This window comes from Pseudoliparis swirei, chromosome 24 (assembly GCF_029220125.1).
Source record: "Pseudoliparis swirei isolate HS2019 ecotype Mariana Trench chromosome 24, NWPU_hadal_v1, whole genome shotgun sequence".
Taxonomy (NCBI): Eukaryota; Metazoa; Chordata; class Actinopteri; order Perciformes; family Liparidae; genus Pseudoliparis; species Pseudoliparis swirei.
The window spans coordinates 10030745-10102356 of NC_079411.1; the positions used below are offsets into that span (position 1 = coordinate 10030745).

General features: G+C 42.7%; 3 protein-coding genes across 5 annotated transcripts; 1 reads left to right on the plus strand and 2 right to left on the minus strand.

The window, feature by feature from the left end:
- Window positions 1-8210: 8210 nt before the first annotated feature.
- lef1 (lymphoid enhancer-binding factor 1) lies at window positions 8211-51609 on the plus strand. Of its 3 annotated transcripts, none has more exons than XM_056409819.1 (11): window positions 8211-9336; window positions 11191-11257; window positions 12474-12598; window positions 30294-30414; window positions 33481-33562; window positions 36646-36765; window positions 37490-37652; window positions 38441-38548; window positions 40641-40680; window positions 41346-41387; window positions 50132-51609. In XM_056409819.1, exons 1-10 carry the CDS (start codon window positions 9130-9132, stop codon window positions 41378-41380), a joined length of 1068 nt encoding a protein of 355 aa, XP_056265794.1. In that variant the 5' UTR covers window positions 8211-9129; the 3' UTR covers window positions 41381-41387; window positions 50132-51609. The 3 variants fall into 3 exon arrangements, with proteins under 3 accessions (XP_056265794.1, XP_056265793.1, XP_056265792.1); XM_056409818.1 differs by having other exon boundaries at window positions 8212-9336; window positions 40638-40680; XM_056409817.1 differs by having other exon boundaries at window positions 8213-9336; window positions 40632-40680.
- Window positions 51610-53441: 1832 nt separating this feature from the next.
- On the minus strand, window positions 53442-57820 carry hadh (hydroxyacyl-CoA dehydrogenase). Its single transcript, XM_056409822.1, has 8 exons — window positions 57677-57820; window positions 56957-57085; window positions 56703-56860; window positions 56357-56483; window positions 54995-55084; window positions 54850-54922; window positions 54371-54487; window positions 53442-53768 (listed from the first exon to the last, which is right to left on the minus strand). Exons 1-8 carry the CDS (start codon window positions 57791-57793, stop codon window positions 53650-53652), a joined length of 930 nt encoding a protein of 309 aa, XP_056265797.1. The 5' UTR covers window positions 57794-57820; the 3' UTR covers window positions 53442-53649.
- An 8118-nt stretch (window positions 57821-65938) lies between these two features.
- On the minus strand, window positions 65939-71250 carry LOC130190412 (cytochrome P450 2U1). The gene is made up of 5 exons (XM_056409816.1): window positions 70745-71250; window positions 69522-70172; window positions 68615-68776; window positions 68287-68454; window positions 65939-67999 (listed from the first exon to the last, which is right to left on the minus strand). Exons 1-5 carry the CDS (start codon window positions 71163-71165, stop codon window positions 67818-67820), a joined length of 1584 nt encoding a protein of 527 aa, XP_056265791.1. The 5' UTR covers window positions 71166-71250; the 3' UTR covers window positions 65939-67817.
- Window positions 71251-71612: the final 362 nt, after the last annotated feature.

Sequence of the window (71612 nt, forward strand, 5' to 3'; positions counted from 1 at the left end):
TGTGCATCGCAATGAAAATAGAATAGATAAAAGATGAGACAATAATAGATCTAAAGAGGACCTTGACTATATGTTGTTTCAACAAAGAGCATTTTGTTTGACACAATTCAAATTGTCTGCTAAACTGAAATGCTCTCCCAACTTTATGAGACAGGGTGGGGGGGACATGCATCATGTGCATTAACACTTCACACCACGATGTGCAGAACATTAACATTATTTCATTCTTCAGATTGACTGGCGTTTTTTAAAGGAGGGAAATAAGGAATAAAAATCCACTGGTGATAAATTATGCTGTGTATTGATATATTCCTTCCTTATATAACATGCAAAATGTCGTATCTAAAGTGAGAGAATATTGAATTCAGGTCACAGCGCAGCAGGAAATCTTCCTTTTCATGTGAGATCCAGAGAGGTCACTCTTATGAACTCATTAGGAGAGAAATGCTAATGTTTCTCTCTCTCGCCGCTCCTTAATTCTATCTCTTTTCTTTTCACTTCAACGTTACTGGTTATTTTAATAACCGTGGCGGCGAAGCACCGAGCCTTGCTGGAGAATCTAATGTATTTTGATGTCAATAAAAAGTGTGTACGGTGGTTGTGACAGCGTCGTCATTAGAGTCATCAATGATAGAATTATTACACATATAGCCTCATCTTTATCCATGCTGGGTTATTACTGCGTATTCTACTGCTGCGAACAATAGTCATTCAATAAATGAAAAACTGGTTGAAAAAAAAAATGTATATGCTCAGTGAAATATGTACATCAGTGTTGTATCCTGGTGAACAAATGACCCCTCCTCCCTTTTCTGTAGCTGCGAGCGTTAAATAATAAATCCCTCACTCAGAATTCCACAAACTCTCCCGTTGCAAGGCCAGCATATGCTATTTAGCTTATTTTGTTTAGGCTTGGCAACGCGATCAAATTGATACCTTTTTTTTGTCGTTCCCCTGGAGGCCAATACAAAACTGTCATAAGTAACATTTGCAGTTACATCCTTTTTGTCAAATATGTGCATTGTTTTATTTTTCTTAATTAACTGACATTTGCGCCTTGAATATTATTATTAAACTGAATGTCAGTGTATAGAAGACCCATTACCTTATCTGTGCTTCAAGAAAAATGTTTACCGTCTGTTGTTTTTGTATTATTCTACTTTCCAGCGGTAATGTCTCCATCTTTATTGACCCCTTTGTTTGGTTGATATTGGCCTACGAATCATTGTCCCACACTGCCTTGTATGAAATAAATGACCATTTATACAGAAAAATCTACTTATTTAAAAAAAATATTGGTTTGTGCCAATATTTAAAAATGTGATTTAATTTGCCACAAACTGGGCAGAATAGACTGTGTAGTCCATAAAGAGTTATTACACAGAATAAGGAGCTGTTCAGGTTTCATATGGGACTATTTTGTTATTATATTTAATTTGTATGCAAAAATAACCCATTCAAAGACAAGAAATGCACATCATGTCGTGACATTGGTCACATTACTCATGTTCGGGGACCGTTCTAAACTTTTATAACTGAGATTTGAATAAACTGCTGCGTAGAAACCATTGGCATCACCAAATCAATCCATCAAACTGCGGAAAAACTTCAGCTTGAGCCTCGTAGAACCCAAACGGACGGGCTATTTTTTTTTATTGGTTCAAAATATTATTTATAATCAATTCTCATCGGAATAGGCAAAGTGATAACACGATGTCAAGTATGTTTTTGGAGATGCTAAAGAGGGCCGAAGGTCTCAAACAGGGTTAGTCTCCTTTAAAAAAAAGTCTTATTTATTGTATTTATATTATATTGCAATGCCAATAAGCTAAAGCCAAAAATCAAACATGAATCATTTACACTCAGAAAAGTTTGACCATTGTCTACTCAATAAAATTAAGGCAACAAAGTGACAATTAATATAATTGAATAGAATTTAATACTTCATCTTTGATTAAAAACTATTGATTTAATTAAGCAAATTTAAACAAAATATTAAATACAAATGTTGGATTTACTAATAATATGGCAAATGTTGAGTAAATCCAAATCAATTATACAGGGGAAATGATTAATATTTACTAGGTATTCAAAAGAAAGTAATTTAGATATACCAAATAGCTGTGAAAAAGTAATTTAGATTTACTAATTATGTGGATGAAATTGATTTTACTAAATATCCGGATAATACCAATTTATATTTACTAATTTTATTGGTGAAAAAGATTAATATTTACTAGGTTTTCAAAAAAAAGTAATTTAGATATACCAAATAGCTGTGAAAAAGTAATTTAGATTTACTAATTATGTGGATGAAATTGATTTCCATTTACTAAATATCTGGATAATACTGATTTGGATTCAATAAATAAAATAAGTTACAACTCAACTTGGAAGAATGTTACTTAATTCAACACATTTAAACTGAAATTGTTATTTATCTTTACATAAATACATTTTGCAAATCAACTTATAATTGGTACCACATGACTTAAAATCTATGTAATGTTATTGATTGTCACTTTGTTCTTGTTTAAATGTAGAATCTACTTAATATCATGCCTTCTTTTTGCAAGAATGTACTGAGGAACAGTTAACAAATTACCACATTTAGGACAACAGCAGTTAAACATTTATTTGTGCAACTTTGTTGACCATCTTTCAAAAATTTGTGTAAAATGCCAAAATACAAAGAAATCCTGGTGTACACAAAAGAATCACAGCAGCAAGCCCTTCAAATGAGAATGACAAATTGGATGTTTCTGAACAACCCTGAATGGTAAATAACTGCAGCACTGAAACTCAGACAAAGCCTCGAAAAAAACCATGTGACTGTAAACGCACTGTAAAAAAAAAAAACTCATTGGGTCCAGACTGAAGACAGGTGGGGACAGAATCTCATGCCGACATGATGTCCAGGAAACTGGAACTTAAGGCAGGAGTAGTCATCATTACTGCTTGAAGACTCAGGTCAACCGGTTGTCTGTGGGCTGACATGATTCTCTCTACAGCCAGAAAAAAGACAAAACAGAAAAGATTAACAATAATATAACTTTAAATAGCATTTACAACATGACTAGGTGGTTCGAACAATAAAAATGTATTCTGTTGTTAAATTAAGACACTGAACTTAAAACAACTTACTCCCGTTTATCCTTGACAACTTGTATCCGATCATGGGTCACACTAGTGGAACAGCAAAGAAGGTGTTGCGGTTCATGCTGGTAGTCGTAATCACACCTAAAAAGAAAGGAGGACATACATCCTCTTCAGTAAAAACAAAATCATCTCAAGCATCAACTTTTGCTCTTTTCAATGCTAATGTTGTAAATAATGAAAAGGCTAGATTCACACTCATGCCACATGTTGATTTCCGTGGTCCCTTTGCTGCAGATCCTCCCCTGTGGTGCTGCTCTAACACAAATAAATAAAAACATCTTAAAACAAATAATTGCTTGCTTCTGGCATTTAAATGGATTATAATCTCACCGTGTTGCTGGGTGTCATTAAGGTCAGTTCCATCCAAGTTGGATTATAATGTCTGAAAGGTGGCAGGAGAAAATAATTAGCATTTTACAATTAACTAATTGTTCTTAATTATCTGTACATAAATGTAAACATTGACTCAAAGGACACTCTTTGGTGACGTCCTCATCTGATAATGTGGACAGTAAATGAAGATTTGATCATGAAACCATCCCCTCACTGGACAGCTCACGGAGCTTCTGAGGAGCTGTGAGCCATGTCCGCCACAGCGCAGTTATAAGCGTCATGTTAACAACAGTCACGTGAACAGAGTCCCGACCACGTCAACAGCATCACGTTAAGAGCGTCACGTTAACAGCAGTCCCCACAGCATATGACACAGCGCAGTTTAAAGCGGTCACGTTAACAGAGTCCCGACGTCACGTGAACAGACCTGTACAATAACGTGTCTGGTCACGTGACTGTCCGGACTGACCGCTCCGGTATATGTGAGCTTGTCTATACATGTCTGCGTGGAACCAGTTTCAAAGCACTTCAATAAAATCGTGGTTATTAGATGAAGTGTGTAGCACCGACCCTCAGGTGTCTTAACCCACCTGCCACAGTAATGAACCAACATTACCTCAGCTAACATATGTAAAGTAAGCTAATGTTAGCTCGTTCAACACTGAAACCGACAACCACGTTATCATCGACGATGTTAAAGAAACGTGAAAACACTTAACCATCAGATAGCTAAGTTAACTTACTCTTGGCGAGCGTGAAATGCAGAACACCATGCCTCGAATTCAAAAGTAGCTACCCGCTTCCATGAGGCTAGCTAGCAACCCCTCACCAGAGAGAAACCTCAGTGTCACTAACGTTGCCCGTTCAATACAAAGTTACTCTCTGAAATTAAATTGTTGGCATTCTTACCTCAAGAAGAGCTGTCATGTCAGGAGGCTGTCGTTCCCTCTGTGGCGTTTCGAGAGTCACTGACGCGCAGGAGCAGCAGCTCAAACTGCGGAGAAGAACAGTTCAATCTGCTTTTTTTGTGTTGATTGCTGTGATCAGCCTGATCACAGACACCTGGCCTCTCCTTTGAACTCTCTCTCTCTCTCTCTCTGTTGGACGGGCTGTCTGTCTGTCTCTGTCTGTGCTGTTTTCTTCTCTAGTAACTAGATTCTTAGAATAATACAATAAAATAGTAGGACAGGATATATTACATTTAAGAAGTTAAATAATAAAGGAAATAAAAAATAATAAAAAAATGAAAGTAAATACAGTGTATATAAAGTGAAAGTGGTGCAATGTTCATTGATGTTGTTCAATTTGAGGAGGATCTGGCCAGAGGTGATTTATTGTAAAGTCTAATAGTTGCCAGGAAGGTTCTCCTGTATCTGGAAGTTTCTCCTCTATCAAGAATGTTCTCCTGTATCAGGAATGTTCTCCTGTTTGTCCTTGTGAAGCAGAGCTAAAGCAGTCTGTTGGAGAATGGACAAACATTTCTTCATGTCCTCCTCTCCACCTGTTCCGGATAGTCCTCTTTGCCAATGATGGAGCCGCCCACACCAGTTTAGTGAGTCGGTTGGTTTCTCCAGTTACAATGCTGCCTGGTCCAACAGACTGGTAGAACATCATAACTGAGATTTGTCATATATTACAAACATTTGAGGACTTGTGAACCTTCAAAGGATACTAAGTTATATATTGCCAGTCAAGGGTTGCCCATTTGGGAGTCTGACATGTTGAGAAAAAAGAAGCTAAATCAGCCCAAACTCTTAACAGGGTCTCAGATTTACTTGTGTTCAATCTTGGATATCCAGGACTAATATTAAGAGATTATGACAATTTTGCATTTGTCAAAAATATGCGATTATAAGAGAATAAGGCATTTGATTTGACCCTTTTTTTTTTTTTTAAAACACAGCTATCAGTCCCAAACTTTAAAAGACTGGTTTTAAGGATTTTCCTCTCAAAGATTTTTGGCGATTTTTCCCATGACCTCAAATGTATTATATTTAGGTAAATATAATATGAAAGATGTTAGTGTTTCAGAATTTATTTTAATTCATTCATTATCAGTTCTGATTACAAATATTGGACACTGGACACAACAGCAAATACTCACGGTCGCCCTATAATGCTCCTCTAAAGAACAAGTATCAAAACTTATCATTATTTCTTCTACTTTGTACGAAAACTGTAAAATGACTGTATTAATAATAGTCATTTTTCTTTAAAAAAATGGGCATTTTTATTTTGTATTATTAGCATAATACTTAAATTAACAGTTGGGTTGTTAATTTACAGATAATGTCTGTAATTTCAGAAGTTTTGAATATAATTTTATTTAATCAATCCTGAAAGCTATACCTGAACCGGAGCAGGTTTGTCAGTTCAAGTTAACCTAGTTTTGCTAGAATAAACCAGCTAACCAGCTTATGAGAAAGTGGTGTGGCGCAAAATTCATTGGCGGAAGTGTCACAGGCGGCGTTTAAAACTGAAGAGTTTGATATTATTCAAACAAAATGAGTAAAATGCAATTGATAAATAATTCAAATTGTATTAAATCAACATAATAATATGCCAAACTCCACATCACACATTTTTATGTAAAGGTTACTAGTATTTATTGAGTAAATGTAGTTTTGTGATTTATTCAATCTGTTTAATTTTTCACAGTTTGGATCTCTTCACCTCGGGCCCTGCAGGCCTGCACTGTCTCTTTTTAGTATCTTAATAGGCCTACCAAAAATCTTTTTTTCCAGATTCCCCCTTCCTCCCAATTTTATGATTGAAACCATATCCAAGGTGAATGCGGTTAAAGGCAGAGAATAAAAATATATTTCAAGGGAATGAACTTGTTTCTAGCGTGGTTTTAGGGTTGTGGTGGATGAAGGTAGCATCATGTCAGATTGTGACAAAAAAGGGGCGAATAATTAAATTAAAGAAGGACTGTAATGAAGCAGAACCAACACGTTGCACCAACTAGGAAGGGAAACAGCCAGAGTTTATACATTGTGTCACGTTATTCTTCTAATTTCTTGGCTGGAAACAAGAAATATAATGTTATAGTTTTTTAGTTTTTTAAATTAAAATGTTTGGTTGTTCGGTTCTGCCTGGGTGAAACATTTCTAATTAACGCTCGCTCTTTCAGTGCTGTATTTACGCGCGAGTCGGTGCCTGTATCCCGCGTGCGTGCGTGCACGTGTCTATGTGAGTGCGGGCGCGTGTGGGAGCGCGCGCTTTCCGCTATACTCTGGAATGCAGCCAGTCTCGGCTCTTTTGAATCCAGCCTCTCTTTGATCTTTTTTTTCCGCTGTACCCGGAAGAGAACCCCTTCTCTCTCTCCTTTTTTTTTCTCTCTCTCACTTTTTTTTCTCTCTCTCTTTTCTCTCTCTCTTAGCTGGGATGAACGCACACGTGGAAATGCTGGCCCGGCTCCATACTCGGACCAAATTTAGTCATACAAAGGCGAGGGAGAGCGAGGAGGGGGGGGGTGGAAGGGGGAGGGGGGTTGGTGTGTGTGTGTGTGTGGGGGGGGGGGACCGGGCTGGGGGAGTCGGGGATGAAAGAGCCAGCCGCCGCAAGATCAAAGGGAGCCGCGGCTCCGCCCCGCTAACCCCACCTCCGCGCTTTATAAAGATCTGCCTCCCCATCCCAACTTTGATTCTCACGCAATCTTTCACTGCTCAGACGGACACAGAAAGCACAGCACTTCTCCTGCTCCTTTTGTTTTGTTTATTTTCTTTTTCTCTTGAAATGTTCGAGTCTCAAAGACATATGTCCTTCTTTTTCTTTAAATAATATATTTTTCCATACATTTCCCATATTTTCGTTGCTCTTTTGTTGCATATTTGCTAATATTAGTTTATTAAACAATGTATTTATTTTGTATTCATTTTCATTCATGATGGTTATGGTGTGCCAATCATTACTCTCCAAACTGGGTATTTAGATGTGTGTGCTAATAATGAATGAAAATATAAAATGTGTCCTCTTTAGCATATCTCCATATGATCAGATGTGTGTCTGAGACTTTATTTAAATCGATGTAGCTAACATGTAAACGTGTTGGGACACCTTGACCATTATATCACATTTGGTCACATTAACAATAACAATAACATACATTTAATATTTGCACATATTGTTAGAACAAAACAAAAGCAATTTAAAGAGGTAATAACAAACAGACCCCCCCCCCTTTTCCCCAAATGTTGCTTAATACCCAAATAAATAAATAAATGATAACTATATATTATTCTTTTAACGGTTGATTAAAACGTTTAACCAGATACACACACATTACTTGTATTTTTTTTAACAAATGGAGCAAAACATATTCTCTTCTTCTAATGAGGGAACCGAGGTTGTTGTTCATTACTACAGGAAATAACACGGTTGCCAATTCTTGCGTTCATAATAAATGTCACCTCCTGTGTCGGCCAAACAAGTTCGAGCTCGTCTTGTTTTTTTTCTTCTCTATTTTTCTTTTATACTTTTTTTTGTATTCATCATGATTATTTTAACCCATCACACATAGCTTCTTCTTCTTTTTATTTGTCTTCTTCTTCTTCTTCTCCTCTCCCTCCTGTCTGCCCATTTGTTGTGTGCTGTGTATAAATCTCTCTCTCAGGAGGAGTGTCAATCGGTGCGGTGTCAATCAGAGCGTCGGCTTCCCTTTCATCTCTCCTTCCTCCCAATGACTGGAGAGGAGGAGGAGGAGGAGGAGGTGGGAGCGCGGCTACATTACCAACACACACATACACACACTGGTTACATTACACTGTGGAAGCAGTGTGGCAGCAGTGGGAAGTCGGTCCACGGCGGTTTTTTCCTCTCTACCTTCGTTTCTGATGGTTTGATGACTTCTGCTTTCCTCACTCCCGCGTCGAGGATATATTCTGAAGCATGAAAGCGACGTACTGCGTTGCTTGTTGTCTTGTCTGAGTGTTACAACTGTGTTTTCCTCCAGTTGCACATCCATCAGTTACCTCTTCACCTCCAGACGGTGTTTTGGTTTTGTTAGCCTACTTTTTTTTCTTCTCATCCCCACTTTCAAGGACGACGCAGCTTCTTCACGGGACCACGGAGGAAATAATATGTCTCACTTTTAGAAATGCACTTTTTTTAACGTTGAGGCATTTTTCTTCTTCTTTACTGGACCATATCCGTCGTCGGGTGTGTGTGTTTGTGCGTGTGTGTGTGTGTGTGTGTGTTGACTGAAACACTAGTGATGAGATTTTAACTCGTGCTTCGTCTTCCTTTTTTATTCCCCCCCCCCCCCCCCCCCTCATGACATTGAGGCGTTCACTGGACTCGCATTCCGAGCCTTCATCTCTCAAGTTTAGCATATCAAGTGGTTCGGGTCTGAGTTTTGAGTCCAGCCTGAGAGAAACCCAGGGACGCCGGCAGCAGCTCCTCCTGTTGCTCCAGTAAAGACTCCCCGGCAGCGGCTCCACCGCCGCTCGCTCTCCTGGAGGGAGACGCTCGCTCACTCCGTTCGGGGGATTTCAGTGGCACTTTCCCTCCTCTCTGTAGTTTTCGGACAGTGCTGGCGCGCGCGCGCTCGTGTGTGTGTGTGTGTCTGCGCGTGTGTGTTGTTGTCCTCGGGTTTCTTGGTGAAACAAACAGAGTTTAAAAAAAAAATCCCAAAAAATGCCACAGTTATCAGGCGGCGGCGGCGACGGAGACCCGGAGCTGTGCGCTACGGACGAAATGATCCCGTTCAAAGACGAAGGAGACCCGCACAAGGAGCAGATCTTCGCCGAGCTCAGCCACTCGGAGGAGGAGGGAGACCTGGCGGACATCAAGTCGTCTCTGGTCCACGAGTCCGAGAGCAGCCCCAACAGCAACAGCCACGATGTGAGTAACGCCGCGTGCCGACTGATGGGGTGGAGGATGAGGGAGAGAACACGGTGACCTCCATCAGAGAGGAGGAAAGCCCTGCATCCGGCCAGTAAACAAAGTTGTGTTGTGGTTTTAATCATTTAAAGACCTCGTTTATTTATCAGGGTTTACCTGAATGATTGAAAGCTTGGAAAGATTACGCTTTAAAAAACAATAGGCCTACAATGACTTTCCTCCTGTGAGACCTTGCTCAGTTTCAGAATGTGTTAATAATTTTTATCATAAAGATTAGAAGAACCCAAAAAAATGAGTTCAGGTGCATTTATAGTCTGCACGTTATATACTTTAATTGTATTCATCACAGTAGCACTGCAGTCTCCAGACTCAGGTGTACCAGCTTCTCCTCCAGAAACCTCCTCTACATGTAACATCTAAAGCACCCAATCAACTTATTTTTTTAAATAGTATCGGTCTAAATGCACACATCTGTGGCAGTTACAGTTCATTAAGTGTGTAGTAAAATATGAAAACTAAAAAACGAACTGTAAATATATAATTTAAGATGTAGGATTTGGGGCCTTGTGTGCTCCCAGTCACCAGTAGGCTAATAGATGTATTTGCAGTGATTCAGGTTAACCTTCAGCAGCTGTTAACACGAGACTGATTGGCTTAAAAGCTATTGACAAACGGAGATTATTCATTTATTTCAAAGGTCACAAAAGGACAACTTCTGATTCTTTTGTTACCGAGATGTGAATCCTTTTCTAAGACCATCGTCACATCTCATAATCGTCGTGTCTGTTTCATGGTACCCCAATATATTTATTTTTTGCATTGTTTGGTGTTGAAAAAAAATACATGTACAGCTGTTTTTCTCAACGCTTCTCAATCAGATTAAAAGGAGGCATTAATAATAAAATCAAAAGACATGTATTGTGTAAATGCAAATAGAATCTAAATTGAAGAATTTATTAAGGCTGAATTTGTAATGTTTCCAAACATTTTACTTTTGATTCTATGCTTGCAAGAAGCCATTTTATACATCCACATACAGATGCAGAGTAGTCATTAAACAACCTATTTGAAATTAATTTATAAAAAATTGCAGCAGCCATCTACCTGTGCACCAACCTCAGGATGCAGAATGCAGCATCCCCATCACAGTTAGTCACCTGTTTTTGTCATTAACCGCAGTGTTAATGAAATGTTGGGCACATCCTGAACGAGACTGTACACATCCACCACCAAATGTCCTAGAGACACACGAGACAGAGGCTGAATGTTAATTAGGAATCCAGTGAAGCTCCCTCGCTCAGCTTGAAGCCATCCTGAGGGGTCTGAACTCCAAAAAGAGGTCCTCTTCCCAATTCTGATTCGGAAAAGAGAAAGGAAACGGCTGTGCGAAAAGCAGGGGATTTTATTTCCGTCAAGCAAAAGCTGTCTCCACCATTTTCTCTTTTCATGGGATGATTTTATTTCACTTTGAACCGAGGCTTTTAATTTCTAACATAAATACACGTAAACTGAAAGATGAAATTGGGCTTATGGTCTTGAAAACAAGTTAATTTGTAAGCTCCTTAAGGACATGAAGCTTAATTAGGTGGTTCTTTTGAAGCTTTGATGCAGGCTGCTCCATCACCTCTCTATTGAGAGAGAGTGTGTGTGTGTTTTGTGTGTGTGTGTGCGTGTGTGCGTGTGCACATGCTTGTTCTGCTGTGGTGACAAGCAAAAGGGACGTTTTTTGTCCCAGCATTGTTTGTGGGTGTCTGACCGAATTGGCATGTTTGTGTGTGTGTAACTGCGTTTCAAGGCCATCTTAATTGATTCACCGTCATTTACATTTTTTATTCTTTCTTTTTATATTTACAGGCAGTTAGACAGTCCCAAATACCGCAAGATTCATATCACGAAAAACACAGAGACCATTTGGAGGATGGTAAGTGACGCCGCCTTGAGCAAGAGCTCGTTATATCAGCATGCTTTATAGGACAGCCAGCTGCAATAAAGACTCACAATTTCAGAATGATTTGCTGCAGCTTGAGAAGTTAAGGTTAGACGGAGGATAGTGTGAAAAAGTTCAACTTTGTTTTCCCCACACAGAAGTATCAGTCACACTCGTGCCCTGTTGATCCTCTTATCAGAGCCCCTGTTTGTTTTTGTTGCTGCACTCAGTAACGATACGCTCACATCCAAGTCTAGTCAGGACATGCTGTACCTTCGTGGACACAGCTACCTGTTACCTACCTCGTAGATGAGGGTGCCTGCAAAACCAAAGAGACTCGAAAAAGGGGGATGAATATGCACATTTCCGAGGGGTTTATTATTCGGAGTGATTATTAAGGATCAATCCTATACATTAAGAAAATTTAAAAAATCACATTTCTGTCTTGTTTTCCTTATTATGCATCACCCCAATAAACTATTTCTCATACGTCAGCTCTCTGGTTGCACTGTTGCAGGCAACATGTTGCTGCCGCTCGGGGCTCTTTGCTCTCTGGGTATTGTAGTCTGACCTCGCGACTGCATGTCATCATTAGGGCTTTGAGGAGGAGTGTGTCTCCTCTTTGTTCCCCTTTCACTCCTGAATACGATCCCCTCAAACCAAACACTGGCTTTCTTCACAACAAGATCCGTGTTGCCATCAGGCTGTATACCACAAACACTCCCAACCCCCCGGCCTTATTACTTGAGTGGCAAGTGGCGCTGCATTGAGGCCTCTTGTATAAAGCTCCCCCTCTTTGGTCAAAGGCACAGTGGAACTGTTGGGGCGTCTCCTGTTTTGACACAGTCTGTATGTTCTTCTAATTGGTGCTAATTGGCACAGAGGGGCTCCATTGTTCCTCCGTATAATACAACCTCCTCTCCAAGACCGGGAGAAAGGGCACAAACAAAAGGCCGAGGCGAAATGGGGCGCGGGTTAAAGCGATCCACAGTGATGTCATTACGGCTTCAAAAGGGGGCAGGAAGACTTTGTGTTGTCATTAATACTTGTCTGATTTATTGACTGAAGCAGATTTATTTAGAATGTTGTAATTTGTAAGATTTGTTTTGTGTTTAGAGCTCTAGTGTTGTGAGAAATACAAACAGTTTTGATGTTGAAGATTTAAATAATGGCTTCATAGAAGTAAATTGTCACATTTTGTTTTTATCAGCAAAACTCCATGACCTGTACAGTAAAGGTCATCCGTACCAGGGCTACCCGGGCTACATCATGATGAGCAACATGAACGACTCCTACATGAACAATGGCTCCCTCTCGCCGCCCATGCCCAGAACGGTCAGTATACCAACTCGTTTTCTTTTTCTGTGTGTGTGTAACAATTAGTTAGAGCCTGAAAACAAACGTGTCAAAAATCTTTTTGCTTGAGGCTGACAAAACAGAAATTAGCAAAGTGCACAAAGATACGGATCTTTCCCAATTTTGCGCGACAAGGATTTATAGTTAGAAAATAAATAGGTGATGCCTTTAATTTGGGGGGGGCGACAACTCTAGAATGTTATTTGTCAGTATAGTTGAGGCACGATATTTATATTCTTTGGTGGGTGACGGTTTCTGTTTTATTTTGCGTAGTTAGAAGTTGGTGAAGTCACGCTGAAAGTGCTGGTCTGAAACAACACATTGTCCTTGCTCATTAACACTGGATGATGATAGACCTGCAGAGATGTAACGTTATGTTGCACCTGCTCAGGTTAAACGGAAGGTCAGGCACTGTTTCGGATATCATGCAGACTGGGGACCATGAGAGAAAGCCACCTGTTGCTTTACCTGGCCACAGAGTCTCCTACGCTGCCATTGGAATTATGATCCCTTGTTTTACATATGAATTAAGTAAAAAAGATTAAATTAAATTCCATTGAAAGAATCAGGGAAAAAAAGGATTGCAATACTTAATCAAATCAGCGCTTAATTAAATGATATGGTATTGCAGCGTGTGCACCTATTTCTGGCTCTAATTTCCATTGTCCCTAAAAAAGAAGACATTGTTAATATTTGCTGTTTTCAATCTTCTTAAATAAAAGCATTTGATTATATTTAATTTGAGGATTTGGACTGTTCTTTAGAACAAATATCTGCTTTGTAATTTTTTTAAAATGTAGATACCAAACATTTATTAAAGAAGAATTAGATAAGGCTGATGAGAATATAGTACTTAGCTGCAGCCCTACATGAGGCTAAACAAAGGCCACTAGGCAATATATGGCAATTGTAGCCTCTTTAAAATAACAACAATTAAAATAGCATCTTTATAGCTTATAAAGGTCAAAATACATGCAGTACAATATATTACCAAATAAACATGTTATATGAGCTAATCTGTTGCTTTTAATTCACTGTCTCACAGGAACATTTAGTTTGTACTATAACAATTTAATGAGAAAAAAACTGAAATATAGGAAATACTATAGGGAATAATAGTAATGCAATAATTGATTAATAAGACAGTTTTTCAGGGAAGATCCCTTTTCTTGACTAATAAACTAACAAATGTAAACCTCGTCATACGATTTCAATTTTAAAAAACTAAAACAGATATTAACTCCCAAAGTTCGTAATGCCTGTGTTGTTGCGCTGTATCTTTGTACAGTATTTACCCTAAAGTACCAGCATTGTTGACAACCGTCTCCTTAACAACCATAGGTGACCCGTGGATACTGAATGCCTGTCATACTTTCCAAAAGAGATGGGATGTACAGTATTTCTCATCTTGTTAAAATCTTAAGTGTTGCATGTCTACATGACCCGAGTAAGCCCTCTAATTAGCCCAGCATGACTGAGGAGGTCTAAAGGCAACACCGCGTCTCCGAGGCTGCTCTGCAGTGGAGTTTATAGTACCGTCAAGGGGTGGTGTGTGTTGTTGCACATATTGTCCCTGTAATGGGATCAATTTCAGGCCAGCTGCAGGTCTCTCACTGGCGGCTTCCTGTGTCTGTCCCGTTTGCAAATGTTCTCCTCTCAAGACAGAGATGAAGCACAGGGCACATCAGCAGCTGTCCACTCTAATCCGGTTTTGTCCAAGTCTCTGTATCACACTTGGGATGTCAACCAGTTTCAAGTCTGCCTGTGGTTTTGGTTCCTTCAGACAGGAAACACTCACACAAGTTCTGGGTCGTTTGCAGCTCATACGCGTTAGTTTCGTCAGGGTAAAGTTGTGAAATGTGAGCTCCGCGTTATTCTAAGAATCGGCTCTCGGAGGCAGATGTGATTGTTGGGGGCAGATGTCACATGCTGTGTGTAAAGGAACTTGATTCACACGCAACTCTTTTACGGGATGGTGTTAAAATTGCATTGCTTTCCCTCTGCCAAAGTTGGAGAGGGTGAAAGTACGTGGCATTGTTCAGTAAACGTGATTACCTCATGATTTGCTCTCGTCAGTTGACAAATGGAGTTGTTTATGAAATGTGGGGTATGATACTTTTCAAATTCTCCGTTTATGGCTTGTTTTCTGGTCAATTTTATCGGTTATTCCATCATACACAGTGGAAATCTCGTGGAGGGTCTGCATGGAGACCAGCTGACGGTATGAGAGGAAATTACCCCTCACTGCAGATGAATCCGGGCAGCCAGTTAGACAGTATATTAACTACCAACACTTTTAAAGCCCCGCTTTCATTTCATTTACCGTGGCTGCTTTTTTTATTTTTCACCCAATCTCCCCCTCGCCCTTTCTTCAATAAAACGGGAGTCATTTTATATACGTTTATCTCACTTATCCAATAAAAAGAGCCCAGGCTTGGTGGAGGGATCACAGAACATGAGTCTTCTGGCTTTCTCACTGATGTCAGCTTGCTGCCTCTGCTGCCGGCCACCGCAGCCACAGTATCTGCAGGCCTGGGATCGGTTTTCACTGAGATCAAAGGCACATTTTCCCTTTCATTCTCTTCCATCCCCAGCCCCACCGCCACCCCCCCAATCCCAGTAGTTTAGATTGATTTCCATTGACCATGACATTCCTGCACATGCCGTCCAGTCATGATGGAGCTGTTGGGAGTAGCTGATTGTCAGCAGATTTTAGTAGCCTCCACCGCGAGACTCTGGTGTCAAGACGTCTAATGGTGTTCAGTTGCGTATTCACGTTGACCACTTCAAAGAGACAGTGGTGTGTTATGGATACCCTCATGTTTACGTAATCGTAGAGCTGCTTTAGGATGTGGAGTCTGCAGGTTATCCAGAGCATAAAGTGTAATGATTTGGAGAGTTCATCTCCGTGAACACACAATGCCCCTTTTACTTCTACAATAACGTAGCTTTGTGTTTATATGCACACAAAACAGAAATGATGTAATAGCAGACATGTGGCTTTTTAAATTGTGTTTGCGGTTAATGCAAAAAACAAGCCAACAATAATCTGGTTATTTAATTAGACAGAAGGACACACATTGTCTTTGGTCTTCATCAGGGGTACTGTTTCTCTCTCACAGCATTTTCATATGCATAAGATAACTCAGAGACATTGCTATGTTAAGCTTCATATGTCTTTGTTATATATGTTGATGCTTAACAATAGGAAAGATTGTGAAGATAGGAAAGGGTTGTTTTCTCTCTTCCCTCTGTGTCTTTGTGATTTATACTGACAAATGAACATGCCTTTACAATGTTGGTCAGAATGATCATAATACCCTATAACGGTATTTAGAATAATTGTTGCTAAGTATAACTCTTCAGAGCATTTAGGATGTCATCCCTTCAGGATGTAAGTGTGGAAGAAGAGAAGTTCAGTGCTATGATGGCCTTTGTCTTATCCTTTAAATAAGTGGTCCTGCAGGATCCCAAACTCAAGCGAGGATGTAAAAATGACAGCTTCTAAAAAAAGATCAACAAGCTTGTGATGGCCGTTACATATTTTTAAATGACCTGAAATCTATTTTCAGATTCTCTTGTCACATAAATGTTTCCCTTTTTTGTGACAAAAAGTTCTGAAAAGAAACCCAACAACCTCTTGGCTCATGACACCTAACCGAAACCTTGAAAATAAGCATGAATGCATGGTTGACGAGATAAAGACACAGCTGCCTGATCATGATTGTGAGATGTTGACAGTGCACAAATATGGTACAAGGTGTTTCACCTGACTGGGAGGATGTGCTGAGATCTACAGCTGTGTTGCAAAAGTCTTGTGGTCTTGAGCAGCTTGAGGAGAGCAAACGGATAGAATCGCTGAATTCTTCTTCTTTTTTTAAAGCCTAGTTTTGCTGCTATGGTGGGGGGAGTTAAGGGAGCTCCCTCTCATTTTTTTCTCCCTTTGGACCCTCAATTGCAGATCCTCATGGCGAGAAGGAGGGGGTAAGGAGGGGGTGAAGCGCTGTACTTTCCTTTGATGTAGTGAGAACGTGACGGATCTGCTCGCCAGTGTCTCGCAGCGTGGAATCACTAACCCAGGCTTACCTAACGGGATTTGGTAGGACCGCTCTGGTGTCCCTCAGTGCCATGTGTGTCCTGAGCTCATGCCCTCAGCACTACCGTGGAAGATCCCTGTTAAAGAGAACACTACATTTACCAGCAGCCTTCCATGTCCACACATCATGTTCTAGATGACAGCTTGTGGCACCTTGTGTAGTTTTTCTTAGTCTCACTATAGGGTGGATATGATGTGCGAAGTTTAGCAGAGCTGAATGCAGCATTTTGTCTTTATGCAGCTGGACTTCATACGGTCGTCCCGCTGTCGGATCATTTCCTTTACTGTAGTACTGTTTATATGTATATCTAAAAATAAATGCTGAAAATATGATGATATGATGAAGATATATTTAATTGCCTCATTTAATGCTGGACACCAAAACCGCACATATCAAAGAGTCCCGCTGACATTGATGTTATCTGCTGTGCAGCTCTATCATACAGGGAAATGTGTGTGTGCACATGAAGGACAGCAGCAGGGACCTCACACAGAAGAAACACTCGGCGTGTCGGAGTCTTTGTAGTGCCGCTGGCTCGTGGTGTTTTATATACAGCACCATTAACGCCATGGCCTCCTCTCGTCCTCCGCTGTATGGTGATGCTGGTTGACACGTTTACTCCATATGCACGGTGCGAATGACGCCACGTGGTTGCAATCACCTTATCAGTGTGTTTCATCTCGTGAAACGGAGCTCGGCAGAGTGATCGTCTACCAGGACTAAGAGATATGCATTGTGGTTTCAGATGAGAGCCAAAAATCCAGGTTTAAGTTTCTGGATGCATTTTTTTCCATGCTGAGTGATTTGAGCATGGAAAGATAGTTACATTTCTATAGGTTATACCATAACCTTATTGGTATTAGATATAAGTAGATATAATCAGATACAGCTGCCACAAGAATAAAAAAGTGGTCAAAGTGCTGTGTTTTCGATATGTGTGTGAGATGAGCAATCAGGAGTGTCATGGTTGTGAATGGCATGACGTGCAGATGCACACTTAACCCCAGTTGATGTTTATTTTGGGCATGCGTTACCGCTCAAAGCGAAGCACTCTTAGATGATGACATTTTCTCCACTCCCCGTCCTCTCACTGAGTTGGATAAAGCTTAACCAATCAAGCAGTGCAGCCTGGAGCCAGCCAGTCGTGCTTCCATGGACAGACCGCCGCTCAAGCCCACAACACCTGCTCAGAGGACTTCACTCTTCACCAGCGGCCTACCACTGATCTCCAGGGGTCAGTGGACGGGCTCGCCAAGGTTGTCGCTGTTGCCCAATTCCGTTTGAATGGCCTGGGTGTGCACTTTCTGTCAGGGTGGATCAGAAAAGGAGACTAGAGGGCGGTGTATGGAGCACAGCTGACGTAACCGTTGGTGATGTTATGACTCCGCTTAGTTAAATGGGAGAGTGGGTAAAGTGGTTGTCACTTGGTTGTTTGTTATCCCCAAAAATATGTTGAATGGCCCCACAACTCACGTTTGATTGACTGATCGGGTCAGCCTCTGAGCTACGATTGAAGCTTGTCAGCAGTCCCTCAAAGCTGATCACAGTGCCTCACTGTTTCCTGAGACAGTCATAAAATGAGTAAAAACATGAATAGCTTTATTGACTTCATCCTAACAGCTCGTAGGTCGATATAGAGGCGAGCAGTGTTCCAGCTAGTAAACGGCAGCAAGGGGAACAATAGGACCACAGGAGTGAAACATGGGTGCAAATCCAGCCGGCTGTGTCCAGACTTCAGAGAAGCTCAAACAGCCCTCGCTTTGTCCAGCTAAGAAATAGAGTGATGATCAATAGCTGCTTTGTTTTGTATGAAGTCGGTCAGTCTCCGGCGTGCTCTTTCCCTCCCTCCTTGTCTTTGCCGTTTCATATTTTTCAGAAGCTCATTATTTCGTTCTGCTGTGGGTGTGAGTGCTAAAGAGACTCACATGCAATGTGCATCTTACAGCGCTGAAATATTAATGGTCCCCAGTGTAGGAGGTTGGTATAGGGCCTACATATTTGCAATACAAAGGGTGCCTTCTCGCCACCAGGCTTTATTAACAGAGCTGTTCAATTAATGGATGTTTGTAGCTTTCTTCATGCCGCCTTTTGCGTTGCTTTTGTGCTATACATCATCAAATCACTTTCTCTTTGTGTAACGATTTCCAACACATACATCAAAATGGGTGTTCCATGGAGACTCAAACACATGCACACAAATGCATTGTGTAGCGAGAGCTACACTACACCGTTGCGCTTTCTGCAAAGAGGAGGGCTTTGCTATCCGTTGATTTTGTGTGGTCTCGGCCATAAAAAAAACACAGTTCTTTGACGGTGAAGAAAAGCCTGTCTTCAATTTTTGGGAAACCCATAAAAGTGTGTCACTCCTTTCATATTGGCTGCAGAATTGAAAACAAATGCTACATTCTCCCCTCCTCCCCTTTGAACTGGCCAATTATGGAGTTGTGAAAATAAAAATCAGTCTGTAGATCGCTTTACCCCCCCCCCCACACCCTCCTTCTCTCTCTCACACTCTTTCTTCCTCAGTCACTTTCTTTCCCCCCCCCCCCCCCCGTCTCCCCCTTGTTTTTGAAGAAACCGAGGGGGATCACTGATGTCAAAACCAAGAGCATTAAGAAAACTGTCGAAATGCAATACAGCTGCAATCCGACATGACGCTAGAAAATAGGGCTGAGGAGCAGAAAGCCTCTCTCCCGTATTCCCAGGGCGCGCAACTGCTCCCGGCCTTGGCTTTGATCTCTTCAAAGCCTCCTGCCTCCTCCTAGATGGAGAGTCTTGGCTGCTGCTCGTGAGCGCTGGAGAGAGAGAGGCAGGAAGGGAGGTGGGGGTGTTCTTTTTTGGGGGGGGGGGGGGAGCCCTCGTCTTTTCCTTTCCAGGGCTAAAATCAATCACGGTGCCGAGGCAATTATGTGTAATTCAACCCCAGCCAGATTAGTGACTCCTGTTACCTGAGCGACCGGAGCTCTGTAATCTGTGAGACACACCGGCCTCACCGGCAAAGAAGTAGCCAGGAACAGGCGAGGGCACTTGAGGGAAAGGAGGGGAATGAGTCGAGAGGGAGAGGTGCTGAAAAGCAGGCTGCCATGCTGCCGTCCAGCAGAGCAGAAAATCTGAGCACAATAGTGATTACACTTGCAGATGTAGCCAGGTTTATGACGAGGTGGATATCGAGAACAGAAAGAATGGCGAGCGCTGAGGGCCATGAAGCTCGATAGTTAGTGTGCTAACTAGCGAGGTCTCTTTTGTGTTGAAACATGTGGGTACTGTCCCCGCCACTGCGCTTCCAGTCCCCCCCCCCACCATCCGCCACCCTATCCCCCTCCAGTGCCATATCTCTATCCCTCATGCCCTCCATGAGGGCTCCGAAATGCAAGCTTGCTAAGGCTCCTGCCCCAGGCGCCCAATTTACTATGGCTGGAGAAAAACGCAGTGGCCCCAAGTCACAGAAGAAAACAGCAGAGCTGAATGTTGCTCTTTCCCTGCTGCTGCAGTTCGTCTGATCTGTGCGACTGTTTCAGTGTCTTAACACACAGCACTGTAACAATTTACACCCTTCTGTTTTTTTTTTTGGGGCTTACGGAGAAGATTTATCCCAATTATGTTGCTCCTAGTTTAGGCAAATCTAGAACGCGGTGGGAGTGTGATGCTCATGACTAATACCACCTAGCGTACGTTATGAGATTATTTATTTGTATGCCTCTTTTTTCTTTAAGCCTAAAATATTTTCAGGTGGGGTTAAAACAATTAATTGGGGGTTGGGTAGAGGGCAGAGGATAAAGTGTAGCTTCGCATTATCGATATTTAATTGTAAATATATAATTGCCTTGGCTGTTATTCTTCCCTGTGCTCAGTCTGTATGCGCTGATGTCACAGGGATGAGAACAAGGTTTTGTTTTCTTCCCCATAGCAGTCACTCGATGCGGGATGATGAAACCCACAAAGGTATCTAGCAATAATGTGTTTGTTCATCTGATGAGCTTGTCTTGCGCTCCATGTTTCTTTTGATCATCGAACTACTCGGTTGGTGATTGAAGGCACTTATTTCCCTCATGGGATGTACACATTGAATAAATTAGATGTATCATCCTGTATTAGAACGTAGATGATCAGGACCTTGATGTGTGCGATAGTTTTAACAAGGCAGGCTGACAGGCAAGTGGAGCTGACTCTAAAAATATAAAGGTCACGCTGAATGGATTATGTGGCATCAATGGAGCCACCGTCCAGCACAGCAGGAGCCCTTAAATCCACTAGCAGCCATAACCCCTCGGCTCAGGGGCCAGGTGACGCTTTTCATGTCCTCCAATGGAGAGACATCACAGAGGCATCCTCCACTTTGAGCTGCCCGTCATCAAACAATGCATCAAAACATCAAATCAATCCACCCCCACTGTATCTGTCTTTTGAAATGAAAGATGGGGGAAATGGAAGTGCCCCCTGCTCCCCCACCGCCCCCCTTCACCAACACCACAAATCTCCTACGACTGAAGCAATTATAGAATGAAAAGGTTGTGCGAGACATTTATTTGAAAAAAGTAACAGTGGTTATCTGACCTGGGCTCTCAAATCCAGATAGGGCCAGTTTTACATGGGTCCATTTTGCGAAAGGGTGAAAATAGATTATTACAGTCTCTTGGATTACAACTCAAGGATTACTAGAGGCAGCCCATAATCCATGTTTATATTGGTTATTCAAGCATAAATTCTGCTGCCTGTGATTGTAGAGATGTGTGAACATGTGACATGTTCTCATGAGGGGACTCAGTGAAGGATCGACAGTTTAATTTGTTGACTGTAGAAATATATAGTAATTATCTTAAAGACTAAAGTTCTGACAACATTAAAAAAAAATCTTACATTTTACTTTAACGTGTATGTTTGCCAGGTATAGCAGCCTACTCTTTATATATATATATATGTATATGTATATATAATATATATATGTATGTGTGTATATACGTGTGTATTGATTAATCTGTTACAATGAGTCAGAAAGTATTCATTAGAAAAATAATTTTCCCAGATTCAAAAGTTATATATTATAATTGCTTGTTTTTTCTGCCACATTTTTCAAAACCCAGAGATGTCAAGTTCAAATCCTTCAATCTAACATTTCTTTCTTAATAGTCAAATGAGATTGAATTAAAATGTATAAGCAGTCCACAATGAATAAGTCTAGCATTGAGCTGAATTACAACCAGGGTGTGTTCATTGTATGGTTTACCATTCTGTTTGTGTAGCATCAGGTGCACGAGTGTGCCCTGAAATGTTGCTGTAACCATATGCCCTGAGCCTAAGGAGCTTCCTTTGTGCTCCCAAAATGCACTATTACCATTTGTTTAGAGGTATCAAGGGATAAGCAGACGTTGTCCGTTGCCATGTTGTACACGGTGATTGTTTTGTTTGTATTAATGCCCCCAAAAACCCTGCAGCAGAGCTAATTGACGGGGCTGAGTTTTCATGTGACCGTTCAGATCCTCGGAGAGGTTCTTGAAGTGTTCGCTGCTTCTCTGGGGATGGAGAAAAGCCATTTGTATTCGGAGGGGATCAGATTTAAATAGCTTTGTGCTTTTGATTCAGATCTTAACGGGCGTGTGCGCCTGGCTGGAAAGGAACCCTAAAATGTGTGGTTTCATTAATGACTAATTCCAGGCTGAAAGGCAGTTGTTGGTAGTCTTTACCAGTTAATCCCTTAAAACATGGAATCACACCCAAACAGTGGGCTGCTGGTTCTGTTGTACGGCCGAAAATGTGAATGAGCCGAAAGGTTTGCGAAGTCTTTCACAACCATGAAAGCCTCTTGAGAAACTCTGCCTCATTATAACCAGGATCGAATGGTTGCATGACGTGTTACTGGCTGTAGGTAATAAGACAATTTTGGTCGACTAAAATTCTACCTACACTTCAATTAATCGATTGGTCAATAGGGAGGATCTGCATATTATGTATAGGGTGACTCAATTGGCCACAGTGCACAGGGCATACCTAGTAGCCTAACTGGATTATATATAAACATTATCTACAAAATATATATACAAAATATAAATTATTTGATATATCAATGATACTAATTGATTCAAATTCGACCAGCACACACCTACACAAATTAATTAGATTTCCAAATAGAACAAGCTGTCGCAAGGGGATGCAGTTATATTCTAAATAAAACGGTTAAACTATTTATTGGACCACACACACACACACACACACACACACACACATTGCTCCCACAACAAAAATAATGGATTCTGAATGAATGAATGGATTTGCTTGTTAATGTAACACCAGTGATTGTATAATCGATGAGAATTAAGTCAGACAAGAACAGACCGACCAGAGTGTGACGACGCCATTTGTAACAGAGGAAAACACAGCTTTGTCCGGGTCCTTGTCTAATTATTAAAAAATAAATATTTTGGAAGTGAAGGAAGACAGAAAGAGAAGAGCTTAAAGCGCAATCGTTCATTGAGGTGACAAGAGCATCGACCATGTGACGACGGGGTCAAAGGTTCAGATCAAGGCCTGGACACAGGTGCTGGACACAGGTGTCATGACACCTGAGGCAACAGCTCTCCTTGTGAAAGCATTACATAATCTACACGTTTAACCTTATCTCAAGAAGTCCGTGTCCTGTTCACAAAATGCTGGCATTTTCTGTGCGTTTAATTGTTTGCTCCAAAAAGTCATCTGTAGCATGTGCTCACGAACTCATCCAATGTTTGTATTCTTCCTACTCTCGCTTGTGTTGGTGAACCACTGTGCAACTGTGTGAGTGAAATACAGAAGGCAAACTAGGTCAATACTCTCTACAGATCAGGCAGAGCCAGCTCTCATTCAAATCACCTTCCCATCCACATTATCCAAGAGTGTGTGCGCCATTGAACATTTCCCCCCAACAAAAACATCGCAGCTAGCTTGCAGTGCTAATATTTACCCCGACCTTTCCGAAGATGTAATGTGCAATGTTGCGTGGGAGCTAGCTGGGGCTTAGAGAGGAGAGCACTGTCTCTAGCTCTCGTCTCCACAGGTAGAGACACACAAAGACCCCCACCAGACTCTATTTCCCAACTCAACGCTGAGCTCCCAAATCCAAACTGACAGCCATTCATGCCCAGAATACCTGGGCGAAAGCTGAGGGGGGGGAACACTATCTAGGTGTAGCAGGCAAATCCGCTCTTGTTCGACGGATCTATGAAGCTCCTGCGTAAGGCAACTCATCAGCACTTTTCCCCCATTCTGCGCTGCATTTTCTCTCCCTCTTTCTCCGCGTCAATGCTATTGTGCAGAGGCTACGGGTTTTAGCGCGCTCGCCACACAAAGTTAGCTTGTGCTTGAGATTTTTTTATTCGTGTACATCTCTCAGGGTCTTCGAGTGTTGTTGTTGTTGAATGTGGATGTTGGCACCAACGTGCTGCCTGGCATGAATGTCGCTACTCAGCAGACCAGAGCTGGCTTCTAATGATAAATCATGCAGTGTGTTAATGCAGCAGCAGGGTTGCTATAAATAGTCGCTGGAGAGGGACGACGATTGATGCCGGAGGAAAAATACAGCGCGCTCCAAACATTTCCATCTTCTGATCAGTTTTATGGGCAGAGTTTAAACATAGGGCCCCACTATTTACATTAACTGGGTTGAAACACACAGCTGATCAAGTAAATGGTGCAATGGCGTGACTAAAGGCTTTGTGACTCCGATTTTAATACAGACACATTGACATCATCATCCAGCTATACCAGCAATACTAGATTCACCAGATATACCAACTATACTAAAACTATATAACAGATATACTAAATATACCAGCTATACATGATATACCAGCCATACATGATATACCAGCCATACATGATATACCAGATATACATGGGAGCTGTCTCGTTAGTGCCACAGGTGCTGAGAAATGACATTTTTGGTGTCATCTAAGGTGCTGTTAAAAAAAATTCTGTAAACCTGTCTCAATAGATCCAAGCCAAGTGATGGAGTTGCAGAGAGCAGCCATGTTCTTTGTGGGGTAGAGATGCCTAGTGGGTGCTCAAGTGTGTGTGTGCGGTCTGCCTTTTGTGTATGTGTTTGCGTGTGCGCTTGCAGGCCTGCTGACAGTGGCACTTGAGCAGAATGTTTGCCCTTTCCTCAGTCCTTTGATGTGACCAGGTCCTGCTGTGATAATGAGCTCTGTGCCCCGCCGCAAGGTGAGCATCCTGCAGTTCGCCCAGGGCTCTGCCAGAGCAGCGGCCCAACCCCCACCAATCCTCTACCACACACACATGCACACATGCACACACTCAGAGGAGACCATCACATCGCCCATCAGAGCTGATCGACTGCCACACAGTACTTGGATAGTGTTAAAACCGATGACCATCGACCAATCCGGCACATTATGCTCGGCCAATATAGCTGACTGTGGTGATTGATATCACAAGTTTTCCAAAATGTAGACATGTTAAAATGTGTATGCCAAATCAAATTATTTTTGTCAAAGATTGACATCTTCAGTCCAAACAAATTGGGCTCGGACTGAGAGCCACATACAAACATGTGTCGGGTTGAGTTATTTAGAAACAGACGAGCATGTATATATTTTAGAAAAATTCTAAAACTATGCTAAGTATTTATTCCATCAGTCAAAACTCTATACAAAAAAAACCTTAATTTCTGAAGTCTTTGTTACAGCTCACATAAAAACAATTGTTATTTTGTGAAACAATAACACTACATTAGACAAGCTACAACAAGATTTCACAACAATTCCATATACGAAAATGACTAAACTCTTATCCAACCCTGTATTGCAGCTTCCAGCCTTCACGGTCCTCTGAAAGCCTGAACTCTGAGAACAAACCCAATGTCATAGTGATTTGCTGTTTCTACTTAACTTGCTGTGGCTTAAGAGTGAAGAAAAATAGCGACTGGATCATTTCTAATGTTCTGTTGCTCTTCCCTCAGTTTTTTTAATAGCTCCGCGACATATAGAAATTCAGAGTTGAACACTTAAAAAAAGCGGATAAAGTCTTTTCATCTGGGGCAGGCATATTTCACACAAATTATCTCCTTTGCACATCTAGTATGAGAGCGTGATTGGTTTGCTTGGAGCACACGCGCTTCATGCCAACTGAAGGATGATGGGTAATCCACCTCGTCCTATTCAGTTGTGCTCGGTGGGGGGAAAGAAGACAGTCAACTGTTAATAGCTGTTTTGTGTTCATATGTAGCATGTATGGGTTAAATTCATTAAGCGTGTGGTTATTGCAGTCTCTGATCTCTTCCCCGCGTACCATGACCGTATTTGACAGCATGTCTATCTTCACGTTTTCTGTGGATTCCATATTAATACTGTGGCATGTGTCGGTCATGTGTGGTTGATGTGAAGTGTTTGACATGTGGCTTGAGTGGGTGTATCGGTGGTATGTAGGACAGCGTAACAAATGTCCTTGCATGATAAATTTGTGCTGCAACTAAGCTACTAAAACCATAACATTGCATATGTGGTACATGCCTATTTGTGTCATCTACCAAACACCATCCGGCTTCTAGTTTGTGATTCATGTTTCATGATGGTTTGTGCCTGTAGTCACATTTTTAGCAACTTGCCTCGGACGTCGGTGGCACAGCGTCTGTTCATCCTTCGGACTCTGAGTAGCAGTAGAGAGATGTATGATTGAAATTAAGGAAGAGGAGAGAGGGAGAGATTAGGAGAGGGTTATCACAGATGTAAATGGCTCTCCAGGGTAGAATTTTCCGGTTATTCGTAGCCTCCTCCGCTCCTGTCCCTGTGGTTGGCTTCGCTTGTTCGTCTCATTACCCCGGGCGCGTGCGCTCCTTCGCTTGCTGGCGGCCCAGCTTTCTTCTCCATTAATTGGGTTTCGTGACATTAAGCCCCCTGGCCGAAGGGCCATCCTGCCAATAAAACATTCCATTTTTAGCACTCTACTTGAAGCTGGTGGGGTTCAACCCGCTCTGTGAATGATAATTGGTTATTTATTTAAGCTTCCTCAGGTTGGTCTCCACTGATTTTGGTAAAGGGGGAGAGGAGGAGGGCTCCACATTGATCACATTGTGACGGGATACAGTAGCCAAAGATTGTATTTAAACAGCCAGAGGTGGGTGTGCTCTCTCCGAGGGATTCACGGTTATTTTAAACCATTCCCTCAGGTGATGGCAGTCATCATTTTATTGGAAATGGAAAGCAAACTCTTGATGGAACTGGTTGTAATCGCAGGCCAATGTATTGCCTCATCTTTTGATTCTTTCTTCTGTTAACATCCTGGGCAGAAAATCCTGTGAGTAGGTGAGGTCGCGTTGTGAGGTGAAAAGATTTAGCAGCATGGGAATCCGTAGCCACCACTTGAGCTGTCATCTCCCCAGCTGTGTGTGAAACACCTCATATGGTTTCCACACACTTGATTGTAGCTGCAGGCGCGAAGAGTCCTCATTGCATATAAATTACAGAAGTCGGAAGTGATTATTATAACATTCCCGCTTTCCCTTTTTTCCCACTCCAAGTGCTGTGTGAGAGAGCGAGAGATATGGTAAAAAGGCAATATCGCAGGGATAGTTATGCATATACCACACAGACACATGTACAAATACACACACACACACACACTCACACTTGCAGGATGCTGGTGGAGTCTGACGGAATACAAGTTCAGAGACACAGGCGTGCCGTCAGAGAAATCCTCCCTCAGAAAAAACAATAAAGAAACAAAAAACGAAACGTTCCATATCCCTTCCCCACCCCCATTTACAGACGACACGCCAAGTCACTGGCTCCCCGTACTGTCTCCTCCATGGAGGGCTTCCTGCCAACTCTAGTTCCGCACAATGAATTTCTCTTAAAACCACATCTGAGGGGTTCTTTAGAAGGGCCGGCCAAGCCTGGATATGAAATTCCAAATGGAACGTTTTCTTTTCAATCCTCACCGCCTCTCTTTCACTCTCCCTGAAAAATATGAATAGAAATATTCTAAGCCTATTATTTCTCCTATACAATAAAAGGGACCTCCAATATGGCTGCCCTCCATCACAACATCGCTGCTGCTGCTGCTAAGGGCATTTTGAGTCGGGATGGGGGATGAGAGGGGGTTCAATTGCAGCAACGTGCCGTGACACTCACGGTTGTGGTCACTTGAGTGTCTCCAACTACTTCCTCCAGGAAATTGGTAAAAGGGTGTCCTGCTTTTTATGTGTAAACTTGCCAAGAGCTGCAAAGTGGAAGCAGCAAGCCAACAAGTCTTCACCTGAAGGAAGTGAAATGGTGGCTCCGTGACGACTGTTGGCACCGTAACATATCGGTGTGACTATTTAGCTTCACCCTGATAGATGTGTCCCCATCATACGAATGTTTCGAGAGATGTGAAGTTGTAAGAAGCCTAAATAACAATGCATTGCTGTTCCTTTCCTCTGAGAGTAAACCATGGTTAGTTGTGGCATGCAGTTTATGTAAATGTAAACCCAAACAGCCATAAACTGAGTATTGGTCACAGTGGCCTGCAGGTTTTTCTCTGGAGGATTTTTGCCATTGTGGAGGCAGTTTATTAAGCTGTAACTGGGAAAAGCCAAAAGAGGGCTTCTCTTCCACGGCGGAAGCCTCTAGCCTTCTTGGATACTAAGTAGTCAATCACCTTTTTCTTTTTTTGCGGTATCGGTGTTTATGTGTGTGTGTGAACAAGTATGAGAGACTAACTTTTAATTCTGTGTGCTTTTTCTTACTTTTTCTTACTTTTCTATCTGCTACAAGTTGGAGAAGACTTCCAGCTAAAATGATAATCCCTCAGCTTCTTATCTCCTTCCCACAGGATAAAGAATGGGAGTGGACAGGCGTAAAATAATATGGGCGAGAATGCTATCATTTAGCCCCTGGTGTAGGCTTGTCCCAGCCACCCCCGTCCTGGTTAGCCCTACTTTAGGGTTAGCATCCCTTACGAATAAGCCCTCCCCTCTGTGGGATGAGGTCTGACAGATTATCCCGTCACCTTTGGCTCTTGTTGACAGGGGTCAAAGAACCTCACTCACCTGGGCTAATGTGGAAAGCCTCTGCATTATGGCTGAATTAGCTTGCCTTATTTGGGGGCAGTGTGCTGCAATCTCAAATGCCACAATGTGGACTGTGCTGGACGGTGGCACATGAAGGCTATTTATCAAGAGAGCAACTGGGAGGGACATTAGCCCTTGGATATGAGATTCTCATCCTGATAAAAGGAATCTGATGCCGATAATGCGTCATGTGGTTGAGGATATCTTTCTCGGTACACACAGACACACACAGACTCACACACACACACACGCATCCGCACACACATACTGCCCTTTGTGTTCCCAGTTCGGACGTTCCCAGATGGGTGGAGAGAGGGAGAGGCGGCTTTTAAGTGTAGGCCGGTGCCAGTCTGCGAGAGGTTCAGGAGAAAACACAGACATTCCAGCCACCCTTGTGTCCAAGAAGCTTTCTGTATATATGTGTGTGTGGTGGGAGAGGGCGAGGAGGGGCACCAATCATCACTTATACTGCAGGAATGTCACCTTGGCCGACACATCGCTGGGACAACGAGAGCTTATAAAGAACAGTCCCGTGATTGGATCGTCTCTTTATAAATCTATACTCAAACTAAATTTAGACGGGTCTCTCCAACAACATTATTCATCAGGTGACCGTTCCATCAAAATCTCATGAAGCTCTTCCATTCAAAGCTCCTGGGAGCCCTTTGGTGTAAGACGTGTCTCGCCCGACAGTGAACTAATGTCTTTCCATTTAGCCACATAACCTGTGGAGGTGATATGTTGACTCCAGCTATGCCCTGGGCTCAGATTGTGAACAGTGGATTTAGCATGGCTAAGCATTGCCATGTGTTCATTGGCGCTGAAGCATTAAAGCGCTATTTGGATGGGGGGTTGGGGCCAGGGATTTTTTGGGCCTAGCTTGGTCTATTTTAGTTGTCAGGAGGCAGGTCTCTCTGAGTCAGTAGGTGATGTGTGGGGGGGGGGGGCTTTGCTCAGGACACTCCTGACGTGATTACCCCTGCATTAAGTACCACTGCAGACATCTGTCTCACTCGCGCTCTCTGTCCGCAGCCAACCCCCTTCTCCTCCTCCATCCCTCATCTCTCCTTCCCCCGGCTCTTGCTCTGTAATGAACTCCCCTTATTCACCAGCTAATGACTGCCTTTGATCTCCCGCCGAAGACCTCTGCTCTAACTCTACCCTGCGAGTCTTTCTTTTTTTTCTCCCCTCCCTTTGCTCGAGCTGCAGCTCTGTTTCTCTCTCTCACATGCTCGTGCACCTCTTTGGCTTGTTTTTCCTCCGTCCTTCAGGGAATGGGGTTTTAGGTCATGCTGACCTCGGCGAAACAAAGTTGTGTGGTGCTGCTGCTAAAAATCAAAGAAATAGTGTTAAGTTATACCTCTTTAGCCATAAAGCTTCAGCCTCCTCTACATGGAGGCAGACCACCCGCACTATATGTGCCGTACCAGTCGCCAGATCATGTGGTAGGGAACAGGGCCAAATCGTGCACGGAGCGGTGCAGCTGAAGCTCATGTCATCCCTTTTTTCTGTTGTTTAAAATCTTTTTTTTTCTCCACAGTCCAACAAAGTCCCCGTGGTGCAGCCGTCCCATGCAGTCCACCCGCTCACCCCACTGATCACGTACAGTGACGAGCACTTCGCCCCAGGTCCTCACCCTCAGGATGTCAACAACAAACAAGGTAGAGTCTTTTCATCCTTTTGCGTTATGAATAGCAGTGACAATGTTTTCAAAATAGACAACGACTTCTCTCTTTCCATCAAATTCAAACTGCTTCAGTAAGACAAAGAAGGACTATTAATTCAAGACGCACAGACCCAGACTGATTGGGACACCTCCGCTCAGGTTTTATGCCTGTACCGATCTGGTACCAGTAATGTCTTTTCCATCAATTTAAACATGTGGAACTCATTGGGATAATTTGAATATATCATAACAAGAGGCCAGAAAAAAACTGAATAATAAACATTGAAGAAGAATCTGTATTTTATGAAACGGTTCCCATGATGGACGATACCTGATCCACTGGAGTAAATCAGTATCTGTGCCGGTTCTATCCACATCTTGATTAATATTATATGTCTGTGAGAACAGTAAACACATTAATTTGATCGGCATAAGTTCAAAAAGAAATAATTCATTTTTTTTTTAAACATCCTTTTGTGCAAACACTGTCAGGAAGCAAACAGACCAAAATCAAAGTCATCCATCAGCTCTTAACATAAACTTATTTGAAGCATCCTGTGGGACGGCGCGCTGAGCTCTGCTGCCCTCTCCTTCTGCACTCGCTGCCTCTCAGTAACAACATCAAGCTGCAGCTCTGACAGCTGCAGAGGAGCTCCTCTGCAGTTTGGGCGAGCTCCTCCGCGCCGCTCAGCTGGAGACTTTGGCAGCTTCTCACTAACGCAAAAAGATGTGGGCCCTGCCATCGCTTTGTCCCACACCTTTTCTCTTCTCGTGGCTTTCTTCTCCCGCGGCTGCCAGTTGAAAAGGAGGAGAGGGATCAGACAGGATGTAGGCGCTGATGAAGATGATGATGAGGCTGGGAGGTTCTGAGGGACCGACTATAAATAACAAAGTAGAATTGAGCACTAGGGTACACAGCGCAGTGAGATGAAGGGACAGACATAGAAAGAAACTGTGCTCCACATATGCCAGAGGAATCGTGCATCAGACACATTTTTATTGAATACTTTTTCGAAAGGAAGCAGGAAAGAATTGTGTTGACACGGAACTGAGGAAAGGAATACTTTAAATGCACATGCATGCATTGGATTTCAGAGATCTGTTGTCATGTAGGACAATTTCTGAAGTAATGTCGTTCATTTGACTGTTTGTGTTGGTCTTGCCAGTCCATCGAGATCCACCACGTTTCTGACAAACACTGAGGAGCAGAAAAGAACACTGGAGGGCTTTTCTTTTTTTTGTTGATCTTTACCCCCGCAGCCCAACAGAAATCCATGTCCAAGCGATCCAGTTTGCTGCAGAATTTGCTGCATATGAATTCCCCAGGCATATTCATGTCGAGCTAAGCTGAAGATGCTTTAAAACGAAACCTCTCTTATTCTCTTTCTTGCTGTCCCTCTCTCTCTCTCTCTTTCTTGCTCGCTCTCTCATATCGACCAATTGCTACTCTGCCTTCCTGAGTGGGCTCAGACTTTGATCTGCTCGTTAATTATGAAAAACAATCATGGATTTTCTCATTATGAGCATTAATATGCAGAGGGCCGCAATGCAATAGAAGGAAGGTCGAGCGGTGGGGAGGGGGAAGCGGCGCCTTTGAACATTCAACATTTAAACCTTCTATAACATGGGAACTCATTTAAATTTACATTATTTCCAGGTTTTACAATGAGAAGCATGTTCGTGTTGCTTGTTTTGAGGGGAAATGCGAGTGTGAAGCCTTGTTGTGCGTCAACGGGAACATGTGAATAGGGGAGTGAGTAATTAGGCACCTTCGGGGTGTGAGTGACAAGGTTAACACGCTGGGGCTCTCTCCGCCTCCCTCACCGCCTCACCCCCTGCCTCCTTCCCTTCTGCCCTCAGGAGGGCTCTCCGGAGTGTTAGGTGGTGGATTAGTTGGCGGGGGGTAGTGCTATGCGTGCTATGAATCCAGCATTGCAACATTGGCTTTAGAGATATAAGCCCCCCGTTCGCCCTGCCTCTCAGAGGAGAGAGGCCCCTTCAGACCACAGCCTGCAGAGAGAAAGAAGAGAAAAGATAGAGGCAAGGAGAAAAGGCTGGCTCCAGCAGGGATTAGAAGATGGTTCTAATCTGGAGGCATTTGGCCTCTTTTCTTTGTGTGTGTGTGTGGGGGTGGTGGGTTTAAGTAGGCATATTGCACTTGTATGTGTGTGAACAGCAGATCCTGACATCTACAGACTGTCAATGTTATTATGACTGACACAAAGATAGTTGTCTCAAAAGAGGACATCAATTGCTTCAGATTTAGCTGAATATGAATCATTTTACGGCTCAGTCCCAGTTAAATTCTACAAAAAAAGGACCCCGTAACCTTGAAGCCCAGTAGGAGCAGATGAGCTGGAGATGGAGGAGCTTAGTCCTAAAGATCCACCGACAGTTAGTCCAAGCCAATCCCGTGTCTACAGGGAGAGCTGCAGCCTCTGCCACAAAGATGAAGCCTCAATTAACCAGCTTCAAGATGCTGACACACACTGGAAGGGCTCTCGCTAAGCGGGAGAAATATGATCCGTTTCTTACTGGTTGATAATGTGAGGTCAAGAAACGTGTTCAAGCCCCGACATTGTGCACTGTCCTTGACTCGCAGGGCAGCAGGACGGGAAGGTGGGGAGGAGTAATGGGTTTCAAAGGATAACATCTTAAACCGAGGTCAATCATATTACACAATGCAATTGGCAAAAATCGTGAGTTAAATCATAATCGGCTCAACAAAAATATGTTAACAAGACCTTGACAAAGCATTCATTGCATACTTTTGGTACTTTGTGCTGTCTTTTATATCCTGGGAAGTTATTTTTTCAATCTTGCTCATCCTCTTTAAATGTTCTTTTCCATGTGTTTATAATAACCCTAATTAAGGCCACGAACGGAAACATGTTGATCTAACAAAGACGTTCCTTATTCTGCCACCTTGCCTGTCTTTGGTTCTCTGCGTTACAGGCGCATTTCGATTGCTACTTAGATCCACGGGGTGCCGATGCTTAGAGTGAAAAAATGTAACGTGGATACTTTCTAACAGTTGTGTATCATTGTTTTGCGTGTCTAGGAATGCAGAGGCATCACCCTGGACCAGACATGTCCAACTTCTACTCCCTGTCTCCTGGAGGAGTCGGGCAGCCGCTGGGATGGTGAGTCAGACAGACAAACGCCAAAGCATGTGCAGTGGACTCATGTAAACAAGTAGCAATCACAATCACGTTTCCTCACATCGGATGCACACCGACACTGCGCTCGCTTTAATGGAGGAATGCTGGCCTGCAGCAGCAGCGGCAGCCGCCGCCGACACATGGAGGTCTGCTTCCTGCTGCAGCTTCAGCCACACCGCTCCTCTGTGTGCCCAGCACATGTCAAACACATCACCACATACATGGCCCCGCATAACCATATGGCTGCTTAGCCCCCATCAAAGCTTCCTGGACTTATTTCTCTCTCTGCATCCTTGTCACTTCCATGTCTGTACTTTTCTCTCTCTTGTACTCAACATATCTTACCCTCTTTTTTTTCTTCCTCTCTATCTCTTTATCTGTCAGCATGATGTTTGCCAAGACGAGGCTGCAGGCATACGTTGAGTGAAGCCAGATGTAAGGTGTAGGATGAGGCGACAGTTGAAGCTTGTGCACTTCAGCGCTCCTCCTCCTTATATCTGGTTTAGAGTATAGTTTTGTTTTAGAAAGTTTATTCCAATTTAGGAACTGTTCCTGCTGAGGAACCTCATTTTAGATCGTTGGTCATAGTTGTACTCAAGTCCATGTACTGAAGAAGCGTTGTGTTTGCAGCACTAAACTCACAAGAATCTTTTTTGAAAACCATCGTGGACCCACTGATGGACTGATAACAACGAACACAATCTACTATTTATGATTTCAAAAGAAGGGTCTCAAAACGTTCGAGCCAGAAAAGAAAAGCCTATCTAAAAACTTCCACATGTTAAGCAGAAAGGGATCTTTAAAGCAGTTCTGAATATTGAAACAAATTTGAAAAAGAACTGACGTTTCTTGTCAATCCCTCTTATTTCCCTTGATCTTCATTCTTCTCGAAGGAGAGAAAGCAGAACTCATGGAAACCCTCCCAACCACGAGTCTCTGGACACACAATAGCAGTAGTATCCAACCTTTAACCCTCCTGTTACCTTAACATTTACTAACATATTTTACCCTCGGGGTCAATTTGACCCCAGCAATTTAAACCTCCAGAAAATTATTAGAATTAATATTGTTTCCCAAGTTTAAGTGTGAGGTACTTTATGTTTGTTTGTTGACTACCTAAATAGCCCTTTAAATATATAAAAAAGTTGATATTTCTTATAGGGCTGCAACAACGAATCGATAAAATCGATAAAAATCGATTATTAAAATAGTTGGCAACGAATTTCATTATCGATTCGTTGTGTCGCGCGATTATTACGGCGCTCAATAAGTCACGGAGTATAAACAAAGTTGAGTTGAGCGCAGAGCGGCGCTGGAGAAACAAGAGCAGAGAGAGAGGAGAGACGGAACGCTGCGTTGTGAGAGCCAATCAGCGCTGAGCTGCTCCTCTGTTGATGAATCTAATTGGCTGCTGCTGCTCACGTGGCGCTGGATGCGGAAGTCATTCACGTCGTCGGAGACATTCACGGAGCCGAGTGCGCCTCCGGGTGACGTTATGAACCCAGACACCAGGGCGCTACATGTCACGACGTGTGTGGCATTTCCACAAGAGTATAACGTAGAGAACATGGTTATTTATTCCGTGGCGGATAGCGGAAAATATTTTTCCACGGAGAAAGGCAACGGAGATAAGCCCCGACGCCACTCGCTGTGTGAGCGCTGCGCGTGCAGACATTTAACGGAGCGGAGCAGCGTGTGCGCTCTGATCGCTCTTTTAATGAAGTATCGAAACTAAAAATATGCGAAATCACATCGTTTTTAACGTACGGGTACTTTGTTAGTATCGCTACACCGTGCAGCGTGACAGCAGCAGATGTAGCGGACTAACATTCAAGCTAACCTACCTTCCCAAACGCTGTGGACATCTGAACGCTGATTGGCCGAGACGCAACACGTCCATCAAAGATGTTTTATTGTGAAGAGCACCACTTCACATTTTTTCCGCATCTCACTGCAATCTCAACGGCAGTGGGCCAGGGGAAAAAAATAATAAATCGTAACGCGTCTCTGATATTGTTCAGGGGGCGGGGCCACATGGGGACCACTGCTCAGGAGAGGAAAGCTGTCAGTCTGTTTGTGACGGTTCATCACCATGGTGACCAGTGAACAGGTTCATCACCATGGTGACCAGTGGACAGGTTCATCACCATGGTGACCAGTGAACAGGTTCATCACCATGGTGACCAGTGGACAGGTTCATCACCATGGTGACTAGTGGATCTCCAGGACCTTTCCATGACTTTAAACCAAATTTCCATGATTAAACATTTTGTGAAAACTCTGTCTATACGTGACAAAGTGAGAAGATGTAGTATTTAAACTAACAATGAGAATTCCAAAGCATACCGTATATATACCGTGTAAATTAACATTTGAATAAAACAAATTTGCATTACTTTTCCAAATATTTTGGGATTTTATTTTGTTCAATTACTTTTCTAGGCCTGCTAATAGCCATTTAAAAATGCCATGACTTTTCCAGGTTTTCCATGACCGTACGGACCCTGTTTTGAATAAAGGGTTGAAAATTTAAGTTTTTTCGTTTTTTATCCGATTAATCGATTAATCGATCAAATAATCAATCGATTAATCGATTATCAAAATAATCGTTAGTTGCAGCCCTAATTTCTTATATGTTTGACACAGTGAAAAACAGCCTGGGGTCAAATTGACCCCAAAGAACACCGACGTTAAACATTGAATGGGGTCAAATTGACCCTAAAGGTAACAGGAGGGTTAAATACTGATCCCTTGATATGAAGCAATACTAGCATATCTAACATTGCAGGATATATAATGATCAATATTGGAAAAAAGATCTAGAGCTAAAACAACTTTACAAACTACTACAGCCAGTGACGCCGTCTTTATCGACTGGAATAAATCAAAAAATATTCAGCATTTATCGCCAGGAAAATAAATCTATGTTGATGAATCTCTTTCCTTGTTTGTGTCCGCTGAGGCAAGCGTGCGCCTACTGCCACATTCAGGAGACCCTTTCCATGCTCCTGTCCTTCTTCTGTCCTCCTTAATTCATGGAAGCCTGCTGTCTGCTGTTATTGCAGGTTCTCACACCACATGGTGCCCGGCCCCCAAGGTCCCCACGCCACAGGGATCCCCCACCCGGCCATCGTCAACCCACAGGTCAAACACGAGCCTCTGCATGAAACAGACATCATGCACATGTGAGTCCTGCAAACACCAAATACCTTCATCGAACACTCACAGACTTTTTTTGAACATATTTTTAAACAACGTACTTCCAGGTATTCGTGAACAAACCCTCTGTCAGAGCCTTGTTCTCATTCCCTTGATGTGAACAGATAAGCAGCGAGGGCCCGTGCTCCACTGATAACAGGCCTATGCTTCATTTGTCCTCGGGGATCACAACACACTTAGCACTCAGCAACAGATACAGGTCCGGGATTAGTGCTCTGATGAAATGAAATCGCATCCCCAGTGTGTGCAGTGGGAAGTGCTGTGAGTACCCTGAAGTGGTTATCACTGATATTTCCATTATTCATGGGCATCGCAGCACCAAGACTTTACTAGTATCAAAAAGGTTGTTAGAAAGTGAGTCAGGAGTGGGAGCAGAGTTTTTTTTCAGTGTGAGCATTTGGCTTTAAGCGATTGGCAACGTGCGGTGGACGAGAAGGTTTGGTTGCCATTACTGGTGAAGTAATGTCTCCTCATTAGGGGCTGCGACTGCACATGATTAAAGAGGCAGAGGCCCATTGCGTGCCTCGCCATTGGCTGAGAGCAACCAGACCCGCGCTGCTTTTGTAGCCATAACGCCACCACAATGTCCCTCCTCTGCTGCTTTGTGTTTTCATTCTCTCGTTTCCAAACTAATTTGTCCCCTCCTCTTCTTTACCTCCATCTATGTTGTTGCTGTGTTCCTCCTAAAAGGAAACCCCAGCACGAACAGAGAAAAGAGCAGGAGCCCAAAAGACCGCACATCAAGAAGCCCCTAAACGCCTTCATGCTCTACATGAAAGAAATGCGGGCAAATGTGGTCGCCGAGTGCACGCTGAAGGAGAGCGCTGCCATCAATCAGATTCTAGGACGAAGGGTAGGTGGAATAGTTTGTGTACACTGATGAACTGATCCCGGCCTCTTTCTCGCTTTTTTGATTGAGTTAAATCACCGGGAGATCACGGTTTAAGCTGTGGTTCTAACGAGTCTGCATGGACTGACTTTCCAGGCCCAATTAGTTTAAAAAGTACAAAGCTCCCTCTATTAGCATACAGTCTCTTTATGAACTAGTTGTGATTATTGTCATAATGATTGCCCTCGCCAATTACGTCCCTCGCTGCAGCACAGATACAGACGGCCTCTCTAGCTGACATTGAATCAAATTGGCTTTAATAAAATATGTCTGGATAATGGCACGGTTGGAAATGACAAAATGTGTTCCTTTTGAGGATTGTGAAAAGAGTGGAACCACAGAGACATGTTAAAAGCCTTAACGAATAGGCCTAGTGGTTGAGGCAGCCAGCCACAGCAAAGCCTAGTTTGTGGCCCGCATCGGGTAATTGCTCGCTGACATAGTTTGAATAAAAAGCGCTGCTAAATTGGAACCAGTGTTTTGATATGAAATCAAAGTTTTTTTTCCTCCCCCTTCTCTGCCTCCCTCTGACTCCAGTGCATGTTAATCTCTTCATCATGTGTCCCCCTTTTTCTTTCTCTCTTTTATCCCTTTTTCTTCATACACCAAATGTTTGGAAGTTGAAAGGATTTTTTAGTTTTTTTTTTACCAAAAGCCCAGCACCCTTCTCTATCCAGGGAACATGGTATTGCATGCCAGTAATTGACTGTATGCTATTTCCCCCGCCCCTAATCTCCTTTGTACTGAAACAGTGGCATGCTTTATCTCGGGAAGAGCAAGCTAAGTATTATGAGCTAGCCCGCAAGGAAAGGCAGCTCCACATGCAGCTCTACCCAGGCTGGTCCGCTCGAGATAACTATGTAAGTATCAACAGAACAGATTAACAGAGGTGCGCGTGAGTGTGTGTGTGTGTGTTGATTTATGTTGTTTGTTTATGTCGGCGTTGCGTGGCTTGTTCTTAGAACGATACACAGTAGTGACACACACACACATATACGCACCCACTAATTCACACCAGTCGGCTCCATGCTAATGGGGTCCATTTGTGGACCCCTTTTTGTTTCAGCCTAATGTGTAATTCATAAAACTGTGATTATATTACCATCGGCAGTAAAAGGATCGTAGTACCATGGACATTACCATTGCCACAAAGAGTGAAAACTGCCTGGTAATGGTTATGCTAGTCTTTGATGTTGCAGATCAGCATGGAGCTTTGGATGTAAAAAGCACCTGTTAGACTGTGTTGAGGAGGCCCAGTCGCACACACAGCTTTCAGCGGCACCAACCGTTGCTCCCACTTCGTCTGTGACGTGGGAGGTTCAGCTGCATTCGAGACGCAGCCTCGTTTATTCGCCGTATATCACGGTGCGCATGCCTACGTGATTGTCTCGTATGTGGCGTGTATGAATTTGTGTGAGAGAGAGCACCAGCCTTTATTAAAAGTGTGGCTCCGGCACTCACGTTCACTCCACCACCAACGTGCTTTGTGGTGTTTATCTGCCTCCCCTCGGACACCGACAGCATCCCCTCTCCTTCTGCCTCCACCGCTCCACCGCCAAAATGCCTCGCTGAGGGGGGGGGGGGGGGGACGGGGGACAGTCTCACAGCTCTGCACAGTTACAGATGCACAACATCAGCTCGTGACAGTCTGCCCAGTTCCCATTCAAATTTCCAGCTTTGTTAGTACAAACATATTTTGACGGGTAGGAAAAAGAAAAAAAAGAGTCGCGAAATGGCTTTCTGCTTGGCATACCGAAGAGATAAAGGGAAGCGATATGTTTCACGCAAAACATTTGTTACAAGTACGTTTTGTATCCCTGAGTGTTATTCCGCGACCCCTCCCACAAAGAGAAACCTTCAGCTGTACACAGGCAGCACATCACACCTGGAAACACCCAAAATAAGCAACGCACTGGCATGGACGAGAGCGAGTGGCATTCATACTTTTGCTGTGTACCCTCTCTCTCGTCCTTTTTCTCACCCACTCTCACTTAGCCTGTCTTCCTCCCTGTCTGCCGCAGCAGTAGAAGGCAGATTAGCTCATGAATAAGTGGATTAGCAGACTTTGCAGCAGGAAACCAAAGTGCTGCTCATATTTGACTAGAGCGACTCTCCGCTGCTATCTGTACCTATAGTCTCCCCCCTGGAGATTTAGCATAAGCTATAAATCCTAACACACTCCCACCACCTCGCCGGGAAAAGAGTGGCACTCTTAACAGTCATTGAGCAAGACCAGCCTAATTACTGCCCATTTTTTTTTAAACATTTTTTTTAAATATACTTTATTAGAGAATGTGCACAATATAGCAACAGGGATCAGCGAACAAGTATTATTATTTTTTGTGTGTGTGTGTTGTTCTGTTTGCAGTAGTACTGCATAAAGTGACAGGAAGGTAGAGCAAACAGACAACGTAAAGTGAAAAATGAGAAGAAACACAACTAATAAATAAAAAAAATAAAAAAATTGAAAATAAGGAAAAATAATGAGTCATAATACGCCCACCCACAAACCCACCCACAGATTTTTGTAATACATGGATTTGGTTGCAATAAATCATGCACTTGCACTTCATGTTAATATTTGCCATTAGAGGGGCTTCAAAGGAAGTGGAAATATGACACGGACGGGTCACGGCAGCCGGCCGAGCTGCCTCCGATGTGTGAGGAGGGTCACAGCTCTACAAAGGGCCTGCATATGTATGAAGTGAAGTCCTTTTAAACCAGCTGAGAGCAGGCAGAGCACACTCACCATCAGCTCACACTCGGGGATGGCGCGTCCCGCTCAGCGTGGCAGTTTGCGGTGGAGTCCGGAGTCCGGGGGATGCTGGTTGAATGCCCAGCAGGGGATGAGTAAACATGGCGGCCAGCAGCAGGATATCAGAGTGGTCTAGTGAGCGTGAGTGCTGGAGCCACACTTTATGTGTTCCTCTGTATATTTTTTAGGGAAAGAAGAAGAAGCGGAAGAGGGAGAAGATGCAGGAATCAGCCCCAGGTACGCACTGATCCCTCCAGTTCCTTCTCTGTGTTTCTTTTCATTTATGTCTGTTGCATTTTGAAGTTGTGAGTTACCCCATCTCTCCATAGACGACACATCATCTTTTACAGTATACTGAGTTTGTACAAATGCAGCAACACATTTGCACAAATGCACACACAAATCTAATCATATCTCCCAGGAGACAGAGACAAAGGCCTGTTAAACTGTATATTTATAAAAGTAGTGGTTTACACTAACACGACTATCTCCATTCTGGCTTCAGTAGACTGGCTTGGTTCTGTGAAGGCAGCATCGCCCTTCACTCTGTTTGCTCTGTATACATCCCACCATCCATTTGTCCACTGCTCGCCCTCATCCCCATCTTCACAAATTACACCTACTTTGGGATTAGTCTGTCCATTCTATACGACTACTTACCAACCCTGGGCTTTGCACTATTTGTTTGCCTGCTGCACTACAGAGTGTCTTTCTGCTGACCTTGTTCAGCTGCGCTTATGAGCCTCCTCTCCGCACTGCAACTCTAATCCATTGAGAATAACATCTTAAGTCAAATGCCAGTATTTTTTTGGGGGTACACTGTGTAAGCCAAATGGGCAGTAGAGATATATACTGTCCAGACACCTCAAATTATTATTTTTAAAAGATGCAATTTTCTGCAGGTACCGGCCAGAGAATGAAAACGGCGTACATCTGAGAACATGGTAAGACAAACCCTCTATCCCCTCCCTATCTGATCACTTCAACACATGCCAAGTCTTTTTTAAACTGCTAAACACAGACTTGAGAATAGGTACTCACAGACTAATCCTGAAAAGGTCCACCCTAACCTTGTCATGGTCATTGTGTCAGTGGTGTTCAGGCCGGAGGAGGGACGGTGCTTTGTGTGTGGAGTTTGCTCAGTGGCCGCAGCACAAGACCCGTTGGATTGTCTCTGTGTGTGTGTGTGTGTGTGTGTGTGTGTGTGTGTGTGTGTGTGTGTGTGTGCAAACATGCATGTGTGTGTATGTTGAATGGGTCAATCCAATGTTTTTGTTTTGAGCACAAATGGGATTCAAGGTCAGATGTTGTGGCAGCAGTTTGTGGCTTTTTTCTCTTCCATCATGCGTCAGAAATTACCAAATAAAAAGAGGTTTTGAAAGCTATTGCTTAATAAATCAGACAGCTCACCCACTCAGTGTTTTCTAAACATGGACCAAATAATACATCTGAAAACACTTTTACTTGCCCAGAACCGGTTTTTTTTAACTGCTGTTGGAGGCGAAGACGTCAGCGCCCGGTCCCATATGGGCTCCATGTGTTGTCTCTCGCTGCATCTTTGTGCGATAGAGCGGGATTCAGCAGCTTTTTTGGCAGGAACTTAATGAGATGCTATACCGTAATAAGATGTCATGGTATCTGGGGTTTCAGGGTGTATATAATGCCTTCATAACAAAGCCACTGGGTCGTCGGGTTTTTTAACATGTGAATGATATGCTGGGATATATTGATTCAGATGACGTGTCACCTATCCTTTTTTCCTCTTCTTTTTTTTTTAAGAGAAGGATTAACGCTCTCAATATGTGGCAGCGGCAACTCTATTTTCAGTCTTACTTACTCTCTTTTGGATTACTTTTTTTTCTTCCATCTCCCCCTGGGGGCGGGGAGGAGGGGGGGGGGCATCCTGTTGTTCCGCTCTCTTTCGGCAGCAGAAAAAGCCAGGCAGATGTGACAAATCTGGTCTTGCGTCAAAATCACCCCAAACCAGACAAAGGTTTTCCACTTGATCGATTCCTGACCCGGTGGCTCTCTCTGAACCCAAAATTGGGCCGCTTTTCTTTTCTTTTTTTTCTCTCCTCCTTTTATTTTCTTCGCCACAGTCGTTTTTCTAAGCTCAGAGAAAGAGAGCGGGCTCTAAAAAGCACTTTATCTCTGATCCAATAATTAGCAGCGCCTAGCCGCAGCGGGATGGACACCCTTGCTGATTCTCAGTGACAGCCTTAAACTAATATGCATAATACCAAGGATACTGCCACAACTCCCCGAGCCCTCAATTTATGCAGATCCCAAAGAGCTGGATTGAGGTTAGCTCGCTGTAGACGCCAAACAACATTTTTAAATGAACTTGTTTGTCTATTTCTTTTCATCTGCACCTGCCTTTACCTTGCCTCTCCGCCATGTAAAAAAAAAATCTAAAAGGACATTTGTTACTGAGTTCATTTGGAGACACAACTTCACACACACAACACCTTTTTGTTTGATACACAGTGAACATTGACTGCGTTTGATTTTATTCATAGTGCTTGCACACTCACAATGAAGATTATTCAGCACAACAACGTGAGTTGCTCCCGTCTAAGCAGATTTTATAAAGGGAAAAACCACTTAATACATATTCATATTAACATATTTGATGGCTTCTGCTGAGTTTTTCTGCCTGTTAGGGAAACCAGGAGTCGAGCAGTCGAGCGGTGTTTGATGGCACAACGTTGGTTCTGTTTGTTATCTTTAGCATGTCAAACACTGGGCCCGCCACACTGCTGGCTCTCACCCCAGTGGAACAGCCCACTGAGAAGTCATGACTCTGACAGTGTGAAATAAGGGTTTCCGTCTCTTCCCATCATCACCCCGTGCCCCAGAACCCCTTTTCTTACACTGACTTGGAACAGTTGGACTCCTCCTTTGCGCACTGTTTCTGCACACTTCTTTATTTAGTGTCTCTCTTTCTCGCTTCCTCTTGTTGTGGCTGGATTTCTTCCTTTTTGGTCCATTCTGACTAATCTCTTAACTTGATGCATATAAACTCGTTTCTCTCTCCTCTCTGACTGCTGGTGAGACGCCACAGGATACTCACCCTCTGGACCTCAGTAATCAAACACCCACAGAACACAGAGAGTTTGGATCATTGTTCAATTCACGTAGATTTATTTGTAACCAACAGTTTCACAAATACTGTTAGCTTTTTGTAGGACTGAACCCGCTGATTCACAGCCTTTTTGGATAATTATCTAGCCCAGACCCATATATGCCCTTGAGCCTTTCTCCCATATCAGCCACTCCAAAATAAATGTTACAGGGGGGGAGACACTTTTAACAAAGGTGGCCTTTTAATCTTGCTAGTGAGGGCCTTGGAGTTGTAAACACTTGCAAACTCTCATAAAAGTTCATTTGAGTCTTCTCGCTCAGACTCTTATGAAGGTTGTTGCCAAACAAAATGGATGTCTCTACAAGCCCATTTGCCCTAATGCTTGTGCAAGATGCTGCTGCATTTTCAATCACATGATCCAGGATATCTTTTTTTAAATCATGCTTTACAATTGGTAAAGTCTGGTAAGTTCAGCAAGGGTCATTTTCTAACCTCATGTCCTGGGCCAGAGACATGAAAGGAAATGGGGAGCTTTGGTGGCCTCTCTCTCTCTCTCCCTCTCTCCCTCTCTCTCTCTCACTCTCAGTCTTGCCCGGGCTCTGCTCCCTCTGATGTGTGCAGCCAGTAGTCAGCTGTCAGAAGACTTTGATGAGCGACGAGGGAAGAAGAGGAGAGAGAAGGGCATGAGTATGTTTGGGAAAAAAGGGAGCGTAAGAAAAGGGCCAAAAGAAAATCCCTCATTCTCTCGAGTTCTCAGTTTACCCAATCTCTCTCAACTGCCACTCATCCTTCAGTCTCCATCTCCCATTTCCTTCCCTTTTCTCTCTCTGTATGTGTTGCCTCTCATCTTCTCTCACTCTCTCTCTCTCTCTCTCTCAGAACCTCACTCGCTGCACATTTCTCTCTCTCTCAATTTTTCTCTCTCTTTCGCACATCTGAGCAGCCAGCCACACACTCCGCCTGCAATTAGGCAAGATTCAGCGTCTGCCTCGATTTCCCGAGTCGTTTCAATTTGGCACCGAGCCTCTAGGCCGCCGCGGCACAGCCCAGTGCCTCCACACCCCGCCTTGTTAGTGACCTGGGATAATTGGGGAAGGAATCCGGATTGCAAAACAGACTCTGGGTCTCGCTTTGAGCAGCGCACAGGAGATGAGAGGATGGTTTTTTTTAAACTACTTTTTCACACACACACATACAAAAATATGAGTAGGAGCTGGAGGAGAGATAATTACGCTTAAATCAGAGCGACCCCACAGCTAATGTTTCTTTGGGTAGGAAATAAAATCGGAAATGTTCAGCCCCGCAGACCTCCCGTTCTCTCACTCCCCCTGACCTCCACAAAGCCAGCTCTGTGAAGAAAAATGACCCTGTCAGCACTTAGTATATGGACTTCCAGAGGGTGGCAGTATGTCTAACTCCATTTCATTCAAGTTTGTGGTTTTAGCTTAGAAGAACAAATCTTTAACACTGACATCGTTGTCCTATCGTGGCCTGGCAACCTTATGTGACACTTCAGAGGGGGGGGGGGGGTATAACCCTCTTGAAGGCCTTTGTTTACATGTGAGAAATGCAGCTATAGTGCTCCCATTGTTTAGACTGGGGCTTGAAATTTGTTTTGATTGAGTCACAGGCCTATTGTGTTGTGGTTTGGTCAGCTGCAGTAACAGTATGAGGGTCCAGTCTCTTGGCTTTTTGTGATGTCTTCTACACTTCCTCTCTTTCTCTCTCTTCACCCCCCCACCCCCCACCCAACCCAAATTCACCCCCATGGCTCCTATGTGACCTCTTAAGACGCCCCCTTGTGTAATGATTTTGTAATTAAAGTTCCCCAGATAACACAGGGACACGGATTGAAAGAAGCAGTATTTATTTTAGTATTACTCTTTCTAGCCATTGTTAAAGGAGGTTCAACCTCCAAATGCAGCACAATCTTCTTCTTTCGATTTTTTTCCAGCCTCTTTACTTCCCCCTTTTTTTTTGCTCCGCCTTTTCCTGCTCCTCTCCCCTATCCTGACGGTGAATATGAGTGGCGGCGGAGGCCTTTGAAGCGAGACCACAGTAGAGGCAGTAATTGTGCCGTCTCTTTTGAATGTGCAGCACCCCCCCCTCCTTCTCCCGACATCTCCCGGCCTGCAGCAGCTCAGACTGAGCTGTTCGAGGGCACCCGGCCAGATTTCAGCTGCCTGGGCCCCCAGCGATGCCGCCTCAGATGTGGGCAAAGCCTCCCCCCCCTGTACTCCCATAGTCTCACCCACGCATGCCTGAGGTTTGGGGTTTTGGTGACTCCCCCCTCTCCGTTCCCCTTTTGACCACAACCAGACCCCACCCTTCCCCTTCTCTCCAATATTTAACACAGACGTCGTCTCTTCTCTTCCTTTTCTTCACCCTCTTAGTTTCAGCCCTTGACTTGCTAGTTTCTGATAGCCCCTGTGGAAAAGATACATCCCCTGAGCCTGCCTTTTGATTGGAGGTTAAACACTTCAAAGCCTTTATTTTTTAGGAGGCGATTTCTTTGATGTGTTATGTCTCGGAGCTGAAGAGCGTGCTGACAGTGCAGGCGTTTTGTTTCAAACATTGCTTTGTCTTTCAGGTGCTATTTTTTTTATTTATTGCCCTGCTCCTTTTTATTTCCCCCTTGTGCCTTTTTAGAGCGGTGCTGCTACAAAATGCATTTCGCCGAGGCTCCTTTTGAAGCGGTGTCACCGAAGCCAGCTGCATGTTCCGGGCCACGGTCACCGCCGTGCCAGGACACGCCGGCGCACTAGACTTTAATCTAAATGTGGAGACAATTATACTTACCAGAGCTCACGAGTCTGTTCGCCTGAGGCCGGCTCAGCTGACCTCAGTGGATGATGCAACAAAGTTATGGCACCTAATGTGTTCTGCACCTCAGGTTGAAATTAACAAGCAAGGCAGCGACTTCTGCATTCATGTCCTCATTAGATTTGAAAGATACTGACAAAAATGTTGGTTCTACTTCTGCCTAAACACATGGCACTTATCTGTGATGGTTGTTGTGACTCATGTGAATTGCACTGCATCCATAGTATACATATATACGATAGTTGTACAAATGAATCCAACATTTTTGGTTGTTTACTGGAGGTCAATCAAAACGAGTCCCTTTGTGGCTCGAGCTTTGGGACATTTTGATGGTATTTTAATTAGGGCTGTCAGCGTTAACGCGTTAATCTATGCGATTAATTTGGCCGCGTTAACGCACTAAAATATTTTAACGCAATTAACGCAACTTTTTTTTATTTTTATTTTTTAATTTTTTTTAAACCGCGGCAGTACGGTTTGACACTGTTTCCGTTTTTAAAACAATTATTTCTCCGCGAAAATAAGGAGCAGAAATCAGTTTAACTCGTGGATGAATCAGTCGGGTTTCCTCCTCCGCTCCTTCCTCCCGTCTCCCCCTCTGATACACAGAGGAACAGAGGGGCGACGTGTCGGGTGACGCGGCGCGGAAAGAACTCGTCACACGAAACCTTCAACGTGATTTGTCAATCCGTTTGTCTGTCAACATTTCGGGAAAAGAACAACCAATGAACACTCAGTAAATCACAAAGGACCTCCCACCTCACAGGTTAGGCTCATTTAGCAGCCTGTCAGTCAGAGAACCAGAGAACACGGCGCGAGGACAATGAGCCTAATTTCAGAGCTGAGATTGTTCTGGAATGTTTGATGTATAACACGTGGGGGTGTGTCACATGCAAAAGACTTTAAACGGTGAATTTAATTTATTTTGTAAAATGTATAAAATGCCCACAGCCTCCAGAGGGTTAACGTGACATATGTGAATGTCAGTCAGTTACCAAGGCCACTGGTTCTGCTGTTCAGTGTTAAAGATGACAGGACCAATGGGGTCTCAATATACTTTTTTTTTTTTTACTAATCTGATGTTTCACTGAAGAAACAATTTATCATCCACAATATTAAATACCTCGCTGGCACTGTATATGTAAGAGCCTCTTTGAAAACACAGCTCTGTGTGAAGTTTTGTCTTTAAAAAGAAGGAAAACACTTTTAAACGCGATTAATCGCGATTAATTAATCGCAATTTCAAAATGTGCGATTAATTAGTAATTTTTTTTAAATCGATTGACAGCCCTAATTTTAATCCATCTTCAGACAAAACAATCAAATGATACATTTGGGAATGAATTCACAGATAAGCGGGTGCGGAATTATTATTACTCGTAAGCATCAATAAAAAGTTAGCGGGGACATTTTTGCGCCCCGATAGATAACGGATACGTGATTACAATAATAAGTTATGTTGGCAAGATTGTACTCAGTTAAATTGCTGAGATGTGATACGTTTCAAATCAAGCACTTGTTTCTTGCCCTATCAGACTTCTTTCAAGCGCTGTCACCATGTTCCCAGATCTTAACAGTTAACTACAATGTCATAATAACAGATAGAAAAATATTGGCCAAACCTAAATTTAAAAAAAAGGTTGTAATTCACCAGATTTGTCTTTCAAGATGACTCCGACATGTCTTTACTTGCATTGCTCTCTATCACTATCGTTTGTCCTCCAAATCCCCCCCCCCCCTCCTCTTGTCGCTGTCGTGGTAAAGTCTGTGCTCGGCCTGTGCTGGAGACACCTCTCTCCACATGGCTTATTTTTTTTAAGTAATTTGTCGGCAGTGTTTTCCTTTTTGATGGCACCAAAAGGAACCCCAGAGCTGTGAGTGGCGGGTGGGTCGGTGGGTTTGGAGGTTAGGGGGCTATAAGGCAGGCGGGCCCCAGCTGCGGCCTCTTTGATTTGGCCTGGGAGGTGAAAGCGGCGATTGAGCCGCGAGGCCGTGCCAGTTATCTTAACCTCCCACACTTCAAAAGCCGGGCGAGAGCTTGTCCGACTCCTTTCCCCGCCCTCCTCCAGCCCGCTGTCCCGTAGCGGGAAAGGAATTGGGGGAGACAGAAGGGGGAGACTAAACCTTCGCTCGCCCTCTGAACAGAGGAGCGTTTCATTTCCTGCAAAAAATGTCTAGCCGGCATTCCTGAGCGCTAATGTAGAGGGAGGAGGAGGAGAGGAGGGTCAAGTTGCTCCTGAATCCCAGTGTTTGTGTCGGCTGGACCTTGTGAAGAGCTGGCCCGGTGCCCTCTGCAACCAACCGCCACGCAAGTACACATCCCTGCTGTTACCGCCAGCCTTCTTTCTCTTTTTTTTTTTTTTTACTTGTGTGTGCACACACACAAAAATGCACACACTTCTCGCCCGCAGCCCCTCAGGCCTCTTCCCCAGGCAGGAAGGCCAAGGCGTTTCATGTCTGTGGTGGGGGGAGGAAAAATGCTCCCCAGGAAACAGGGTGCAGTGCCCGCTTTGAGATCCTGGGATGAAAAGGGAGAGGGCGGCGGAGGTAAATAAAAGCGACAGGGGGCTCTTTCTTTCTCTCGGAGCGCTGCGCTCCTTTCAGCCTCGACTTTGTGCAGCTCGTGGTCAGCTCTCCTCGGGGGAAAGGTGGCCTCTGTCCTGTTCCCTTTTATCCACATGTGGTAAAGCAGTCTGCAGGGTGGTGTGTGTGTGTGTGTGTGTGTGGAGGCTTTTCGACTGTTGAGATGCAGCGAGCAGCAGGGGTCCGCTGACTTCTCTCTTACAAAAACACACTCCTGGCTTTGCCACACTAACTAATACTGCTTCTTTCCCTTTTCTCGTCTTCTCAAAACGCCCATCTCTTTCGTTGCAGGAGGCATCCATCCACCTCTCTCTCTGCCGCTCCACTTTGATCACAGATTCTATTTGATGCCGCTCGGCTCTAAAATAACTCCGTGGCTCGTCAATAACTGAAGCTAACTCTGTTACGTTAGCTCAAGCCCGGATCATGGCAGGGAAAAGAGCACTTATGCAGCATGACAAGCAATTTCCCATCAGGGAGAGGGGCCAATTCTGTGAAGTGGGTTAGGTCAGGTAACACCGCCACATCAACCCGCACCTGAACCGCGTTGGTTTCGGTTCACCCATTACCAACGCGGTTCCATGAACTCTGCGAGTGGAACTGGGTCAATGCAGCGATCCTCCTTGTGTGCGGAGTATTTCCTCATCTTGTTCTGCCCTCGCCCACCTGCAGCCCAAATGTCAACCAGAAGCCTCACAATCGGGCGTTCGCCTTGGGAGAGTGAGAGGAGGGATGAGTCAGTCAGGGGAGGGCAAAGAACAGCGCAGCGCTGCCAGCTGGGTCACAGCGACCCCCATGTCGGACGACATCAAAGCGAGACCGGCCCACATCCTGCCACTGACCTATGACCCCTCTGTAGTGCAGCGCTTTGGCTCGACACAGCTGCAAAGGCTTCCATTCAATCAGCGGTAACACTGCAAACATATAAATAGTGGTCGTCGATGTGATGGCAGGTAATGTGTCCCACGCCTGCATGGTGAGACACTCTCGAGTCATTCTGAGTCATCTTTATTTGTCTGGTTTGGGTTAATGTGTCGTGAATGCGGCCATTGTTTCGGTGCACGTTACTGATGTGGTTCTCATGCTTTCCTTTTGTTGGGAGACAAATGCAGTGACTTCATCGTTCGGTTGATTTAAAAGTCTTTTCTTTTGTCCCCGTCTTTTGTTTTGTTTTTTGTTTTTGTTTTTTCTCTCCAGGAGGGAAACGGAACAATTTCTCCACATGCAAAGCGAAGGCAGCAGCTACGGGCCCTCTGCTTGAGACGGAGGCCTGTTGGATTCCATGAAGACCCTTAAATCTACAAACTGAAGCCTCCAGTTCTCAGAGGACCCCACTTCCCCCCCCCCCCCTCCTCTCCCGACCCCACCCAACCCAACCCCCCTGTCCTGCAACACAGTCACATGCCTCCACCTCCACTGAAAAGCCTCCACTGTTGGGCTCTACCCCCGTCCCGATGGCGCCTGCTGTCGAGACACCGAACTGAACAAGACAATCATGATTAGTAGGAGCACACTCACGCAACCACATTCTCTCACCGGGGGAAAACAACTAAACTTCAATTTGACGTCTGTGTTTTGTCAGCTTTACTGCAATCCCGAGGCACGGCACTGAAAAAACCGCAGCGATTTTGATGTGCGCACAAACTTCTCCACTGCACCGCCCAAACACTCAAAACACCTGCCTCTACATTTCTGTAAGTTATTTTTGTCACCTCGGTTCCTTTGTATAGTTCATTAGGCCGACATTCACTCCCTGAACACCCCCCCCCCCCCTCCCCCGTGCTCTCTCCCTGGATTTTAAAGACCTTTTGGGGTTTCGCCCGACCGACCAAACACCTCTTTTTAGACTGCACTAAGGAAGCCGGAGGAATCTCATCTTGTCTACGAAACGTCCTCAAGACGCCATTTTAGTTTTAATTTGCTTTTCATTTTAAACTGAATTTGATTTTGAATGCTTTTTTGTATCTTGAACCCTTGTTTCAATTTCTCGGTGTATATTTTAGTGATGTGGTTTTTTTTTATATTGTTTTTTTTTATATAGTGGTATATATGAAAATAAGCTTTGGACACAGGAAAGACATTTTTCTTGTTGAAGCATCTTGCAGAAAATTGAAACTTATGGCTTCTTTTGATAACTATTTGTAACAAATAGTGACCTCGGGTCTTGCTCAGATGTAAAATAATGCTCAGTATGTGTACTTTTTAAAACTGTCAGGATATGTCAATTTTCTTGGTATTTTTGCAGGCAACATTAGGACAAAGGCGAGAGTGATGGCTCAGAGGCCTATATTTTATTGTTCTAAAACATGACAAATGAAGCAGATATATATATTTACCCCAGCACTTGGCAGTCTTTCTTTTATTGCAATGGACCTTTGTCTTTTTTCTCTGGTAGCTAATAGTGTGGTCTTTAGCCATGTTGTTTATTCCATGCAAGCATCTCTGTAACATTATGATTTTAATGCTCTCTTTTAGTATTACTTGATGAATTCCTTTTTTTTATCATCATATTTCGGGTCACTGTCATCTTGGTCTAGCATTTTGCTTCCCAAGTGGTCATATTTGAACTGTTTCAACATGTTTTTGTTTTTTTGTAAGAAAAATAAAAAGGCACCATTGGCTCATTTGATCACTTGTGTGGTGGAAAGACAGAGCTGGAAGTGCCAGATGTAGCAGTCTGTGTGTCATCCTTGGAGATTATAATCTGTTGATGCATATTTGGTAGTGCTATGTATGTACAGATAATGTGAAGCAGGTAAAACACATCAGAAATAACATGTTTTAGTCTTTGTGGAAACTTTAAGCTTATTATAAAAACTCCAAAAGCACACAATGCTTGGGGCTACATTCATGCAGTATTATTGTGATAATAAAACAAAAAAGAGACTGAGATCATGCCAGTAAAAACATTTTTGTCAATTGGATCAATTTAAAAAGGGTGAGCTATTTTTTTCTCCCGTCTCTCAATGTTAAGATTGTCTCTAGACTTCAAATAATGTAAAAACTCTTAAGATAACAATTGAATATTGAAGTAAAATAATGTTGTATTGAAGTGCCACGATTAAAGAAAAACTAAATTTATAGGCAAATCTGAATTGTGCCTCTTAAGGATATCATTTCAAGTCAAACAGCGCCACCTTGTGTTCTTGTTGACTAACAGGACAATTTAATGAGGCTAAACATTCCCAAAATCATGTGACAAATGATTGATTCTATGCATTCAGGTCAATTACATTTATAAAATCCCATATATCACGTTTGCCTCATGCACAGTCGGTTAAGTAGTCTCTATCTTAAGTCCTGATTCTGATAATCAAATACACCTTTAACATGTAACAAAGCACGTGCCAATAGGAGAAATAGAATATTGAGTCTTTAAAAAGTTAAGTATAGAAGTGCAAATATTTTTAAACTTTAAACCTGGACCAAACTTCAATTCATCAAGGATGTACTCCATGTATCGTGGCATGCGAGAAGATAACTTCAAATGCGGTGAGTAATTGATAAACAAATTGTTCCATTTGAAACAATACATCATTCAAAGCAGTGTATTTTTATACCACTCAAGCAGCAACCTCGACATTAACTGCAGTTTACCAAGTGGCCACGTGAGGCTGTTTCCAACTTTACTGCAGAAATAAACACGTTTACAGTCCGGAACAAAACCAAAAAGAAAGGCGTTGGTCTCTCCAGCTAGTGTCCCCTTTCCTGTCAGATGGACATTGTTATACAAGTCCGCTGTGTCAGTAATATAAAAGCTTCGGGCTAGGCTTTATGCATCATTAAGGAAATGGCCGCTTTGCGTGCCAGGTGTGACCTCGGCTAATTGGAGTCACCAAACGGCCATTTTGGCTGAGAGTTTTATGTCGGAAGTAATATGGCTTGCTGTGCGGTCATTTGTAACGTGCGGGCGGCCGCTGGAGGACTCGTGCACGCTGGAGCACTCGTGCACGCGACCGTTTTCAACGAGATATCAGGAGTCATTCAACCGTGAGTCTTGTTTTGTATTTAACGTTTCCATTTGGACAGAACAAAGGACTTCAAGAAAAAAGCCACACAAAAAAGCGTGTGCTTTGCTTTATTACGGTATGCGCAAATGTGTACTAAAATGATTGTTGGTTGATATTCACTTTAATGTGCCTCCATAGCTTCAGATAATCCAGCAGGTGGCGGTAATGCGCCAGGATGAGCAGTTGTGTGCCGGCAAAGGCAGCGAAGAAGAAGACGAGTTTATGGACGCAACCATACATTTTCAAACGTACTTCAAAACTGGCTTTGCAGATGTTTAATGTGTTAGGAAACGTAATGAACACATCTGTTACAGATTACGGAGGACACGCTTCACTCTGCACAGCTGAACGCCTCAGGTCACATTAGTAAAGTCCAATAAAAGTTGTTTCTTCCAAATCAGTGTTATTGTTCCACCAATATTAAATGAATTGATGCAAGTAGATATCAGAGGCATTCACTTTTCAACACCACTCGTACAATGAGAACAGACACCAAGTATTTGAAAAATCTATTTTAATTGGATTTAATCTCTTCACACACACAAAGATGTTCTTCAGTACACACACACGTCTAAGTAATTGGAGTGACAGACAAAAGTCGGCCTATATTATAGAAGGCACTTTTTCTATTTCTGTTTCTAATCAGTCCCTGTTGGGTGGCTTAAATTCTGAAGTGCTGACTAGTTTCATAATGGCGCGAGTAAATCACTTGTACTTGTAGAATCCTTCTCCTGTCTTTTTGCCCAATTTGCCCTCTGCAACCAACTTGTTCAGCAGTTCACTCTGGGCGAAGGACGGGTCCTCAGGATTCGCTACAGACCAATCTAAAGAAATGCAAAGATAAAAACAAGTCAAGTGGTTTTCATTCAACATATCAATCCATTTGAATGAGCTATTTGTAAACTACTTTGTATCAGACTGCAACTAATGATTATTATGGACTAATCTTCTGATTATTTCCTCCATGAAGTGATTGGTTTCTAAAAATAGTGTGATATGTCATCAGTTACCCCGAGCCAAAAAGTGCCACGTTGACGATGCTTTGTTCAGCCTCATCAAAAATTAGTTAAAACATATTTAAATTAATAAAATAATTCTAGAGAAAAAGCAGCACATTTGTGAAACTTGAACTCTACTTAAAACGGCTTTCAAAGAATCAGAATCGGAGTAGTTGTCAATTATCTTTACGAGAACATTTTCACATTTTTTGTGAGACAAACTCTGGATTTGTAAAGTAACTGGAGATGCAGTCCAGTATTTCCCTCTGACATGTTTGGGGTCAAAGTAGTAAGAGGAATGGAAAAAAGGCAGAAAGAACAAGAACCTCAAATGTGTACTTAAGTACAGTACCTGAGTAAAAGCACTTAGTAACAATTCACCACCCCTGGTTACATCATACTTAGATGTCCTACATAGTTTTACTCACGATCCATGATGAACTTCATCGTATCCAGTCCTACATAGTCAGAGAGCTCAAGGGGTCCCATGGGATAACCACACCCCAGTTTCATGGCAATATCAATGTCCTCTTTGGTCCCATGACCTGAAGGAGGAAATCGAAAAAACAAAAATCGGAATCATACAGATACAGAAATCCATCAAAAACTAGAAGATTACACTTAAAGCATATCGAAATAGAACCTCAATATGTTATGCTCTTTGAAACACAGATTTGCTCAGAAATAGAGTGATTATATTTTTCACATCCAACTCTGTTAATTGAGGGCTTATTCTGTTCATTATTTAAACAGTGAAAAGACTAACCAAGAAAGCTTGGGTGAGTTTTACTTTATGATCAAAAGAAATGGAAAATGACCGGACCTTTCTTTTTATTTTTCTTCACTGTATCTTTAACAATACACAAACTTTACTATTGACATAAGGTGCACATGCAGGTGTTCATACCTCTCTCATACATTCGGACGGCCTCGATGAGGTAGGGAAGAAGGAGGCGGTTGACAATGAATCCTGGCGTGTCCTGAATAAAGAGGTGTTGGATGTTACCGAGTGAGAGACGACGGCTGTAATGACATCACACAGCTAATCTTACCTTGCAGGACACCGGGGTTTTTCCCAGTATTTTGCTGAAGTTCAGGAGAGAATCGAGAGTCTCTTGGCTTGTTGCTGAGGTTCCAATGACCTGTGAAAGATGAATAGGTAAGCAACTTGTATTCTAATCAAGTATTACTAGCACTAGACAATGGTCTCTGACCTGGGATTTGAACAGGCTGGATCTGGTTCCCAAGCCAGCTCCCCATAGACTGAGCTACTGGCACGGACTGACCAAGCTTTATATTGACCATACAGACATGAGCGTGGATAAAGTAATGTCCTCTAGTTTAGTGTCGGTAAGAACCTGAATAAGCACATTTTTCTAACTGCAGTGGCGGATGGCCAAGAGAGAGGTGGTGCTGCACCTCCAGCAGCTTGGTACATTTAAGTTACCTTAATTATTATTTAATTACTTCCAATGTTATGCAATATATGAACTGTAAAAAACCAAACCTAAAAAAATTTAACTATAGTACTGATGAGTTGGCCGAGTTGCCAGTCAAATCTCCCTGTTTTTTTATTTCTCACACAATCAATAATCAACCTCACTTAAAGATTTAATATTTGTTATCAATATGAGAGGGACACATTGAAGCAGTTCGAAGTCCAATTTAATTTAACTTCTTCCAAGCTCCGTAGAACACAACTTCATGAAACAACGAGCACAATATTAGACGACAAGCCCCACCAGCCCGGTTGAGTGGCGACAGCCAGGTGACTTGAAGGCTGAACGATTGGCTGTCATCACTTCCTTTTATGGACTATTTTATGGCTTTAACTATGGCAGTAGGCCTTTAAGCCAAAAAAAGGATACGACAAATCAAGACAATATTTCTATTACATTTCTGAACAAAGGGAATTCATGTTTAAACATTTTTTTCAAGGTCTGTTTTGTTCTCTCGAGGAGTCTGTTATGAAATGTGTGAAAGATTAAGCAAAACTGAGCTGCTGGTTTGATGGCGTTTACTTTTCTAATTCAGTGGTCTCAGTGGTACATTTTAATTAAAATAAAAGTCCCCTAAAGTTAGAGTCAAAGCTTACTGCAAAAAGGAAAATGACAATATTTAGTGCGAGCAGAAGCCCCCCCAAGGCCTGTAGCTTCATCCAGGAAAATAATATTACCATCACTCACTTTCTGCATTCTTTTTCTTCTCAAAGGGTAACACACTCTACTGTGCTAGAGTCCTCTTGAGAAAATGACTTTTTGGACACTGTATTCATTTAAATTTCATGACTAATCCAAGGACGCATATCTATGTGTATCTTTTATTTCATCCCTCTGAAAGACCTTTGCCATGCACATGCTATAACACTCTTATAACAACCCTTTTCAGAAACCCCATCCTGCGCGGGGTCGTACCTCTACGAGCTTCATCACAGGGACTGGGTTGAAGAAGTGAAGGCCGGCGAATCGATCCAGTCTGTTGGTGGCGCTGGCGATGTCAGTGATGGACAGGGAGGATGTGTTGCTGGCAAAGATGGTGTGCCTAAAAAAAAGTGTGCAGACAAACAGAAGCATACATAAAACATAATAAACAGCAGTTAATAATGAAAGCAGACCTTCCATTTCATTCTCCTTTACAAAAGCCACCAAGTGTACCGTGCCAACTTTCTTCTTAGATTTAGAAATAAGCATTAACAGTATTGAGCTTCTCATCTAAATGATGTCGCTCAAAAATAACACAAAAAAACAGAAAGTTGCTCACGCCGGTGCCAGCTTGTCAAGCCCACCGAAGAGATCCTGCTTGATTTTGATATTTTCCACAATGGCCTCCAGCACAAGATCAGAGCCCTGGACTACAGATGCAGCATCCGTCGAGGTGGACACGTTCTGCAGGGCTTTCAGGATGAACGCTTCACCCGCCTGAAACAAACCAAAATGCAGTACCTACCATTAATTCATCACATTTCACTCTTGTATTTTTGTGTTTATATTTTGTCTGGGGATGTGATGTCTCACCTCTGGCTTGTCAGAAAACTTCTTCTTGACCACTCTTTTGAGGTTCCCTTCAATTCCTTTGATAGCCTTCTTCAGGATGTCATCATTTGTGTCTACAAGAGTCACAGAGTGACCAGTTGATGCAGCCACCTGTCAGAAAGAATTTGGGTGAAAATAACCACAAACACAGCCTTTAATGCCAGTAATGTTGAAGTGCTACAAAAAAAAGTGTATATATATAATACTTGGGACAAATTCCCCAGTTTATATGGCGAGCGACCCCATGCGGCCAAATGTGTACCCTGCAGTTCATCTGAGTCGAGTCTTGTATCGTGACGTCACACCTCAAGGTAACAACTGTTTAATGAATGACACCGGAGCTATTTCACAACACCACTTCCTTATGGGATCAATGAGTCTCTGTGCTGCGAGACAAGACTGCCAGTCACTCTCAATGAAATAGAATACAGCGACAGGCTTTTATTTTGAAAGGTTATACGATATGTCACACCGTTCCGGTTGGACAACTTTCACTCCACACAAAAGAGGAAAGAGGAAAAAGAGAGGAGACTTAAAGAAGACTGAAAGTCAGTGCTCGAAGTGCTCAAGTGTCCGGTAGTAGACACTGGTGGTTGGATTGTTAAATGTACGTCTGCGCAGCCGCGAAGAGCAGCTGCTTCGCGAACTACCGTGAAGCTACTCGCTAGCCACGTGAACCAAAGGCATCGCAATGGCGCTTACCTGTGCAATTCCGGCCCCCATCTGTCCACTTCCGATGATCGTGACATGTTTAATGACGACGTTCCTCACAGCCGAGGACGACAAACCTCTGCAGACGTGATGAGTGAAGAACGCCATGGTGTGTCAACCTGCTGCGGGACGAGCACCTTAAGAAGTAGGCGGAAGGTCGTGGGGTCACGTGATCACGTCGCACGTCGACCTTTCACACAGATAGTTACTCTCGTGTAAATAGACGAAAGTTTTACTTTGTGTACTTAGTTAATTAGTGTTGGTTGTTCAACTCCTGTTCAGGCCGTAGGCATGAATATTCAGAATCTGCAAAAAATAATGTAAAAATACTTACAAATAAAAGTACTGAATTTAAAATGTTAAAGAGGTAAAAAGTAGGCCTACTAATGGCATTGAAGGTAAATACTGGTTACAATAAATGGAAGTACTTTCCACTGTATTTGGAAAATTATTATTCGATTTAGAAATAAATAAAAAGCATGTAATCAAATTGTATTGTTGTAGTTTCTCATTATTGTAAAATACTCTCTCCACTACTTAGCAGTATAGCACCAATTAATCACATACAAGCATACCATGCGGGCACGTGCACAGACATTTTGGGGGGCAGGTGCTCAAACCAAAAAAAAGGGCACAAACTCAAAGAAGAACAACTCATATTGTCATTTAATTACTGGATATATTGTACTTGTGTGATACTGGGTATTGACTCTGTGCAGGTGTCTCTACATACAGATGTTCCAGATGTGTGTGTGTGTGTGTGTGTGTGTGTGTGTGTGTGTGTGTGTGTGTGTGTGTGTGTGTGTGTGTGTGTGTGTGTGTGTGTGTGTGTGTGTGTGTGTGTGTGTGTGGGTGTGTGTGTGTGTACGTCTGGCTCGGCGAAATGAGGTGACCTCTTTGTAAGTATTGTTTATGTGTTTAATGTCCTGTACTCTAGGTGTATACAGTGGGAGGGGTGGGGGAGTGGGTTGTTATATGATATTTCAACAAAAAGATAATTAACAATGGAAATATCAGTTCATGTTTACTGTGTTATGTACCTGTCAATATTTCCAAATGAAAGAATACATTATTTGTTTAAAGAAGAAGAACAAATGTTCTTAAGACTTTACTAAAAAAAAAAAATGGACAGTAATCATTTGACCTCTCTAACAGTTTCAAGAAGTTGAGAGGGGAAAAGTATAGCTGTCAAATAAATGAAGTAGTTTAGTCGGAAGACCATACACCTGCAAGCCCGCGTCATCTATTGCTCATCCATCTGCCAATCATCAAGAAGAAGTAGATGTGCAACACATTAAAGCAAATAATAAGGCTCCATATGCTGCGTGATTAATTACGAGATCATCATTATAATCTACAATATTCCACGATAACAAATTAGATTATATTTACTTTTAATGTTCTCTATACTGTAGCTTCGCATTGTGTGAATTTTGTTTTCTTCTTACATATACGTTGCAGTGTGTCTCATCCTGTACTGTTATTGTTTTATGTGTGTTATGGTCTGCCAAGAGACTACAGAGGCAAATTAGCTGAAACTACAATCTGGTGCAGTGCATCAAATGGTGACATTTATGTTTTAACTGTAAATGATCCCTCTTAAATAATAAGATAATAATATATAATATAATATATTTCATTTAGCATCCATTTTGGCTTTACAGCTCATACAGCTGTACTGAATAGCAACAGATCACTGATAAATAATAATAATAACTCGTATGAATCAAATATATATTTTAAAAATATGGGGGAAATAATTAATATGTCTCTGTATTGCTCAATCGCACGCACGTCAGTCAATGCCATGGAAACTGGACCGAGGATATTTAAGGCCGCGGACGTTCTGATTCTGCCCTTTGCACTTTGGACTTTGACGCGAGCGGACCTCACCTGTGAACCCTCCTGTGAACCCATACCTGTGAAGGAAACTCTGAGACTTTTGCACTGCTTGAGACTTTTTGTTGGACACAAAACTTGTTGGCGAACAGAACTACACGAGATCCGGACTACGAGAGACCTGAGACCCTGAGTAAGTGTTATTCTTAAATACTGATTAATGAAGAAAAAATGTGTCTACGTCCCTGAGAAATAAATCTTGAGCCGGAGATGCAGTTGTAGATTTCCAATATCCTATTTCTGATGTTCAGTTGTGTCTATTCCCCAAGACATGTGGTATAATAGGTTGGCCGAACTAAAAGAAGAACAACTCATGTTGTCATTTCATCTCTGGATATATTGTACTTGTGTGATGTAATGACTGGATATTGACTCTGTGCAGGTGTGTCTACATACAGACAGATGTTCCAGATGTATGTGTGTGTGTGTGTGTGTGTGTGTGTGTGTACGTCTGGCTCGGCGAAATGAGGTGACCTCTTTGTATGTATTGTTTATGTATTTAATGTCCTGTACTCTAGTGTATACAGTGGGAGGGGTGGGAGAGTGGGTTTGTTATCTGATATTTCAACAAAAAGATGATAAACAATGCAAATATCAGTTAATGTTTACTGTGTTATGTACCTGTCAATATTTCCAAATAAAAGAATACATTATTTGTTGAAAGAAGAACAACAAATGGACTGAAGTTTCAAGAAGTTGAGAGGGGAAACGTATAGCTGTCAAATAAATAACGTTTAGTCGGAAGACCATACACCTGCAAGCCCGCGTCATCTATTTCTCATCCATCTGCCAAGTACAATCTGGTGCAGTGCATCAAATGGTGACATTTGTTTTAACTGTACATGGTCCCTCTGAAATAATTAAATTATAATATATAATATAATATATTTCATCTAGCATACAGTTTGGCTTTACAGCTCATACAGCTGTACTGAATAGCAACAGATAACTGAGAAATAATAATATAATAATAATACGTATAATAATACTTCTACTAATAATAATAATAATAATAACTCGTATGAATCAAATATATTTTAAAAAAATATGGGGGAAATAAATAATGCCTCTCTGTATTGCTCAATCGCACGCAAGCACGTCAATGCCATGGAAACCGGACCGAGGGTATTTAAGGCCGCGGACGTTCTGATTCTGCCCTTTGCACTTTGGACTTTGACACGAGCGGACCTCACCTGTGAACCCAAACCTGTGAAGGAAACTCTGAGACTTTTGCACTGCTTTAGACTTTTTGTTTGAAACAAAACTTGTTGGCGAACAGAACTACACGAGATCCGGACTACGAGAGACCTGAGACCCCGAGGAAGGCCCTCCGACGACCGAGAACCGAGGACGAGCCCCTGCTGAAGCGACCGGGCTGTGATTTGGACGATAAGGTAAGACCATTTCTACATTTAATTTAGCATTTTTATTATTAACGTATCCCCTTAAATCCATAAAAGTGTTCTCAGTTTAGAAATCAGTGAAACCTTTTGAGTTTTAACGTTTAGAATGTTGACAGGAAATTTTGGGAAAACATATTTTGTGAAAAGTGACACTCATTTCGTCGTGTAAAATGAGATTTGAGCTGCAGAATGTCTTGAAAATGTCAGGAGATGTGCGGAATGTGTTGACAATTAGTGCAACTCCTCGAAACCCCTTTTATTTTTGTTTTAAGGCATCAAAACATCGAAATTTAACTTTGAAATTACAGAAAAAAGATGGCGCCTGAACCATTTTTATAGAATTCTCAAATAAACCCTGTAAAATGCATAAACTCGGCACCATGGTAACCATAGGGAACGCGCGGGCGTCACCTGACCTGAGCTGCGCGTGACCCGGAGCTGCTCTGTTGTGACCGTTGAAACGGGCCTTATTGTACACACGTCTGCTCCTTTTACTTTATCATATGAAAGTGATTTATTTAACATTAAAATGCACTGTGCTCGTTGTCGCAGTGCTTTGTTAAGTCGAGTTAACTGATGGGAGTGCACGAGCGCGCGCTGCCTCCAGCATCTCGTCCTCGCGCTCTGAGATGCACCTCGTGAAGTGGAGAATAATGAGTGAGATCTGTAGCCGTATACCATAAAGTTCGCATGGACCTGTTTTTGGGGCCCTTAACTCAGAGCTATCGGTCCAACACGTTTGAGCTTGAACCCTCTGGTTGACCGGAGCTGTGAAGCTAACTCCTCGAGCTGTTGACCGCGAGCTGAAAGTTATCCTTGAATCTCGTTCTAGTGACTGACTTCCTCTTCCGCGGACCACCGAGAAGCCGGAGAATGGAGGACCACTCGTACGCGCTGCGGGGAGGTAAGTTTTATATTTATATTTAGCATTTTTGTGATTGATTCTTACCTTAAAACGTTCTCAGTTGAGAAGTCAGTGAAACCGTTTGAGTTCATAGTTGAACAGTTCACAATGTCAAGGGGCCTGTTTGAAAAATACAGATGTGGTGGAGGTTTCTCCGTGTAAAATGATTATTTGAGGACCGGAATGTCTTAAAAGTCGCTGGATATCTGTGGTATGTGTTAACTATTAGTGTAGTGGATTTAAAACAATGTTATTTTTATTTAGAGGCTATCAAATATGAATATTTTACCTTGACATTTCTGAAAAAAGATATTCTTAATACTGAAATAGAATCATGCGTCAGTGTGACGTCATCGCACCAGGTGTGTTAGAGACGCATCTGATTGTGAGAATGAGTTGGTTTGTTTTGACTGTTTGACTGAAACGTCACTTATTCAACAAACATCTGCTCCTTTTACTTAATACTATCCCATGAACTATTTCTTTAACAATTAACCCTCCTGTCGCACAATTAAGGGTTTATAAAGGGGAAAGTGAGAAGATATGAAACATTGTTTAGTCTGGAAGGTGTGGCTCACGAGTCTACTCTAAACAGTTGTATATTGACCTGCTAACTGATAGACTAGCAGCTGGAATCTGAATCTATTATTGCTCAATGTAATCCAGAACTATTTTATTGAATGAAGAATCCTGTTTGAATGTTTCCCTGCAGCTGGCGACTTCGTTGGAGCTCCACCGCCGCAGACAGACAGATGGACGGATAGATAGAGCGATGAACAGATACTTTATTCATCCACAGGGGGAAATTTGGTTGTAGAAGCAAGGTTACAGCGTAAACACACAATATATACAATAAAATAGCAGAGCAGGAAATATTCAATTTAAGAAAATTAGATAATAAAGAAAATGCAAAGTGTAAATACAGTGAAAGGGTGATTGATCAATTTAAGGAGAATATGGTTAGAGGTGAGTTATTATAAAGTCTTATAGCAGTTGGCAGGAATGTTCTCCCGTTTCTGTCCTTTGGTATTCCTGTCCTCTCACCCTCTCTTTAGCTGTGGAACGTCTTGAAGCAGCTCCGGCCCCAGTCCCCCAGAAACCAGAAGAGTCTCCCAGGAGGAGCAGGAAGAGGAGGAGCCCGACTGCCCTGCAGGACTGATAAAGTTCCAACCAGCCTTCCCTCGCGCCTGGCCCGCCCGTCATGTACAGCAACATCTAAATATGTCTTTTTATTCCAAACTACTGGGTCAGCAAACACTGTTATGATGTTCATATTGGGTTATAAATCAACTTTAATGATTATGCACTACAATGTTATAGTTTTTATATTTACTTATTGTGTTGATTCTTAATAATTAATGTCTAATATATTGTTCATTTACGCCAGTGCTCATTTTTCATCTTCATAACGGATAAACGATTAGACGATTATATTTTTGTTTTGTGTTTTGCCAAACATAGCTTAAATGACCACAAAGATATTTTATTGTACAAAAAATCCTACATGGCAAAACGTGTCATGTCAGTTGGCACCCATCAGTAACAAATACCAACATATATCTTCACTCTAAATAATCCAACTAAAGCAATGCATCATTTCTATTTACAAGATTTTCATTGACAAAAATAGTAAATAGGAAAGTAAGTAACAGACCCCGGCAGTATATGAAATGATGCTTTTATACCAACCTCCTAACTGGATGGAGAACATTGAAACAAAACCAAAGAACAGACAACATGGAGGAGGACGTCTCCACAACCGCTGGACCTCAGCAGCATGAATGACGTCCTCTGGAGTCTGAGCACAGGAGACATGAGCCGGCATCTCGTCCAGCAGCTCCTGGAGAGTCCGTCTGGAAGCTCCTCGCCTCCCAGCAGCCGGACACAGGGCTCAGCCTTCTGGACTCGTTGAACGTGGCATGTCGGTTCCAACCTGTAGAAGGAATCAAACGGAGACTTTAATCGTAACGTTCATCTTTGGGCCGACGGGCTTTCTGGAAGAACAACTCCCGTCTCACATCTAAAAAACAGAAAAAATAAACCGGAGCATGACGACCACAATAATGTGTATTTGACATGAATACAGAAAGGGCACTTTTCTCATCCAGGGTAAAGGGGCACGTGCTTGAGCACCACTAGGGCTCTACCTGTGCACGTGCCTGCCAGCAACCCTAAAACGGGATCGGGTTCAGTTTATTTTATGTAGCCCAATATCACAAATTAGCCTCAGAGGGCTTTACAATCTGTACGCATACGACATCCCTGTCCCAGGACCTCACATCGGATCAGGAAAAACTCCCAAGAAATAGAAAAAAAATGTTACAAGGAAAAAAAGGGAAGATACCTTCAGGAGAGCAACAGAGGAGGATCCCTCTCCAGGATGGACAGAAGCAACAGATGTCATGTGTACAGAAGGAATCATTACAGTTACAACACATTCAATGAATATGTCCTTTAATAAAAACATGTTTTGATATTATTTTAGGTTGCATTTCTTTTTTCCATTGACACAATCAATATATTTGCTGTAATTACATTTTTTAGATTCTTTTTTGTCTTTTATTAGATTGTCGGGACAGAGTTGGGATTAAAACCCACGGAGCTGCTGGAAGGACAGTTGGATATTATACAAACTATGCATTTATTCTTCAGCGTAACTGTAGATCATTTAAATCGTGTACATTGTATTGGAGTATTCACACTGTTATAGAGCAATTTAGATGTGTGTCATCTTGCTGAGATATGTCTGTAGTTGGTTACCGTTTTGCCCAATGTATCCGAGCCACATAAACTGCTTTGTGAATGGGCCCAAATCGATTCTGGTCGGAAGCAGCTGGAACTGTGGCCCGCTGTGCGTCTGGCCTGTGATCCGGACCCATTTTCCGGATCTGTTCCGGATTCTACGATACCTCCGGAGCAGAGTCAGTTTGCTATCTGGGTTAATTAATTATATTTAATGTGACTACTGTACTGCAGGTCAGAAGGACAAGTTGTGCTTTCCACTTAGTTACTTGTTGATTTTACATAAAACACATGGTATCAGGCACGTGCACAGATAGACCCCTAGTGGTGCTCAAGCACCAGCCCTTTTGCCCTGGATGAGAAAAGTGCCCTTTCTGCTGGAGCCACATTTTTTCTTCATTATCAGTATTTAAGAATAAAAGTTACTCTCTCTGTCATCAAGTCCTCCCAAATGTGTATGGATATCTGTCGGGGCCCTCCCTCCTCCACTTAGAGCGCAGTAAACGCAAGAAAAAACAACACTTGTGATAAATATACTTAATAATTGAGAATGAGGTCATGCCGGGAAATATCAGACTTCCGTGAAAACGTTATAATGCCTCAGTCTGATATTTCCCGGCATGACCTCACTCTGGGTTAGAAAGTAGTTATTACAAGTGTTGTTTTTTTCTTGCATTTACTCTTTTCATCCGAGCGGTCGAGGTTAGTAAGTCGTTTATTATATGGCATTTTTTCGCTCCTATTGTTTTGTAAATAAAAACAAATTGTAATATGTCATTTTGTTCAGCTCTCATGTCTTCTCACGACACGATGTGTTTCAGGTGTTTCCTAGCAACCAATTACTTGCTCACTTCAAGTTACAGTGATCAAAAGAAAAATCATTTTGCCGATGGGTGCCCTTTTTGGGGGGTTTGAGCACCTGCCCCCCAAAATGTCTGTGCACGTGCCTGGTTGCTGGAGCCGATCCCAGCCGACATCGTTTCATGAAATAGGATGTTCCATGATACCCGTTTCGTATCACGCCCTCCGATGGTTGCCAGAGAGGGAATCTAACATGGATCAAAAAAGTACTATTAATATGATACTTTATAGAATGTTTAAAAAACATGTCCATCAATCAGGGCATTAGTGTTAATTACGTACAATAGTTTAAATAAAGATAGATCTTAATCAGATTTGCTTGAGATGGTGAATAAAATCAAAAACGCACCACACTCTTCTTCAGCTGAAAGTTGGAGGGATCTTTAAGCCGGTCCTTAATGAGTTAATTAATTGAACCACATATATATTCACGATACATTGAGGTATTTATTAATAAACTCTTTATTGACACATTGCAAAAAATCCATTGAGAAATAAGTGAGCAAGTGATATATAATTTAATAAAAACATCTTATAAACATGTGTGCCAATCTCCAGAAGCGTTTGTAGGATTGAAAGAAAGGGGGTTAAGCCCCAAGGGGAGCAGTTTGCCCGGAAATGTTTGCGCGCGCAGCTTGCCACAATTTTCTTTTGGGGCCCCGGATATCCATTGTTAGAGACAGAATTTTAGGGTCACAGTGATATTTTATGCTCATTTGGACACTATCACTAAAATAAAGATGAACTAGTTCAGTGTCAAATAAACGTTTCATTTGAAAAAAATATTATAATAATATATATTAGTGCAAAGAATAGAGAGATGTCGATAGTTATTTCTTGTATTTTGAATTTGCTTGTTCACACTCTCGCTTAACCCTTGTGTTGCCTTCGGGTCAATTTGACCCGATTCAATGTTTCACCCTCCTGTCGCCTTCGGGTCAATATGACCCGATTCAATGTTTAACCCTCCTGTTACCTTTATATTTACAAACATATTTTACCCTTGAGGTCAATATGACCCCAGCTATTAAAATCTCCAGAAAATTATTAGAATTAATATTGTTTTCCAAGTTTAAGTGTTATGTTATGTTAATCGTTTTATTTGAAGAGGGACAATGCACATTAATGAACACTTTAGACAGGTTATGTTTTCAGTGTAAATATGCCAGATTATAGTTTTGAGCTAATTTCCATCCGTAGTCCCTGACGTACAATATATAATAACATGACATTTGTAAAAATATTAAATACATGATATGCAAAAAGAGCAAGAGCAGCATACATGAGTATTTACCACATGGCAGTACAATATAGCAGCAGTGACATGTAAAGTGCAATACAAGATAAGTGTGAGGTACTTTATGTTTGTTTGTTGACTCCCGAAAGAACACCGACATTAAACATTGAATCGGGTCAAATTGACCCGAAGGCGACAGGAGGGTTAATGGAGACAGTTTCTAACTTCTTCCCTTCCATTTGCCTCAACTAAATCAAAATGCAGGCAGGTAACACCTACCGACACATTCTGTAACTACCTGGACTTACAAATTCACTCCGTTTATCATTTACTTTGAGCTTAACTCCTGGCTCTCTTTGACGAGAGACGTTACTTGGCAGAGTGAGAAAGTCAGCGCAGCAGCCTCCCCAAGGTCCTAGTGCCCGGGGATTCTATTGCTAAGTATGATGATAAGGTATTAGATTGACTGAAGCGCCCCTAAAATAGGCCTAACGACGCCCCTGCTAATCTCTCAGTGCATCTCTTTATGAATCATAAAACGTACCTTAATTCTTGCTTGATTATCAAGTATATATATATATATATATATATTAGTGCTGTGAAAAATAACGCGTTATGATTAAATTACAGGATTAATTAGTTACTGGTGAGCAAGTTATGTGCACCCCTATGTATAAATATATATATCCGTCTTTTGTCATAAATCTTTATGTTCTCACAAAAATATGCCGAGAATATCGGTAATATGTGATTAATCATGATTAATCCATAGAAACCTGTGATTAATTTGATTACAATTTGTAATCGTTTCACAGCCCTAATATATATATATATAAATAAGTACATATATTAAACATTTCCTGGTTCCAGCATCTTAAAGGAGATAATTAGAAGCTGCTTTGGATCATAGAATTGTAAAGATGAACAGATGCTATGCAGCCATAATTGCAGAAGCAAAATGATACATACATTCAAATAAAATAAAAAACGTACTTTTTTCTTATCCTTTTCAATACAACACAGATTATATTGTCTTGTAGTTGGGTCACGGTCTTTGATTTGGAGAGAACCAAATATTCCAGTGTTTCATCTACGAGGGCTCACACACACACTGTATGGGCAGGGAGCCAGCGTCAGGCCGAATCGTCCGGTCAGCGTAGGAGGAGGCGTTCCCTCTGGCAGGCGGAATTTGAAGGTCTGCAGTAAACTGGTAACCGTCAGGAACAGCTCCATCTTCGCCAGCTGTTCACCCATGCACACCCTGCGGCCTGTAACATACAGGGGATAATGGATGAGGCACGGTCATTTATAAGAATAAATTATTCTCTGCATTTGACCCATCATAGTTATTAAGGAGCAGTGGGCTACACTGAAGCCACCAGGGAGCAACGAGGGCTTCAGTGTTTTGCTCAAGGACACTATGGGGAGAGCGGGGATCGAACCGGCTACCTTGTGGTTACGGGCCACTCTCCCCACTGAGCTACAGCCCCCTAAGATTTAAGATGCATTCATAGATCAGCGATTCTTTGGCCCATATGAGGCAGGAATGGCTTACCAATCCCGAATGGTATGAAGCACTCTTTCCTGATCAACTTTCCCTCCTCGTCTAAGAAGCGTGCTGGGTTGAAACTGTCGGGCTCGTCCCACACTGTGGGATCTCTATGGACAGACCACAGGTTGGGCACGATCACCGTTCCTTTGGGAATAGTGTAGCCTCTGAACTCTGGAAAGAAAAGGCGGAAAAAAACACAATAAAAAGCCATCACCTAAATTCACCTGTCGATCTTTTTTCATCCCTGATATACAATCATTATCGAAGACTCTGAAACCTGACCAGTTGATTATTAGCAGAGGATTCAGTGAAATACAAATAAATACTTTACCTGTTGTCTCGGAGGCCATGTGAGGAATAGCCAGAGGGACCGCAACAGTGAGTCTCTGCACCTCCATGATGGTGGCTTCAGTAAAAGGCAAACTTCCCTTGTCCGTCAAAGACAGGATGCGCTGTGTGCCCACCACTTCATCGATCTCTCTCTGGACCTTGTCTGAACTCAAAACAATGGAAACACATTAAGTACGTCATTCTTGGATGATTAATGAACTCCTCATCGGAGTAAACAATAAGTGTGGCTTTGGGACACTCAGGCCAGTTCATGTGACGATCGATGTCGTTGTGCAAGAATTGGAGAAGTGGTAACTGCATAATCAACATTTTGCTGTCCTTAAACCAGGAAGTGTTCAGAGCTGTGGGTTCCCACGGCAGATGTCCAAATTCCCCCAAAGGGGTTTCACTTTAAGTAGAAATAATAATATCTGTGATTTGTATACTCTAAAAATGTCATACTCAGTTCTACAATAAAAATGTCCCTCGTCAGTACCTCAACTACAAATATTGAAGCTGTACAATGTTGTCTCACTGAAATTATATTTTAAACCATTTAGTTATTTATATGTATTGAAATTGTAAATTAATTGCGTCACAATTATAGTAAAATGTTTTAATTATAATTAGTGTGCATATCATTAGTTTTCTATTTTACATGAATCACATAAATTGTGCAACAGTTCCATTGGAAATCTGCCATGAGAACTTTGAGCTGAAGACATTTCCTGGTTGACAACTAGAAACAGATCGTTGCTTTTGTACTTTATAGCTTCATCAAAATTTGACAGAATCCGAGTGGCGATATCGCCATGGTCATTTTGGAAGTCACTTTTGCACAAGCACACTACACAAAGGGCTACATTTCACAAAGTAAGCAGTCTAAAAAGGAATTGTTCGACGTTTACCTTGGATATCAGGGTACAGGACCATGTAGAGCAGAATCCACAAAACTGAGTTTGCGGTGGTGTCAGTGCCGGCGATGAAGAGATCTCCGATGATATAAAAGAGATAGTCTTCTGTGAAGCTGCTGTTCTCCTCTCCAGCAGCTTGCTGGGCCACCATCTCCATCAAGTACATGTCCACAAGATCCCTCGGGTGGTCCGGGTCTAATGTTTCCCGATGCTTGCCAATAATCCTCTTCAGAAACGCTGTGATGTCTCCTTCCACCTGACGCAACTCCTTGAATACCCCAAAAGGCAAATAGTACAGCAAGGGGAAGATGTTGATGAGGACCGCAGGGCTGTTCACGCAGATCTCCAGCCCACGATCCATCAGGCCCAGCATGTTGCGGAACTCGTGGTCTTCGTGGTGGAAACGCTGTCCCAGGATCAGTGAGCAGATGACGTTCGACACGGCGTTGCGAACCAGCGGGGCCAGGTTCACGCCGGTGGCACCAGACTTCTCACTCAGCTGCAGCAGCTCCGTCTTGACGGTGGCCAGGCCGAGCTGGATGCAAGGCTCCAAGCTCAGTTTGCCCAGGCCAAAGTTTCGGAGTGTGGTGTGGCAAAACTTACGCTGCTTCCTCCACACTGGCCCGTAAGGTGCAAAGACTATTCCTAAAGCACACCAGAAAAATAATAAATACATACATAATATATATATATATACTAAATATCCAGTTGCAATTGTCATTAGGCTACTTCTATTATCACTACTAAATTAGTATTCCTCCTGTACACCACCAGTCTACCACATATTAACACTCCGTCATATTCATTGAATGTGTTTGAACTGTAATGTTTCCTTCTGTACACATGACATATATTGCTTCTGTCCATCCGGGGAGAGGGATCCTCCTTTGTTGCTCTCCTGAAGGTTTCTTCCCTTTATTTTCCCTGTGAAAGGGATTTTTTTTTTCTTGGGAGTTTTTCCTGATCCGATGTGAGGTCCTGGGACAGGAATGTCGTATGTGTACAGATTGTAAAGCACGCTGAGGCTAATTTGTAATTTGTGATATTGGGCTATACCAAATAATCTGAATTGAATATTTATAAAAGAAAACAATTATTGCAGGTCTTATTACACTCCATTAGTTTAACTCGGTGTATCTAATACATTAGATATTCATCCATCATCATGAAGATGAGGCTGAGAATCAATACATAATTCCTGGACTAAAGCAGTTTACCTTTGCGTTTGGTCATGATGGTGACGGCGGGGATATCCGGTCTGTCGGAGAACACCTCGGGGTGGTTCGACAGCGCATCCTTGACCACCTCATATCCGTTCAGCACCACCGTCAACTGGCTCCCTACAAAAATACTGAATATGTTTCCGTAAACTTCGGCTTTTTCCGTGAAATCAATCATCGCGTTTTTTTCAGATTTCTGTCCAAACCTCCTCCGGATAAAAGAGGGCACGAGGAAGAAGCCGAAGTTCCCGACTAGCGGCCACGGCGGCGGTCCCGGCGGGATGTTTGCGAGGTGCCGCCGCCGCTTCTGACGAACATAAAGTAAACAAACCACGAGCAGGAACACGAGCAGAGCAACAATGTCGCCTCGTGACAGTGCAGCGCTGCTCAGACAATGCAGCCACGACAGCGACACCATGGTGGCACAGTTTACCTCAGTGGGCTGGCAACGCTACCCCATGAAGCTCGTGCGCTTCCTGTCGTGTTGTGAAACAGAAAGGACAATGTTGGACCGTTATTGGCTTCCTATTGGCTGACAGCGCTGGGACCTGTTGCGATTGGTGCACTTCGACAGTGACGACAACAGACGTATCAGCCAATGCCAGGCGAGGCAGGTTTATTTACACAGACGCACAGGTTAGAGCAGTGTTTCTTAACCCTTGTGTTGCCTTCGGGTCATTTTGACCCGATTCAATATTACACCCTCCTGTCGCCTTCGGGTCAATTTGACCCGATTCAATGTTTAATGTCGGTGTTCTTTCGGTCGTCAACAAACAAACATAAAGTACCTCACACTTAAACTTGGAAAACAATATTAATTCTAATAATTTTCTGGAGATTTTAATAGCTGGGGTCATATTGACCT

What these genes read in the sequence shown, in the direction of transcription:
- lef1 (XM_056409817.1), top strand. Translation starts at nt 9,130, where the DNA reads ATGCCACAGTTATCAGGCGGCGGCGGCGACGGAGACCCGGAGCTGTGC. An exon ending in GGTCCGCTCGAGATAACTAT is followed by an intron (nt 38,549 to 40,631) that starts GTAAGTATCAAC and finishes TATATTTTTTAG; the next exon opens with GGAAAGAAGAAGAAGCGGAA. An exon ending in GATGCAGGAATCAGCCCCAG is followed by an intron (nt 40,681 to 41,345) that starts GTACGCACTGAT and finishes AATTTTCTGCAG; the next exon opens with GTACCGGCCAGAGAATGAAA.
- hadh (XM_056409822.1), bottom strand. Translation starts at nt 57,793, where the DNA reads ATGGCGTTCTTCACTCATCACGTCTGCAGAGGTTTGTCGTCCTCGGCT. An exon ending in TGGGGGCCGGAATTGCACAG is followed by an intron (nt 57,086 to 57,676) that starts GTAAGCGCCATT and finishes TCTTTCTGACAG; the next exon opens with GTGGCTGCATCAACTGGTCA. An exon ending in CTTGACAAGCTGGCACCGGC is followed by an intron (nt 56,484 to 56,702) that starts GTGAGCAACTTT and finishes ACTTTTTTTTAG; the next exon opens with GCACACCATCTTTGCCAGCA.
- LOC130190412 (XM_056409816.1), bottom strand. Translation starts at nt 71,165, where the DNA reads ATGGTGTCGCTGTCGTGGCTGCATTGTCTGAGCAGCGCTGCACTGTCA. An exon ending in CCTGTACCCTGATATCCAAG is followed by an intron (nt 68,777 to 69,521) that starts GTAAACGTCGAA and finishes TTTTGAGTTCAG; the next exon opens with ACAAGGTCCAGAGAGAGATC. An exon ending in CTTCATACCATTCGGGATTG is followed by an intron (nt 68,000 to 68,286) that starts GTAAGCCATTCC and finishes TGTATGTTACAG; the next exon opens with GCCGCAGGGTGTGCATGGGT.